The 72,089-nt window shown below is 38.5% G+C and overlaps 1 protein-coding gene across 1 annotated transcript; it reads right to left on the bottom strand.

Annotated features, from left to right (window-relative positions):
• Positions 1-18,002: 18,002 nt before the first annotated feature.
• Positions 18,003-55,061, bottom strand: ALKAL1 (ALK and LTK ligand 1). Its single transcript, XM_074893628.1, has 5 exons — positions 54,714-55,061; positions 27,934-27,987; positions 23,992-24,072; positions 21,573-21,649; positions 18,003-18,663 (listed from the first exon to the last, which is right to left on the bottom strand). The coding sequence occupies exons 1-4, from the start codon at positions 55,045-55,047 to the stop codon at positions 21,585-21,587; spliced, it is 534 nt and encodes a 177-aa protein (XP_074749729.1). The 5' UTR covers positions 55,048-55,061; the 3' UTR covers positions 18,003-18,663; positions 21,573-21,584.
• Positions 55,062-72,089: the final 17,028 nt, after the last annotated feature.

The raw sequence follows: 72,089 nt of genomic DNA on the forward strand, positions 1-72,089 counted from the left end.
GCTGTAGTGAGATGGCATGACTGGCTTTACGGCTATTTCTCATGCCGCTCCCATGTGGACAACATGCTGGTCAAGTGAGGGGGAACATCCCTTGGTGCTGCAGATGGACATTTCTGCAGTCTCATCGTCAGCTGAGATGGGATGGGGTGGTGGGACAGGCTGGGATGCTGGTGACCTTGTCAGCTGCTGTCACCAGCAGGTCCCCAGCACTCCCCTTGCTTTGTTTGTAGGTTCAGATGGCTCTCATATCACCCCTTCACCACTTGTGAAAACCAGCCCTCCCTCATGGTGCCGTCAGCAGCTTTTCCTGGCTTCTCACCTTGTCTGTCACACCCAGTAGTTCTTCATGTCTTGTTCAAATGGCTTTGCTTCAAGCAACCTAGCCCCTTCCCTGCAGCACCATACAGCAGTTCGAAAGAGGCTGTAGTGATGTTCTGCTAGTCAGAAGAGATCCCAGAAACTTTTACACAAACCAACCACAGCAGATTATCACAATTTCAATAAGATCAAATGTGACTGAGGTTGTCTGCTGTGTCCTCACTTCAGAATCATGAAAGCTGGAAGACCCGGGTGCTTGCCTTCAGGCGACAGTAAAGGCAATTGTTTGGTTGAGGAAGCCAAACCCAAACTTCTCATTTTATATATATTTTTTTTAAATTAGGTTATATGAAAAAGATGGAGACTAATGAATACTATGACAGAAAGAAATACTAAATTTCAGGCAGAAGAATGACATTTATATTTTCTGGTGGTAAAAATAGAAATAAAAAACACAAGCAGTATTTCTTTCTAAGCTACTCCATCCTTAAGAAATAATTAACCTTCTGGCTTGGGCAGACTTACCCAGATCAGCTGGGTTTGGAAATTCCAGGCTAAAATGGCATCAAGATGCACCATGCAACTTTGCTTGGCTGCTAAAAACATCAAATTCTGTGTAATTCTGTGAGCTTTACTTACCCACTTAGCCCGAGCCGCCATCTGCTATCATTTATTTCCATTTTACCAACTGACCTAGAACACATTGATTCTGTTAGTGCCAAGCCTCATCCAGCAAAGTGTTGTATTTTGCCAATATCATTATGTGTTAGCCATGAATTTTTCACTTAGCAGTTAAGAGTTTTGCCTGTTTTTTCTGAGTTTTCACCCAAAAGTATACATTGAGAGTGCCTCTTTACCATAAATAGTGAAACTATCTTCTGGTTGGTCTACCAGATGGGTTCAGCAAATTCCATGGCCATGGTCCTCTGCTCCTCTTTCCCTCTCCTTGTGCTATGCCCTAGTCTCATTCAGATCCCTAACAGTTTCTGCTTTCCCCATCTCCCACCCCACTGTCAATGCACTCTTTTGACACATTCATCCTTTCCTTACCTGCTTGAATGCTGCTGTTCTACTTGAAAAAAAAAACAAAAAAAAAACAAACACAAAAAAATCCCATGAATACCAAAATGGAACATGCCTTACACATAATCCACTGTATCAAACAGCAATATTAACATAACCTTCCCCTTACAAATGGAAACAATTTGCTCCATTGCTCCACATTTTACAACATTTGATATTGTCCCCTGCTTCCTTCTCTTAGGAGGGAACACTTTCACAGCAACCAACAAAATCCTCTAGCCTCCTTTCTCCTCCTTTTTTATCTTCATGATACCAGTAATTTCTCATGTCTTTTTACACATCAACACCAGGATTTATCTATTCAACTTCATCAGTTTCAGAGAATAGTGTTTTCATTGTAAATTCCCTACATATCAATGGAAAGAACAAGCTCCTCCAGTTAGAGTCAGATTGTAGATTTTGGTTTTATGTGGACTCATGGAATGTCTCCACCTCTCTTCCTTCTTTTACTATGTAGGGAAATCAGACAAATTTACTCTTAATTTAGATGGGATACATTCAGCCCTAAACACATGACCAAATCCCAGGAGTAAACTCAACAACTCCAGAAATGCTGCTACTTAGAGAATGTTTATAAACATTCAGTGTATAAAATTTGAAGCATTGCTTTTGAGTATACAAACACTCAAATTATTTTTCCAGCCTTGTTAATTGATTTTGCGCAAAGCAGGCAGTGACAAAAGTAATTAAGTGCTGTCAGAATTTACAGCTTTCTCAAGATGGTCAAGAAGTTAGGTGACACTATCAAAAGTTTAACCTAAACCATCTAGGGACTTTGGAAACAGTAATTTTACTGACTTACAAATCATCACGATTTATTCAGCAAGTAACACATAAGAGAACAATAAAAAGCACTCAAATTGCATAAGCTTTTTATTTTTGTAACCCAGAGCACAGAAAATAAAAGTTGTGCTTTCAAAGATTGCCTATAGCTAGAGAACTATCAAACAGATAAAATAAAAGCTACAGAGTGGTATAAGTACAAAAAGCAAATGCTACCACTTCTTTTTCACAAGAATACAAAGTATTTTCCAGAAAATTAGTTACCAAAGAATTGGCTTCCTTTTGAGCACCCATAGCATGGACTACACTGACAATAATTTCTAGGTACACTGGCAGATTAAAGAAATTTTCAGACCATGTGCAGGTACCTTTTTGATACTGAACAGTAACTCTCCTACACAGATATAGGACTCAGCTCTCCTGTACTTAATTATAGATATCTGGAGACAAAGACTTAGGGTGTTAAATTCTGTCTACTGTACAAGTTAATTTCCTTACCTTCCTTACCATTTTCAAAGTAACCTCTAATCTTTCCATCTCTGCTAAGATATAGCAGGGAAGTACTCTGAGGTGACTGATAAATCCAGAGTACTTTGAAAGACAAGTGGTACCCGATGGCAGAATTTTATTTGAAAATAGCAGCTAGAACATTTAGCATTGCCTGGTTACACCAGAAGAAGAAAATCCTTACTATAAAAATAAGGGGGAAGAGTTAAGCAAACACAGGACTTAAATTTATGTACTATATATTCTTCTAGTAACTCACTAGCATTTCATTGATCTATTCTGAGGAAGTAAACAATTTACATCACATGAACTGTTGGTAGTGAAAGGCCAGTGGTGATCCTTACATGAGTATCACTGTGTAGCATGCTCAAATAGTTCTGGTTGCCAATACCACACAAGACTCAAATACAACTGAAAAGCACAAGTTCTGTGCAGCTTACCAAAAGAGATATATGGAACTACTCATATATTACACACAAGGTTGTTTAATGACATGCTAAAATACACACTATGCTAATGTTTACAGACTGTCTACCTGTTCTTGCAGTTTTCTGACATGTCAGAATATTCTTCATAAGGCAATGCAGTCAACCCTGATGATCCAGAGCACTGGAGTAATCTGTGTAACTGGAGTAATTGATTTTCAAATCATATCTGTGCTACAGAATAGAGCAGTTTCCTAAGTGATGATCTATACCATTATCCTTAAGATGAAATGGTCAAGATATATGTGTTGCTATTGCAGAATAGATCTGGCACAGTGAACATTTTGGACAAGTGCTGCTAAGCGCCAGATGGCATAAATGATATTCTTCTTCTTCACATAACTGTAGCTTTACATTCTTTGAAGACATACCCCACTGATGTGAATTAGTGCAAATCTGCCCCCTGCAGCCACAAGGCTCTTGCGAACACAGCCTTCATGTTCTCCTCATGTTTTATATCAGCTGATCCTTGTCATGATTCAGATATACAAAGGATATATGCCACAGATCTCTGGCATGCAGGGACTCATATTTGGCCAAATGGGAAACAGGCCATGCAGGACACAGAGAGGAGGTCACTTTCATCACAAGCCAAGACTGTGGGAACTGTTCTAGACATTAGCAGACCTTTATGTATAAGGAGTTCAGCATGGAAGAAGATGCATAGCCTAGTCCATGACAGCCAAAGTAAACAGTGCTAGCAGGACTCCCTTATTTCTCTATTTTTGTACTAGACATCAGAAACATTTGCCTATGTGATGGTGACATATATAAATTCAGTGTATAAAATATCACTTGCTATTCATTGGCAATATTTTAGTGTTGCCAGTGGTCCTCTCCTGTAATGACCAGTTAAGACAAAGACTGTTATATTTCTTTTTTAGGTATGTCATATTAGAGGAAGGCAGGCAGAGAAAAAAAAATCAGAAATTTTTTTTAAAATATCTGAAGACTTTACTTTTTACAAAAGTATCGGGTTGGCATTTTTAATCATAGCCTGGTTTTCATCCTCAGACAATTTAATGTCACGGTACAGCAAGAATTCCTGGGTGTTTTGTTATTTGGATTGCTCCAGAGAGACATTGCATTTTCCATTTCTCTCTCCATAGCAATTGTACAAGGCTCACATAGCTGCTCATAGTCAGCCACAAAACACACACATCAAGTATAGCATTAGAATAATGTTGGGAAAGCATGGAAGTGTTTTAAATACTTTTAAATAAAAAAGAAACATTCACTGTGTTCTGTCAACTTCAGAAAAAGTTGTTACACAGAACAGTTGTTTCTTCTATCTGATCTCCCATCACATACACAGCCACTAAGAGGAAAAGCCAAAACTATACGATGTGTCATTACCTATTAACTCAGTCATATAACAGGGATATTTGTCTTGTTCATGTCTGTTCTGTGCCTAGAACAAAGCTGTCAGGAAAGAGCCTTGATTTTAATAGTTTAGGAAATAGGGGAGGAGAAGTGTCAATCAAAATAGTTTTTATTCTTTACCCTAGAATAACGAAGTGGCTTCCGATAGAAGTGCCTTTGTATCTGAAGTTTCAGATACATCAAGGTTATTTGTATGGTATAAGTATAGTATCAATAAAACTGAATTTTCTTGTGGAAAAGGACAGGTCTATCATGTTTTACAGGGCTACCTAATTATAGAGTATAGCAATTGCCAGTCTCCTCCTGAAGTCCTATTTAGAAAGAAACAGGCAGAGTGAAAAGCATAGGGTTTAAGGCCAGAAAGGATTATTAGATTATCCAACTTTTTATGTGTTGCATGCCAAGACATCTTAATATGTTTAGCTACTTATTTAACCTAATAATTTATGGATTAACCTAGTACATCTTTTAGAAAAACCTCCATCTTTAATTCTTTCCTGCTGTTTCTAGAGAATCCAACATACCTCAATACATGAACTTTTTGAACAGATGATTAGTGATTTAGGGCCATGCCAAATTTGAATCTGCATCACACCAGCTTCCAGCTTTTGGTCTTTATTGTACCTCTCCATACAAATTTATGAAGTCCCTTTGTGCCTTTCCCTTGGGAAAGTAATTAAACATGGAAATCTATTCATTACTTCGTAGCCTTTAAAAATTAACTAGGCAGACTGAGCCCTTTAGTTCTGTCATTCTAACGTATACTTTCCAACTCCCAGACATTTGTATTCCTTCCCTGCTCTCTCTCTACTTATGCAACAAATCTACATACCTTGGAGCTGTACAGATAAGATACAGATATGGAACTATAAAGATCAGATAAACACTGTGATGCAACATATTACAAAAGTAGTACCACTTTTGTTTCTCAGTAAAAAGCTTCTTGGCACACCTAATATGAATATAGAACTCTTCCCAGAGTTTTCAGGATATGATCCTTCATTCTATAAATTAGATTTGTATTTCATATTTCTAGATGTGTACCCTTAGTTTTCCTAATATTAAAGCAATAATAAAGCAGGCCTGTCTTATAAATCAGTCTGGTCATCAAATAATCCATATGATTACCACATTTTTGTGATTACTTAACATGACTGTTACCAGCAATAGCTTCATACTTCCAAATCATAAATCAACAATATTTAATAGGCTTTCAAAGCATTAATTCCTACGTAGCCCCTTTTCAACATCTCTGAATTAATGAGTTGTCACTGACAATTCCTTAAAGATCAGTCTGTTAGCTATTTGTAATCTGTCTAAATGTGTCTTTGGTTTCTACACAGACAAAATATAAAATATATAAAACATAGAAGACAAAATATAAATGAGATTGTCGAAGTGAGAAAGTTTATGGAAATAAGAAAAGAGCACATACTGTCTTGTTCAAGAACAGCTGCTTGAATTCACCCAGTCTAGCACATAAAGGTCATATGGATAAATGTGTGCCTAGAATTCAGGGGGAAAAAAAAAAACAAACCAGTAAGAGTCCTTACTTCATGTTGTGCCCCTAATATAGTCATTGTCAGTCAGCATCTCATAGCCTGGGAGGCAATGAAGTAAATAGACATGCTCTCCTCCCACTTCTAATCTTCTGTTTCTCCAGACTGGTAGCCTCTTAAAACAAACTCCACTTCTCTCCTTATTCACATACTCGAGTTTGCACTGTGAGATGGTAAAAAGGTAGAGAGCATATATTTTTTAGCAAAGACTACAGCCACAGAAACACAGAGCAGCCTGATACCAGAATGAACTTTCTAAAACATGTGGTGGGATCGGAATATTTTGGTTAAGAGCTGTGGTGTTACTGATTTTGTTGTGCCTAGGCAAGTCTCAACTTTCTCCCCATTTTCCAGATCCCTTCTTTCCTATGATTAGATGCCAGAAAGTAAAATAAATTTATCTAACTTTTATCAGTGAGAGAGAGTGTTAAATCTTGTAGAAAGTGAGTCAAGTCTCAAGGTCACTTCCAAGTCTTTTTGTTAGCATTGTATTTTCTTTAGTTAACAAGTGACAGGAATTCTATTTAGGAATGACAGATTTAGCATACAGACAGTTTCTTCTAGTGGAAGTTTTGACTAGATCTCATCTTCCTTGAGATATTCTGCAAATATCATGTTGCAAGCTATTATTAGACCTTATGTTGATTTAAAAATAAAAATTCCACATGACAAAAATATTATCGTACATGTGCCTCCTCTGGCTCAGAGCTAGCAATCATCATGATGGAGTAGACATAAGTTATGAGATTTCCATGGAGGAAAGAATACTGGACCAGTGAGAGAATGTTATAATCCAGCTGTAGCAATAATTCCAAGTAGCTTTCAGGCAGTGAAGTCTTAATAAACTTAAAACACTTGTGTAAGCCAGATTTATTGAAGCAGCTTCACGTATTGTGGTTCTGGTTTAGGGTTTTCTATTCTGGGCAGAGCACCAACTGGAAAGATGCCTTGGAATATGCACTCCCTAGTCCACCAGAGAGTCTACTGAAACTATCACATACCTTTTCCTCTGCTCTTCTCTGTCCCCCAACTGCATGTATGACCAACATTAAATAATAATGTAGCTCACTATTTTATGCCAGAAAAGTTAAAATTATATAAACCAAAAGGACTGTGTTTTATCCACCAAAAGAGGATGAATGTCACCAATCTTACACCTGGGACAGCAGGTTTCTGACATCTCCCATGTGGGCTTGCCTTGAATATCTGGAAAAGCTTTTACAGCCCTATTTATTTCCTTTTTTTAATTAGGGAAGAGTGAAGTATGATCTAAATTTTGTATATGTATACTTCATGATATATTTTGTCACTTACTCATGACATCTTGGACTCCCCTCTTTTTGATTTAATACAATTTGCCCTATATTTCTCCCTCCAGAGCTCTAGGATGGCTTCTATTTAGGTCCTACGTTTTTGTCACCTCCAGAAGCTTTTGTCATTTCCATGATCACTTGTTCTGTCAGGAATACAGGTTTCTTTCTTTATCCAGAGAAGGTTTTCCATTGGCATCTGCATTTCATTTCTGTTTACAAATTTAAAGGCATATGATTTAATTTTGGGAGTTCTAAGCATCCTTCCCTCCTTTCAAACATAAACCAGTCTGGAATTCATCTCTTTTCTTTCCAATAATAATTTACACATACGAAAACAAAGTTTAGTTCTCTTTCAAAGCACATTAGTCTTCACCATACTGTGAGGTGTCCAGGACCTCTTGAGTCCAGGAAGATTCTAGTTCAGTTCTAGTCTAATAAACTAGAAGCCATGCCTGAAATACACTGCTTTGTCTCATACTAATAAGACTCCAAGTTCCTTGTTTCTTCTCCATAAAGAGTGTGACTCGATCAGTGCTTCTTGTTGTTATTCAAAGTGGATGATAATTAAAATGGAAAAGAAAACTCTCTCAGATTATTATTAGTGATACCTTCAAGTCTTAATGAAAAATTACTAGAAAAATCTTTCAATCCAAAGCCTTCTTTGAGCAAAGCAGTGACAATGACTGCCACTCTCCATTAAATTTGCATCGGGCCTGAAGAACTGTTCTTCGTCCTGGCCTGAGGATATCAGACAGTGGAGAACAATCTAGTTCCCTCAGAAGTCTGGCACTCAGTTTGGTGTCACCCTTCAGACGTGAGACTGTGTATGGATTAACTGCAAGAATTCAAGTGATATCATGGTTACACTTACTTTGTTTGGGAAAATAGAATATAAGTCCATAAACTGACAAAATCCAGTCTCACCAAGAACAGTTCAGCCTCATATAAACTTAAAAACACATTCCTGTTATTCAGGTGGCAACTAAATATAAGCCAGTGATTTATGCTGTATGCCAGTCTGCTATGTACCCTGGGTCTGTGCGTGGTTGGGCATGTTCAAACCTCCAGTGTTCAGAACTCTTCAAGAGAAGATGAAATTTAAGACCTTTTTCCCACCATCTTGCAAACCTCAGTCTCTGATGTCAGTACTTTCGTTTATTGCCTTTCTTTGTGGAATAGGATTGGGAGAGACCTCTTGAGACACACAATTTAGCTGTTATATATTATCTTATAATCTTTTCATTCATAAACATATTGAGTCCCATCATAAAAATGTTAAAAACTGCCATTAGAAGGCTGTTTCAGAATCTGACAGTTAAATTAATTAGGGTCTTAAGACTTTCTAAACATCATCCTGAAGTCTGTCTATAGCCAACTCCTATAGAGTACATCACCATATAGACTTTAAAGACAGTGAATTATGCCAGGGAGCTAGTGATTCATACTGTACAGGAACTGCAGTAAAGATGTCGAGATCATGTGTGATATGATGACAACAGTGAGATATGTTTTCAAAAGTGAAAGTCTAGTCTACTAAACTCATGGCTCTGTCTTTAAAATGTCTTTGCCTACTCAGTCCAGAAAACCTCAACAGTTAATCTAAATTCTTGGACTTGCAGATTCAACTGTACAATGCTATTCATAAGTTAAATAAGCCCTGAAGGACTGTAGAATTAAAGTACGTTTTTGACTACACATTTTAAAACATCAATGTTACAATTAAATTCTACTGTCCTTAGAAGAAATGGTGTTCAGAGGATGAAGAACTTCTGTGTGGTTGAAAGACAGACTACTATATAGAACCATAACTAAGAAAGAAAAAGAAGGGCTTTGCAGTATTAAAACTGTTTAAGAGAGTGATTACTGAAGAGCTTCCTCATTTTTATAGAACTGATTTAGCTGTTGTTTCTGCATCTTTCTAAGAAAGAGACAAATTCAGTTCAACTCAATCCTTCAAAATTTTAAATGCTATCAAATGACTAGATGAACACAAGCAAAGATTAGTAAGGAGCACTCCAGAGAAGATACATCCATTTTAGTAAAATGGACTCCATTTTCCTCCCAGTTACACTGAATAGAAAGGGACAGTTTGGTTCTGGTTTTACTAAAAAGAAATATAAAACCCAAAACTTCTAATAAATTAGATATAATTGATACAAGTTAGGAAGTTTCCTTTCTGAATAGATTAGTTCATGATGTTCATGACGTATTTTCCTATAACTTCCTAGGAAGCAAACTATGATTTCCTCTAGCTATCTAGTATATTTGGCTCCAGTGTCTCAGCCCCAGAACCTGGTAAAAGAATACTTGGGATATACTTACATATCCCAGCAAGTTCAAGAATTTTGTATTTCACAGACTAGGATATAGAAAGCAAGATGACTGGCAACCATTTGAACCTCTTAATCCAGGCTGGTTTTACCTGAAGAAATATCTATGAATGGGTCACATCTGGCACATTTAAAAATAAATTGGGTACTTTACAATATATTTTCAAAATACTCCCTCTTAAACACTTGCATAATTCATGTCCAAACTTCCTTAATTCCAAATGCATTCTTACATGAAATATTTGGGTATAAGAAATACCCATTCTCCCTGCTCTTCACTATGAATTGATTTGTTGGGAAGTAGGACAAACTATCATTCTCACAGAAGGTGCCAAATAGCTCAAGTTCACGGAAATTTAGAGATACAAAAACTTTAAGCAGCATTTCATATAGCACAGTGACTTGCATCATTCACTAACATAAGGAGAGACAAAAATATTCTTCTCAAAGTGCTTTTGTGACAGCAGTATAACATAAGTTTATTGTGTCCAATGAAAGATAAGGAGATCATTAAAGACAAAGCAATACTGGCTGCTGGTTGGAAAACAATATCTAATAAAAGCTTAGAATGAACTTACAACGTAAGAGACAATAATTACATAAGTACATTGATTTAAAAGATAAAGTTAAAAGTTATAGATTGAATAGATCAACAGAATAAGATATAAGGTACACATACATAAGCCAGTAGGTTGTTTGGTAAATGTTGATATACATATCAGATGGGAGGAAGGATGAAGACATTTTAATTGGAAAATATTCCTGAGTATACACTACCCTCAAGACTGAGTCAGCTCATATAACCTTATTTGCTCAGTGGGGATTTTACTTTGAAGTGCAGAGAAATTCTCTCCCCAGGAAAGCTCTCCTATGCTCTTCTGAAAGTATTTCCCCTCAGTATCTGGAAACAAGGTATTCAGCTATACTTAGCAGAGCTATTTGAGAAAAGCAGACAGCTAGCAAATTAAAAAAAAAAAAAAAAAAAAAAAAAAATCCCTGAAATAATCTGTCTCATTTTTTAATTAAAGTGTTATAAAACAGATATTGCCAATTTTGTTGCTAAAGCACAGTTTAAATAGAAATGACAAAATATAGGAATGGGGACAACTTTTATTTTACTGTGACTGGAAACATTCTTGACTGTGAAGTAATGCTGATGGATACAGAGAGAGACATAGCTGTGTCTATCTCTGTATATGAGACATACAGAAGCTCTGAGAGAGGGTTAACTTCCAGAAAATTTTTGCAGCTTTAGGTCTGTGGTGATTATATACAACTGACAGAGCCACGAAATGGCAGTCAGCCCAGCCTTATGAGGTGCAGTAAAAGTTTTACCCCTACATTTGTCTGCTTCAGATCTTTTTTTTCTTTTTTGTCACAAGTGTTCAATAAAATGTTTCAATCCTCCAATCAAAAAAAAAAAAAATCAAAGTAAATTAAACTTTGCTATTAGCCACTGTCATGGTAGAAGGTTCCACTGGACACATGTATCAGCTTGCTTATGAGTCTCCAAGGCCAACTATTGAGAACTTGCAGCTTTAAATATTTAAACCCATAGAAACACAAAATCTTAATTGTGCAAGAGCAGCTGATAATTTAAGTGAAGAAAGATGAGAAAAAGGATCCCAGTAGAAACCCAGTAACGCATAATGAAGATGTACATTCTTCTGCTGGACCAACGATTCTCTTTATAGTATATGATGCAATGGACAGACACAAGAGCTTACTATTAGAGTGATACGGCAGAATTACTCACGAGGGATATTTCTGTTTTATCCTTACCACAGTACATTATTTAGGTTAGTTCAGATACTCTTCATTTCATAAGGGCCAGGCTGACCTCTTTAAGTGACATAAATTGACACATCTTTGTATAACAAACAGAGCTGACCTCTTTAGTAGCATAAATTCACACATCTTTTTATAAGAGTACTGACTGTTTAAAAATCATCCACTTATGGATTTAAGTAAAAACACATGAAATTTTATGTTGTCCAGAAAAAGTACCTATTCTATACTTTGTTTGAATTCTTGCATTGCACCCTTCAGGATAAAAATCCAGGCATCCCAAAGTGATTATAGACCATCTTCTTTTTTAACCTTTTTAATAAGAATAGGCTACAAAGATTTTTTTTTAAAATCCTCTATCATTACCATCTGCTGAGATTCTCAGTCTGAGCCCTTCCCTCCGTAGCCAAAAACTGTCAGAACACCTACAGCTTTATGGGTGTCTTCATCTCCAAAAGGCACAGATAGTAGGAAAAAAGACTGAAGAGCAGAACTGAATGAGATACTGTTCCCTGCAGGGTATAAGGATTCCTCTGGTTAGTTCCCACCATGGTCAGGGAAAGACCACCTGTGGCTATACTTCTGCCCTACACTAGTGTTTCTGAATGAGATGCAAATTTCATGTCCTTTTACAGTTCAGCAGAGTAGGACTGCCTCAGCTGGGATGATGTAGCTCTCAGGAACCCAAATGTTCAGTGACTGTGTCTCTTTTAGCACCTTGCTTCTCCTCCTGTGCTCTATAGATATCCCCCTTGCATGCTATACATTAGTGTAATGACATTTTCAGTAGCAGTTTTGGTCTTCCCATAGGAATTTCCCATGCAAGCTATTTTCTACAAACTAGTATTCACATTAAACCCTGCCAGTTCCTGATTTCCATAGATCCTAAAGGAACAGAGAGACAGCTTCCATTTTGGTGCATTTTTACTTTTGTTCTTGCAGTCTCGCTCCAGGTATCTGAAATGTTACCGAAAAGCAGAGAGTACCAGTTCTACAACATTCCCAGGAAATTAGACCTACAGTAAAAAATACTGAGGTCAAGACGCCCTGACCCCCACCATTGCAGGTGGCACAGAGGAGCTCTATCAGCAGCATAGGCAGAGCTGGTATATGTCCTGTTGAGTTCCCTATGCAATCAGCTGCAAGTAAGTTGTCACAGCTTATCTTCACACTCCAGTTTTTAGATATTGGTACAGTCCTGACTGGGCACAGAATGAAGGCAAATGGCAAATGTGGGAGCTTAGGTGCTGGACCTATTAGTTTTGAAAATTTTGGTGGGCAAACATCAGCTTGTCTTATGTAACCAAAAGTATGCTTGGAAGAAATCAATATTTATGTCCCTATCCCTTCATCTGAGCAATCTGCAAAGGAACTATGGAGCGTAGGTTCACCCATATTTCTACCTAAGCAGTCAAGGTATCATGCAGAAAATGCATGAGTTATGTGGCTCTTCATACCTTCTAGTCAGAGCAGGGAGAACACTGTAAGGCAGAGGCATATTTACTGGGAGAAGTAGGCTTCAAAAGGGAGAAGAAAGGAAAGACAAAGGGAGAAGAAAGGAAAGAAAGTTTGTTCTCTCTCTTAGCCCTCTCTTTATGGCCAAATGCAAAATATACACCTCTCCTATGAAGCAAGGTCAAAAACTGATCAATCATAAATATTGTTGTTGCTGATAAGAAGTCACTCTGGATATCAAAGATGAAAGCTGACCTGTAAAATGTTGATAACAGACCTTGAGATACTGAGCAACAGGGCAGTGATGAGAAATTCAATTCAGTGTGGATAATCATAAAGCAACGCATATGAGAAAAGTCATATTACATACTTAGGCACACATGTAATGACGGTCTTTCTACCAAAGGGTGAGATCTGGAAGTGAAGTATTTCCATGAAAACAGAAGTTCATTGCTCAGCAGTAACCAAAGTGAATGTCACTAGGAAAGGAATATCAGTTACATAAATTGGAATAATATATGTACTATTTAGACAATGTGTTCTAAGGGATACAAATGGGATAAATAGAGTTCATATTGCAGAGAACAGACCACTACTGCAAAATGTGCTTCATAAGTAAGAGTGTATGACCATCAAGGAACATTTCAAATAAAAGATACCAGTTTTGTTTGTAGTAACTGAGGTAGTAATCATTCCTTGAACTTGTTGCTTCATACACAAAATGTAAAAATTACCATATTCACTGTAAAAATGGACAGCAATTTCAATGCAGGACCATTCTTTTTAGCAGAAATGTCTTTAATAAGAGGGCACAGAAATTTTCTGATACTGCAAGTAAGGAAATGAATTGGATACTAAAGCAAAGGGCAGAATTATGGCACTTCCATAGAATTATGGAGTGGTAAGAACAAATGAGCACCAAGGCTAAATTAATTACACTCATTACATTATATAATGTAATTACATTAATAACACTCTATAGGGATAGTAAAGTGATGCTGATATGGTTGAAAATAATATATATCTTTGGGTCAAAAAGCAAAACACGTGCTATCAAATGGTATAAACTTTCTGTCAAGGTATTTAAGTGTTATTTTATTACAGTGAAGCTACATGAAAGCTACACAAATTCTTTGCACCCTGTTTTTCCTCTGAAGTCATCTCTTTTATGCTCTCATAAATCTTGACTTGGTGGATTTTTAATAATGATAACTTACATCTGATTTTTTTTTATCACTTGTTTGTGAGCAGGTGGTAAGGCTTTTGTATTCATGGAGACAATGAGGAGGTGATGTCCAAGACTGGGTGGTAATCTCAGCTGTTAGATGGTTAATGGAGGAGGATAGAAATGAAACCTAGGCCAGCAGCAAGTTAGTTAGTTCAATCCCATACTCCAGTGCAATAAGCACAGCCTACCCTCACTGCTTTTATTTGCACCTCTCCTTTATTTCTTCCTAACAATCTTTCACAGCTCAGGTCCAGTGCAGGTGGCATGTGGCCATGGGATGGTGAGAATAGTGGGGCACATGTCAGGCAGATATTTTCTTTCCCAGCCTTCTGCACCAACCAGCTGTCACAGCTCAGAGTCTCTCATGCTAACCCACCTTGTGCTGGGTTGTTCTGACATGTCTGGGAGCAGTGTCTCTACTTCTGCTGACCAATGCAGGCTTCTGATCCAGGTGATTTAGGGATCCCATGGTGGAACAGGAGAAGGATCAGGTGGGATTGAAAGGGATATCTGTGAGGTGCTGGCTTCTTTGGCCAGGCTGAAATAATTAGGGTCTCTACAATCAGGAGTCTCCTCTGCCCACTGTATTCACCTATCTGGTCACCAAGACTCAACTTCATCCATGTTTGCCAACCCCCAGCTGAAAAACACTATAGCCACTTATATAATCTTTCACATATGATCTGAGCATATATTCATGTTGTTATGTTACATCTCAGTTACTCCACTTTTACTGGTCTTCACAAAAGGTGACCAGGTGCCTGTGTCCAAGGTGATTCTGCTTTCTATATTTTTGCTTGTCCTCACTTTCAAGGGCTTCCATTGTTATCTTTTTAAAACTAATGTCTCATCCCATGCTGAAAGTTCAGTTTATGACCCTTACAAAGTTTTTGTACCACCACTTACTGCCTATGTGGGTTTAGAGTTGGTTTTTTTGCTTTTTAGAAAAGCTTCCAATAAGCCCCTCTTCAATCAGAGCCCTCACTGTGGGAAGAGTTCCTTATAAAATTCTGCTTGGTTGTCTTGCTCTCTGCTGTCAAATCTCTGAGTGATGCCTTCAGACAGCTCACAATGGAGCCATTATCCACCTCACCGATCATCGCAAAGTCATTGTTTCCATATATACTTTCCTCACACTGTTTTACTCTATGGCTTTAACCTCTTAGAGATGAGAATAGGGTCTTTGTCCTGCATTTGCATAGAACCCAAAACACAGACTAGGACACCTTCTACAGTGTTGTGATAAAAATCCAAGGTGGTTTCAGCAATCAAGAGAAAAAATTGAACTTTGCTTTATAGTCTCCATTCACCCAGATCCAGGTTAAATTGCTGGTGACCTTGTGAATCCCTCCGTAATAGGCTGGAGGAACAATATTATTTGCCTGCAGTGGTTTTCTTTACAAATTCAGACATCTGGAGCAATGAAGTTGTTTGAGAAAAGTGATCAGTTAACTGGAGTGAAAGATCGGGATGAGGCACTACTGTAGCTGCAGCACCTGTCCCTACCCAATATTCTCCATCAGGACAGAAATTAGAACATTTTGAACATGCAAGGACAACATGGTTATGGGAAAAGCCATAAGCAGACCTTATTTCTGAAGCTAAAATATTATTTAATCATATGGAAAAAATAAAGGAAATCTGGAAAACAATCGTGTGAAGTCATTTTAACCCAGGAAAAACCACAGCTTACTTAGAAGTGTATCATCTCTTCTCAGCTTCTATGTCACTTGGTTCTTTACTGTGTTTCCAAATAACTGCCCTCTAGACTTGATTCCAAAAATGCAGGTCATTAACAAATTTTAGAATAGAAAGAATACAAAGTATGCTTCAGGTTAAATAGTAAAGTGACTATGCTGTGCTACTTTGTGATTTTTATACTATTAACGTTAGTAGCTTTGTGTTTAAAACTACGATGAAGAATGGTGACAAATGAATGTATAGAGGGAGGGTACAGAAAAGATTGGGTTTAATTCCAGCCATTCAGAGCATACTGAGCATCAAAAAGTCTCTAGGGCCCAACAGAAAGAAGGAATCCACGCCATGGCTGTCTCAAAGAATAACTTGCCTCCAGAAAAAGCCTAAGCCGTATGACTTCTGGGAAATTAAAACTTGGGTTTCTTATCCTCTTATTTATTTCATGCACTTTTTTTTCCCCTTCATCTACATTTTAACTTGTCATACTAATCTCTGCTTAGTATCTTTGTAGCATCTGTGAAACTTCTCAAAGATAGGGAGTTGATCACTTTTCTACTTAATAGGAAGCGAATGTCTTTATTTTTACAAAGGTGAAGCTCTTGATTTAGCACATTAGATTTGAGCCCCCAAATTATATTAAGTAACCCAAATTAGGTTTTCTCATTGGAATTCAGATATCATAAAAGGTCATTGTCAGAAGAAACACTTTTTCTGCTTCTTCTTTTATTTTTTTTTTTTTCAGTCTGTTGAGGAGAGAAAGGAGGGACTTTTTTAAAAATTGAGACGAAAACAAACCAGAGTGGAAATACAAAAGCAGGACTAAAGAGAGATGCTTTTCTTGGAGCCTCTGATCTCTATTCTAGGCCTCATCCTTTATTCTCTGGCTGAAGTGTTTTGGCTGATAATCCCTCTGTGAAATATGTTACTCACAGAGAAACAAGGTTACCCATCTCACCCTTCAGCCACCAGGATTTTCCATATGCTACTGATTCTTCAGTATGAATACTGTCTCCAACATGGGTTAGAATGAGGCTTGAAAACTTTGCTCTTACCAAAAGAACATGATGGCAAACAGTTTGAAAAACAACTGTTTGAAGCATAAATACAAATGGCACAGGACAACCTTCTAGACAGGACTACAGAGGGAGCAACTACTTCAACAGCTGTGACAAAGGTGCTGGTTAGAAACAGCTCCTGTATTGTTTTGCTGCCCAGACAGAACGTGATAGTACCTGCAGAAGTTGTGGGCTGCACTGCCTGGTGCATCATAGGACACTGCATAACTTTGGTTCTGAAACACTCTGAACAATGGAGAAAGGAGAAAGAAAACCCCTTTGGATAATAAGGCAGCTGTTTGCTATTGACAAGGAATCCCAGGGCGGAGCCTCCCTGCTGTTCTGTAGAGGGAAAAGTGCTCGCCCTAGAAGTTAAGGGGCTCATGAAGCCCACACTGAAGGAAAGGATAGAGACAACATCTAAACTGAGGGGATTAGTTTGAATAGTCAGTTAATCACAAGAACTGCAATCTGGGCACGGTAATCAAAGTGTATTATCAACTACCCTGGGCCTGACCATAAAAACCTCACTTTATAGTAGGTTCTTTGTAAAGCAATCATATAAGCTTGCAATAAAAGAGCTGGGACAAACGGGTAGCAAATGTTATCATCACAATTTCATTTTAAATAAGAAAAATGCAGCAACTGTGCTTTGGATTCTTCCCAAATAGTTAAGCTTGGTGTGTCACCAGCCAAATTAATTCATTATACCCCTTGGTTTTATGATATTATACTTCAGAGTATTTTCTCATCTACCAGGCTATTTTGTTACTCTCTCTTCATCCTCACAGAAAGCTTCTGTTGTTCACAGTGGGTGCATGATGCATTTTTGTTTGCACCTCATTCAGCTGAATAATATATATCGGAATAAAATTTACCACTTGAAAACTAAATGCTGCAAAAAAATAAACCTACAAGTTTCTTAGTGGAAAACTATTTCAAGTTCACCAGATAAATTAAATTTATATATTAAATAAGTAATCTCTTAATAAATTTAAATAACCCCTCCTGGAAAATAGTTTATTTTTTTGTTCTTTATTCCACCAAAACTGCATTGCAGTTTTCCAGTCTTTATATTTACATTATTTGCAACTCCTTCCATAAGTGCCAGTACAAATGTAACTGATGAAAGTCCAGAATAGTCATACAAATGTTCCTGAAAGCAAGGTGCATTTCTGAGCAAGTTTTTTCTGATGCGCAATAATATATATGTATATATTAACAAAGCTTCATAATATAAAATATCTTCCATGGCAAGTAAAACTTCCCCACTTACAGCTTATTCAGAGTTCAGTTACATAGACTCCTGCATTTCAAGTTAGTGCAAATAATGAAAGTAAGAGCCTGAGCAGAATGATGTAAATACAATGGAACAAGAGAAACAGCAAAATTTTACCAACTCCCTGCATATGGTTATAACATTTAATCAGTATATCATTAGTATTCTTTATATACAACGTATTTAAATAATTGGCTTGTCTGAACTATAGGCAACAAATTTACAAATTAAAATAAAATAATGTTTCACACAAATATGGAATGTCCAACAAATATATGAAAATAAAATGCATCTAGTAACAAAATGTTGTAAATCAAAAAGGTAAAAGATGTCTTCTCTGTCTTGGAAGATTTCAAGGCACTTTCTTGGCAAATCAGAATTCTCTCCTTAGTAGAAAGTCTGCAAGAGAAAAGGACATACCATTTTATAACTACTTTCAAAACACAGAGGCAGACCGCTTAGTATAATTCTGTTTATAAATCACAGTTTCCTGTGGATTGCATAAATCTTAAGATTAACTCCAGAATGCCAGTGGGTCTTGCCCTCCTGTGACCACTGATGAGTTCCGCCGCGGCAGATCCTCAGCGTTGCCGCTCAGAGGTTTAACACGCAGTGGTCCACGCTGCCGCATCTCACGAGGGAGCGAGTTTCCCGTGCACAGAGTGACGCGCATTTCTAGATTCGGGGTTTCAGCCAGTTCTTTACTTCTATTTGCAAGGATCTGAATTAGAAAAATAACCCACCGAGAAACAACCCAAACCCGAACCCTCAGAGCCGTCAGGACCGGTCCCTGCGGGGCAGCCCGTGCCCCGCGCAGCAGCCCCGCCCCTCTCCATGGTCCTGAAACCGCCGCGCCCCCAGCTCCGCCACAGCTCGCGCTACCGACTCCCGCGGGAAGATCGGCGCCTCCCAGGCAAAACGTCATTTCTAACAGGAAAAGACCACGTCTCCTTTTCGTACGCGGGTACTTACAGGAGAGGGAGGAAAATATTTGCATAATAGCACTGCAGTTCTTTTTTATGAGGAAAATGCTGCCTATTTCGGTACATGCAGGAGCAATGCTTAAAAATAGTTGTTGGTCCTTCAAGTGGGAAAGCCTCCTTCTTCAAGTCAACCAAGAATCTTCCAGACTCTCTCAGATGTTAAAGCAAAGGCAAATTCCCTTGCAGTAAACAGGAACTATGACCCTGTCCTCTCCAAGCTAGTGTGAGGGTGGTGAAGGAAACTGACCCCGTGTGCCAAAAGATGAAGTAGAAGCAATCACAGAATCAGGCTAGAAATGCAGTGTTACTGAGGGGTGAACATATACTACTCCTGTGCGGCCAAGTCTATTTGGAGGGGAGAGAAAGCCTCTCTTCATCCTGCTCAGGAAAATGTTTCCATTCCAAAATGATACTGGATATGAGTAAACATGAAGACCTAAGCCTGTCTTACCTCTAGTGGAGGTAACTTTATCCTTTATCTACTCAGTGGAGAAACAGTGTGAGAGAGCACAGAGCAGCTGGGAAACACTCAGATCGTAGCTCTACTTTTTCCTATAATGTTTTCTCTGTTTTTAACAAAGTAGAGAGAAAGTCAGCCTAGATAAAACCTTAAGTGAACATAGTGCACACGAGCTGCTAACATTGCTTACCATTTAAACCCTCCCTTCCCCATATGTCATCTCTTTGAGTGTATTTTTGGCAGACAAATTGGAAGACCTGGATTTGCAAATCATAGCAACTTTTGATCCTTTTGTATTTTAAAGTTGGAAACAGGATGAGATAGATGCTTCTGTACTGTGGATATGGAGGCAGATCTTTGACTCATCCTCTTGAAACAAAAGAGAAAAAAGTATCAGAACACCCAGAAATCTTTCTGGAAGCCCTCAGCCATGAACCCTGAGGCGTAAAGGGATACAGATGAGGGAAAAACACACTAAATAGGTGAAAGTGCAGAAAATGAGAGAGTGCTAGGATATTTTAGAAAGCTGAGATTTGAAAGAGAATACTAACAAACAAACAGGAATTTAGGCACCTCAAAAAAAAAAAAAAAAAAAAAAAAGACTTTATAAAAAAAGAGCATTCAGAAAAGGATTCCTGGCCTTAGTCATAAAAAGAAGATCCTGGCAAAGTAATGAGATCCCTAGGCAGTTTCTGGTTCAGTGCCCCTGATATATTCAAAACCATCTGTGAGACCCGGAAGACAAAAGGCCAAACAGACTGAAAATTGTTAAGAAAAAAAAAAAAAAAAAGAGAAAGAAATGATGTAGTTTCTTCTCAGCACTGAAATATTGCCATATTCTTCAAAGCATTTTCTCACAGCCACCAAAATGAATCCCACCTCCACTTGGAAATCAAATCTGCTAACACTGACTCATATCCTACTCTTCCTTTCTTATTCTTGATTAGTATGAATTGAAGTCTTCATGCAGGAAGAACTGACATACACAACTCCCCCAAACTCCAAGCTTGCAGTATTTGTCAGGAGGAGGTGGTGAAAGGATACCATCTTTGAGGAAATTTAAATAAATTCATTTCACTCACTTTAAGCATTTTATTGGTCAATAAAAACAAGTGCAGTTTTTAAAATTACTGTTAGAAGCGTAACCATCTCATTGATATTCAAAAAACTGGAGAAAACAGCTCACTTAAAGATGTTCTTTTTATCAGTGACAATGCTGTTTAGTTGACAGTGCTGTTTAACTAACACATTTAATATGCTCTTCATAAACAAGAATGGACTGGTTCCTTCCACAGCCTGTTACTTGAAGCCTTTAGCTTTGTCACATCTCTATGTTCAGTTTACTTCCATCATCATGAAGTGGTATTAACTTCAGAGAAATCCTCAGGAGACAATCTGGGAATGAAAGGTGGTCCCAAAGATGAATAAAGTGACAGGGTGTCTATGAAGATTGCACTAGCAGACCTGAGACCAAGACATTCTGCTTTTTCCATGGATTAACAACAAAGCCCTCTTCTGAAAGTCCTGAAATAAATGTGTTGATGAAGTTCTCATGCATTTTTCTTTCACCAACCAAACTCCTTCTTAAAATTCTGAACAGTAAGAGGTCAGCCAGTGCATAATTATGGACTACGGCGCCACAAGGGACTTGCAGGAATTTACAGTGGGGCCTGTCAGAGGTATCTGTGCTTCTGTGTATTTCCATGAGGAACCAGTCTGTCCTTACAGCAATGCCAGAGCTGCATGTTGATGCACTCTGTTAATATCACATTTCTGTATGCACACCTGATAACAAGGTACAACCATGAAGTAAATCACTAGGCCATTCAACAAGTAAGAAAATGAGTGGGAAAAATGATACTTACATAGCAAACATCCTAGGACTGTGTACACAAAGGGCTCATTGCTAATCTTGTTAGCAACCTTGCACACCTTTTGTAATCTATAAAACAAAATTACCCACAGCAACAATTAATCTCATTTGCCAGATACCCTCAAAAAATGCATAAAATTAAATGTAGAATTTACTAGAATTGTAGAATTGTACTAGAAATTCAGACACTCTAAACAGTGAAACCATTCTCTGATGGAAATTTATGAAATTATGTGTGCAAGATGCAAAATTAGATTGTACCTTAACCTAGCCAGGGTTCTAGACGAAATGTGAGTGATGGTAGCAACTAATTTTCTACCAGATAGTTTTCTCCTAAGACGTAGAAGACCAGGTTCAACTCCCAACTTTACTTGAAGGAATTTAACTCATTAACTGGGAGGCTATTCTAACCAGCAGACTATGAGGTAGTTTGAGGTCAAGCTCTTTAAAACTTTTTATTGTTCCACTTAGTATTAACATTGATGGAAATCCATATTTTCCATGTCCATCTCCTAATCATCAGGCTAGAGATACTAGTGTCCCACTTGTTATCTCTCTGTCTGGTGTCCTTGGTTCAAGTAACCACTTAGTTCAAGTGGTCCCTTGAGTCACTGCCATCCTTTCTGATATAAAGATCTAACTATTTTGTAACAAGAAATACTTAGGTGCAATCTTCTTCTCTTGCTTCGTAAGTATTTTAATAAAACTTAATAGAAATTGTGCCAAACAGCAAGAGACTGAATGTTAACCTGGGTTCGATTCTTCAGGGAATGTTTATATAGAATATAAGCATGTCATCAGGAGAAGTAACTCATCCTCAGACATCCTATGGTGGCTAAGGTGTCCCTGAAAGAAAACATTAAATTCCTCTAAAGATCCTAGTTATGATCAGCCTTGACAGTTATTCTAAACCCCGAGTGCTGCATAAGGTGGAGACAGTTGTGAGGATTTAGCTCTCCTTTTTAGATCAACAGAACATTTTAGGTTGAATGAAACTCATTCTCTGCTTTGGGTTTGGTTGATGTAAAGGAGAAAAAAGAAACTCCTTTCGTTTTAATTGTATTTTTTATCTTAGATTTTGTTTTGATAGTTGAACTTAAAAATCAGTTCTTCACACAGTCATAACCACAATCTTGTTTTCAAATTTAGAGAAAACCTATTTAATTAGAAGGGAAATTTTATGACTGTGTTTCTTCATAAATAAAGTGAAGCACTCAGGCAATACAGGGGAGTCCGAATAACGTTCATACACTCTGGATCCATGTAGCAAGGTATGCAATATGCAACATGCGTGGTATTTTTGTTATGCAGCATGTAATAAATATATGTCTAGTCTACTCATATGCCTACTTACAAATCTATATGTATATCCTTTGAGGATCAGCCAGGGATTTCTATATTCCAACTTTTGATCAGTGCAAGGGCAGATGGAGACAAGGGCTGCTCCAGCCCCCTTCAGAAGCCAGATCCTCCAAGGTACTGAGCTTTGGAGAGAGAGCATCTCAGCTGCTCACAAAAAGTGTTTACCATCTTTGTAAGTGATGCAGACAAAAAGTGTGATTATTTTTTCATGTTAAATGCTGAGAAATTTCCAAAGTACTCTGCTCCATAGTTTGTGTTTACACATCACTAATGAGATTCACCTTTTCTAATTAAATGGTATTGCTTATTTTTCACTTACTTTATTTGAATTGTCCATTGCATATAGAATGCTGAAGTAACTTCTTTTTAAGGGATTTATATTTTGTTTGGGTTTTTTTGTTTGGTTGGTTTGTTTGTTTTATCCATTTAATAACATCTGTGACAGTTCTTTTTCAATCTCTCTGACAAAATTACATTCAGGCTGAGTTAAAGCAAAACTTTTGACAATCTCATACTGGAATACTGTTTGATAAGAACTGTATGTATCAATAACAAAAATGATGAATTAATTGATTTTATGTTCTTTAAAAATGGGCATATAATATAAAATTATCACCACAAACTGAAACATACTAAAAGAACAAGATATAACCATGCTATTGCACATAAGAGAAGGTTGAGAATGGTTTAGATTTTATCTTGTTGCACAAGTTAATAAGTAGAGGTAAAGGGAGCAGGAAGGAGAATATGGCTTCATATCTGCCCATTGCATAGGCATGCCTGACTGGTTTTTCAGAGTATAGTTCTCATCTCATTTATGTTAGTCTCACTTTGAAGGAACTCCATTATATGCTGCTGACTGCAAATGTATTACATTAATAGAAAATCTTTGTATATTAGAAAACCGTTGGTATATTTTGTATTAAAGTGATAAAGTAAAGAGCAAGAGTTACAAAAGGACCAGCACATCAAACACTCAGTAGGAAAAGAAGGTTGCTTTTAAACAAGTATCACAGCTAGCATTATAAGGTACTTTAATTACTACTTACAGGCTGGTGTTGAGCAGTCCCTTGTGTTGTGATACAGTCGATGAAAGTGCTTGCTACACTCTGATGAAAATGTGACTGGCCCTGTTTGAAAGTCAGCAGGAGTTAACCACAAGCTTTCAGCGTCACTGCTTTGCAGCTTCAATTAATGACATCAACACATAGAATTAATTTCCATGTGTTTTCACAAATTTACATTTAATTGTTTACTACACCTTAAACAATTATTATGTAACACAAGTATAACAATGCTAATGAAATAACGGAAAGAAATACTATTGCTATTCTATTATGCTCATGATCTCAGTAACAGAAAAATACAACAAGAAACAAAGGACTGGCTTAGCCTTGAAATTCCAGTAATTCAAAATTAAAAGTAAAATTTTTTATATGGTGAAAAATAGAATGGTGCAACTACAGAAGAAATTCCTTTGCTCAGTAGTCAGTACTCTAATGTAGAAAGAATAATGTAGATGGAATGCAGATATTATTTCTAAAGATAAATAAAAGCAACATTTTAAGCAAATATGAGTTTCTCAGACTTGGAAAGTTGAAGTATCTTCATGTATTAATGCTTCTAATTTGCACATACATGGTTTATGAAGTTCTGAATATACAACGTAGGTGTTGAGGAAAAAAAATGACAGCTGAATAGCATCTAGGAACCTGATTTGCTGTTAAAGTAGTCCTAGCAAGAAGGCGTGCAGATATGCAGAGGGCAGCATGTGTTTCAACGTTTGGGTGAGCCATATCCCTGTGTGCCCATACTGTGTGTCTGTTCTTCCAGCCTGTGCTCCCTTCACTAGATATCAGTGTCATCTGCCCACATTAGTATCTGATAAGAATATATAGCTACTAGTCTCCAAAACATGGCTCAAATGTAACAAGTTGCCAAAGAGCCCTTCCATGACTGCTGATAGCCTGGGGAGGGTATTACTGATGGCATCTGAGTTGAAAGCAGAGCAAAAATGTACTATTTGCATCATGTAACCTGCTTAGCAATACTACCACTGACAGCTGGGGATGAGTTTCCTGTGATTTGGACAGAAAACACTGACATAAATTGACACTAACAGAACAAGACTAAATTTAACTTGCATCCTCAAAATTCAGCGCAAATAGGAACCCTGAATAAGAATAGCTTGTTTCAAGCAGTCCTACAAAAGGATCTATATGAAGCATGCTGCTTTGACTAACTTTCCTGTCAAAGGAACATGGCAAGCATTTCTGGGCAAAAACTATTTATTTCAGAACTTGAAAGGTGGTTTATCAGCCTGGTAAAACGTACCAAGCCAGTTCTGTCTGAATAGTGGAGCCAAACTACCACAAGCCTGAGAGAAAACTCCTACCTGGCAGTGAACACACTTAAACATTAGATATATTTTACACTGATTTGTAGATTTCATGAGATTTTTCAGCCACAGATAAGCTTTTCAATAAACTGACAAAGCAGCCTTTACAACTTTGAACTGGAAGATTGTTGCCATTTTTTATCTGAGTAATTAGGTTCAAGACAAAGTAAGTTTAAATTATCCAAGATATATGGAGATAACATCAGCTTTTGTCACTAAATAAATTCCATGTCCCTTCAGATAATATATGGTTTTCTAGCTCTCTTCTTTGCCATCAAAAATGGGCTGTTAAATTTTATTTGTGCCTTACAGAGCACACTTTGTCAGCTGGCTTTTCAAGCTCAATTGATAGATCGCTTTATGACTCAGAAGATTATTCATGATTTTTCCTATGCTTGAGGACTGTTACATATGGGTTTTATTTGGCTTTAAAATGTGTCTACTATTCTTGGCATACTAGAAGTGTACAATAATTTTCTTAACCCCGAAACTGTAAAGACAATGTTGATTTCCTCCTCTCCCCTCTTTTTCACAACTTCATTGGTTAGGATGTTCTAACTCTTGAACTAGTAAGGACTAAATCTGAACAGTTTACTTCAATAAGGTTGATAGGAAAAGGATTATGATTTGAACAGAATCAAGAAAAACAACATTAGGCTGTATTTTAAGAAAATGCCTACGGATTACAGGACCTAATAAAGCTGTGGAAAAACAACCAAAAAACAGGAAGAAAAACACATCACTGAAGATCTTAGCATAATTTTAAAAAAAAAAAAAAAAAAGAAAAAAAAGATGTAGGCAGAAATTCTGAGCAAACAAAGAAATAAACTTCAATAATTTTGGAATGAACTTTCTTTGCTTATCCATTCCAGCTAATGTTAGTCAAATAATTTCAGCAATTTTTATGGCAACTACTCATGCAGAAAAGGACTATTAATTTAATGAATGGCTCCAGAAACGCCTTCAAGTATTTTTTTCTCTTTTTCTTTTCTATGATTTAGTATTCTCAGAATACTTTCTGTGAAACTCATAGTTGTTTTTCACTGTTGTTTTTGAGTTCTTGTTCTGTATTTATTATTTAGTTACCCTAGATTCTTATGTTAAGCTTTTTATGGTAGCTGAGCAGTTTCCAAAGTTAGAAATGAAAAGGAAATGGATTAAGTATTAACATAAGCAAATCTTTCTTGTCTGTCCTCCCCAGGAGAGGAATTTTCAATACTCCTGTGCTACATAGGATAGCATAGTTGGAATCTTTATGTTCTTTTCATTTCTTTCTCATATGACCTGAAAATTGTAAGGTTCATAATTACTCTTGTTTACTGTAAGAGTGAAGGGACAGCTGGGTGTGCCACATTCCCTATTGATGCTGTTCGGCTGCAGCTAGCAGTTGGCAGAAAGATCGTTAAAGCTGTGCTTATCCTAAAGATTTGAGGACACCCTCCCCCATGCAAAAGAGACAACAAATTCTTTCCCTTCTTGCCAAGGACTGTCTCAAATTTCCAGCAAGGAGGAAATGCGTAATTATTTCCAATTCTCTTTCTCATGCTCTAACCGCCAACTATTTCTCTAGTTTTTAGTTTCACTAATCCTAATAACATTGAAAAACACCAACAGATTTGCAGTGTCATACTCTGAGACCTTCACTTTTCTGAATTACAGAACATTTGGAACTGGAGAGTAAAGAATCAGCAGAAGCATCTTACTGTTAGCAACTCTTTTTGCTTATATTCAGAGGGTACAACATTTTTCCAGTTGTTACGAAATAGAGTCCCAGAGGTAAGTGCATTATACAACTTCATCTCAGTTTTCAAGTACAAGTACTTGACTGTAATCATATTAAACTTTCATATTTGTAATAGCAAGTTATTTTTCTGATTCATTTACACTGTTTAATCCTTCCTTGTTCTATTTGTTTGTCTTGTTAAAATAAGCATCCACACGTACACATCATGAGAAAGAAGACAAACGTGTTTCCCTGGTAAAGTGAAAACCTACATGACCACAAAGGTCTGCTGCTGAAAGATATATGCAGTCCAATGAGAAGCTTTAAAATTGGTGAACTTGAAAATAAATATGGTAGAACTGACAAAATATATGGAAAAAAATACATATAATTAAAATAAAAAATGTACTGAGTTTTCTCATTAAAATATTACTTGCCAGAGATAGCAGATAGGTACTCACACATATCACACTTCTAACACCATACTGCAAGTTGTTTGCATGTACATATACAATGCAGTATCTACAGCATACAGACATGTATACATTCAGTACCTACAATTATTAAACTTGTAGTGTACCTGCAAATCAACAAGCAACAACAGGATGATAAAAATCAAACAATAGGGTTTAAATCATGAATGTTTTAACTTACCATGTTTTGAAACTTATTTTAGGCTAGATTATTCAAAAAGAGACTCAAACCTAAACATAATTAGAGTTCTGTAAAACCTTCTAGTCCTAAACAATGCAAATTTCACTTCACAAATGTTAAACTTGGTGCAGAACCTCAAAAAAGCTGATGGCATGACTCTTGTGGCTACTTAGAATATGCATATGTAGGTAAATTAAGAGCAATCAGCCGCCTTACCTGTAAAATGTTTTATGAATTTGTCTTTTAGACTGGAATCTCTTGGAAAAATTTCTGAGGAGAAAAGAAAAAAAGTATGCAATATAGGAATTACAGTAAAATGTTCTGAAAGCATAATATGTCAAGATGTCTGCTGTAAAGAGACCAAATAGCTTCCCAAATTAACTATGAAATTAATTGTGTGTGTGTGTGTGTGTACAAACAACATTGTGAAATGTTTCAAGAAATTCACAGATGAATACCAAATGGTCATCCTACAACACACTCTACCAGATTTTCTAACAATCATTTCCACACATCTTAGGTCTGATATGAGCTATAATTTTTTTATAAATAATATAAATAAGTTATCATGTTATGACAAGTATTTGTGTACCTGAAGATGTAAATATTTACCAAAAAATTACATATTTACCTGAATATGTAAAATACCTAGAGAAATACAAACTAGATACCATATTTTGGGTTTTGAAATAACAGGTACCTGTCTCCTACAGATCATCTAAGATAGATATGAGCCATGCATATTTTCATTGTATTATTAGTCAAAAAATAGTACTCCTCTCCTGTGAAAATTGCTGTGGGTTTTAAAATATTCCCTTTCCATATATGTTATTTTTTCCAAAAAGTATAAGAGAAAATACAAGTTCCAGAACAGCCAAAGGAATCAGGCAGAACAGAAATTGGAGCTAATGCAAAAACTACTCACTTTTTTTTTTTTTTTTTTTTTTTTCCAGTGGGATGCTGCCTCTGGCTTACAGCAGAAACTTTTGATGCAAGTAAATATTCTCAGAACTAGTACATTTCCCCTCAATCTCAAAAGTTTTCCACAGAAAAACTGTATTAAAAAATTCTTGGGTAACTGCAGTTATTATTGCAGACTGTGACTATATAACAGATGCATGTTTTGTTAAATTCAGAAGAAATGCCTTTCTTAGAATTAATACAAGGAACATGATTAACTTGCAGCATTAGGACCTGCAGCTAGACATATTTATTCACTAGAAATATTTCCTTACTGCTAATGTCATTTTAAATCTTTGTATTCTCCTACTTTTCTTTTCAATTCCCCATCTGAATTAACAACTCTCAGAAGAGAGCAAGTTTCCTTTCATACCATAGGAAGATGTTGGTTATCTGCCAAAATAAATTCTTACCACTGGCTTTAGGCAGTTTCTCAGAGGTCACATGAGTGTATTTTTAGGCTAGGATTTTAAGCTAAAATGCCCAAGTCTTACTGCAACTCAGCAACGTTAGGGGACCTAATTTACTTAAGATTCCTCAAAAATCTCAGTTTTAACTTGTTTCCTTATTGCAAATGAAATACCACTCCTTCTCCATTAAGCTTAGAATTTTACTGACATGAAATGTCAGGTAGTTTGAAATTACACAGAATTAAGCATATCAAAAGCCAAAACAGTGAAACAACCTGTGTGAGTTTTGAATGAGATGCCCTAAGTGGACTAGTACTGATGAATAACCAAAGCCTGGTGAAGGTTGGGCTAGGAACAGGCCAGTCTCACTCTGACAAAGAACATTTAGACCTAGGTGCTTTCAAAGTCTACGGAATTTGCTATGGGAACAGTAGCTGCCTTTTGCCCCATAAAATTCTTTAGGAACAGTCTGTAACACAGTATACAGCCAAAACCCCACGCCTGAATGCACAGAAGGTAAAACAGGATAACATATTTGATGCTCAGGCAAGGGGCTAGGCATTGCAAGCATAAAATTGCAGCTGTAGCTGTGTTGATAACCCTGAGAAGGAACACTAAACGGTCCGCTTCCCACGAGTAACCCACATCGGCCCAAGGCTCACACCAGCCCAGCTACGCCTGTCCCAATAGGGAAAACTAGGTCAGTCGTGTTGGAAAGTGGCTGAATGATATTGACTGCGTGCCTGCTCCTCCCCTGCTGTGGCTGCCATCCCTCCGGGCAGCAATCAGCTTTTCAACATGTGCCCACGTTTCAGCTTTCTTCAAGTGTTCATTTTCTTAATAGTACAGTGCATTGGCTTGGTAAAACACAATCAGTGAGCCCCTAGCCCTCCACAAAGACAACTTAAGCTCATTTGTATAAAAATCACGGGCAGCACAGGTTACTGGAACACTTCTGTCTGCTGGCTCTAATGGCAGGGGCAACTCCGCCTGAACTATGAATTGCCCAACACAAGCACAGTAATCTTCTGTCTTCCAGCTACATAGCCAAGCCCTCCTATCTGTACTCAGCTGTGAAGCTGAGGTCTCAAAGGATTCAGTACTTCAATCAAACTAATGACCATCTTTTTTGAATAGAATATGTATCACTGACTCCCGACCAGATCACACCGCAGCCAGAAGCAGGACCTTAAATCCATAAAGCAGTGAAAAATCATCATGACAAAACCTCTATGCCAGCTTTTCCTGGCTTCTAACAAGCTCTTAGTTACTCCAGTCATATTTCATGTGGTATCTATCACCTATTGAGACAGATAGCTTAATATCCATTCTCACAATTTATGCTAACATCCTCACAATGCAAGTTAAATTCCTCTGACATATTAATTTCACGAAGGAAAAGCAGAAACATGTATATAGTAAGACAAACTGGCAAAGAATTACTAAAATCAAAACACCTGAAAGTCACACTGGGCATAAACACAAAAGAAACAGGAAAATGAAAGAATAAAATGTTTTAAGTGTAAAACCCACATGAAGAGGAAATACTGAGTGGAGAGAGTTATTCAATCCATTCTTGCCTCAAGACCATGTTACACAAACTAGTAAAATACAGCCAGTATATATCACATGGGGTATAGTAACTGATTGGTTTTAATCAGCTGGGAGAATATTCGGACAATGGCATTCTCGTGCCCAGGTTTACAGAATCTGCACTGCTCACCAGAGAGAATACATCTGAGTTAAAAGGCACTTGTGCTGTTGACCTTGGGTTCGTCCTGGTTATAATCTCAGTTTATAATCATAAATAATCTTAGTTCAAGGATTTCCTTTTTACTTACATTACAACCCCTATGTGTGTCCTTAGATAACTACTCATCTGGGGCAAAATGCTGCCCATCCTACACCCTTTCCGCAGACTACATTGGCCATGAACAACTACTAAATGGTGCTAGGACAGATTTGCCACTAAATCATCTAAAATACTAAGAATTTTTATGGCAAAAATCTAGGGACAAGATAAATTTCGAGGGTGTTCCAGCTTTGCTTCACAGACAGAATGGTTAAGTTCATACTGCAAATCTGGTTCTAAACCATCCGTACTGTTAATGTTCTCAAGTTGTGACACTTCACAGAAGGTCTTGTGGTTTTGGGTAAAAAATGACTGGATCTGCCTGAGTTTTATCCCATGCTGGGATAAACGGGATGGTGGGGAGAGCTAGCAAGGTCTGAACTAAGAAGCAGTGAGCAACAGCTGCTCCAGCTTCCCACCCTTTATTTTGTTGTAAACTTTCCAACGTTGATTTAAATCACTGTTGTTAAGCTAATTCTCTAGAAAATTATTCTGTGCACTTTTCGGTTGTTATTCAGCACCTGGTAGCTGACATGAATGTTTAATTTTTCACTAATTTGGACATGAGTACAGTGAGGTAGAAAACTAAATAACCACAGCCCTGGGCTCAGGCATATGCTTAACCTGCAATATAAAACATGGTTTCTACACCTTAGATCAGGCTTTTCACCCTTCTGTGCCTTCAGTCTCTCTGTGTTTTGTCTGTTCAGCTGCAAAGCTGTGACAGCAGGTGCTGATTTTTACCTCATGTTTGCACTGTCTCCAGCACCATCTCACCATAATCATGCCTGGAAAATTCATGTCCTGTTGTAGTATAAATAACAAGAAGAGCTGTGCCCACAACACTGAAATAAGCCAAATCCACACAACAGTTTGTTGACTTGGGGCATGAAAACTCCACATCCTCAGGTGATATTGCCTTGGCAGAAAAAAATCAAGATCTCAATTTGTTTATGCTCCCAATAGGCAGCCTTTGCTTATTTTTAGCTTATTCAGAGAAGCAGTGTAAATCTGACAGCAAAAATTACTCCAGATCTTGGCCTAGTCCAGGTCTACACCAGTGGGATCTACAACATCTCACTGCAGGCAAGCTCAGAAAATGTGAAGTAGCAGAGCTCAGGCTGTGTTTCATTGGCCAAGTCCCTTAACCTTTCTACATAAGAAAAAAATGTCTTCATTACAAATCATAATCTTCTCTTTTTGTAAGAATATTCACACATCTAAAAAAAATCCCAATAAAATCCAAAGCAATTTTTCATCAATTACTAAAAACATAAAAAGAAAATCAACTCTTAAACCATTCATGGAAAACTTCTCCATAGCAGGTAAATATTTCAGAAAAACATAAGCACATCCAACAGAACATAAAACCAGAAATGACATTAGTTATCACTACACCGTTGTCTGACACCTAAATGATATTTGCCAGATTTACATGCAGGTGCTAAAGTGCTCTCCACAACACACTTCAATTACAGTATCTAAAGCCTGGCATCTTTAGACAGGTTTAATAATTATCCGTTTTCCAGAATATCTACTGTTACTTTGTACAACACTCCTTTAAATGACATGTCACACAATGGAATAATGGGTGTTTCTTGATTTTATGTTGTTCTGCACTTCAAGAAGTTACTTAACAGAGTTAGGCACTTCAATGATTATAACCTCACCAGAATTTTTTTACAATAAAATACATAGTCCAAGATATAGTCAACAGCAATGGTAATACATCTTATTATATCACATAATGGTTATATGACCCTGATCTGGTTTTCATTCATTCTGGTAAAGCCATTTTGAGATAATGTAATTGTCTGTTCTTCAGAAAGGGCAATGCTTTAGAATTACCCTTCTCTCTTTGCTTTTTATTCTTCTTTCCTAGTCCTATTTTCTTTTACTTTATAATCATTTTCAAGCCAAATTTATTTTAATACAAAGCAATACATTTCAGAAGGTCTTGCATTACCAACCTTATAATCAATTTTTCCTAGTCTAATATAGATTAATCTAGATTTTGTGTAACCATCACACATACAATCTTATGAAAAACTTAATTCCCACATATTTTGTTTAAAATTATTTTATAACTATGGCATTTAGAAAACAAATGTTTTATTGTGTATTTTCTTTTTTCTGTCTGTAAAATGGCAGAATAAGACTGTCAGCAGTGAGATGCTGCTGACTCTTCTATTATAAACCCAGATGCAGGTTTCTAAAAATGTTGTTTTGGCATGAAAATAGCATGTGATTTTATTTTTTTTTTTTAAAGACCATTTCATGTTATGAACCTGCTTACAACACAGTATGTGTTAATAAAGTTTTAATTAAAAGTGACATTTAGAAGGACAAGAGTCTCCAAAGTTTCAATTTAAACAAAGGCTGTATTGGTTCATAGCAGAGGAATAAATCTTGCAGTGGTTGAAATATCACACTTCTACAAATATTGGAACACTGTCAGCAAAACTGCCTCCAGTACTTGTTAAAATAGACAAGTCCCATTTATTTGGATTGAGCCTTTCTTTACTAGAAACTCCCCATAGTGCCTAAAAGATGGCAACGCTTGTCTACTGTGACAATACTGCAAGGTGAAACACTAGTAATAGTAGGTTTGCATACATTCAGCAATGCCAAGATGGATTCAGTTTACAGAAAAATAAAATGTATGGTGATAAAAGTGATAGCAAGATCTTTCAGATGTAAATTCATAAAGAATTGATAAAGTGTCAGAAGAACGTAGGCAACAGAGATGAAAACAGATAGGAGAAGAAAAAAATACCCAAGTAAGGTGATATACTAGAAACACGAGTGAATGAAATGACATTGCAACGCCAGGATGAAAGCATCCTCAGCATGATTGTCTTAAAAATACATGAAAACTTTCCAAAAGCAGTGCTTTTAAAAAAAACCACACAAAAGATATTCAGAAACCTTAATGATCCAAACCATTTTGCCTTTGTATGCCTTAATTTACATATGTAATGATCTCTACAAATGTTAGGAAGAGATGTATACCCTCTGTTAAAAAAAAAAAAAACAACAAAAAAAACAAAACACAAAACCAAGTTTTGCTCAAAATCAACAATTAAAATAGAAAACAGTGTGAAGATAAGGCATCCTAGTGGAGAAAAAATGGTAACATTCACTTTGATAAGAGTATGGTGTGGAGTAAAGCATAGGTGTTTTGACTACAGTGTCATACAGGGGAATTGCATGATAAAATACCCTATGAATAAATGGAGCATGAAGCATGAATCTAGAGTTCTGACCCAGGTATTCCTGCTAGACATAGACAGAAATATGTGGTCACCGCTGTGACTGGGAGTCAATCCCAGTCCCTGGCTAGGGCGTTTGCCACACTGCAGTTTCACAGTGCTCAGGAGAACGGCTTCTAACACAGCCCTCAGCAGCAGATGATGTTACACAGAGCTGAAACAATTAACATACTTCTTTCTTCAGCACCCTAGCCATTTAAAAGGTCTTAATTTCCTACTTTCATTATTATACTTTGGCTGTGACCAGATTGCACAAAACTCTTCTGCGCCCATGACTGGACGACGTTCTTACCTGCAAAACTGAAGATTTCCAGCAGCTTTGGCTATCCTGGAGATGCCAATTTTTTTATGCTGCTCTTCTATTAACAGAATGGTAGTACTTTTTGTTCTGCAAACAATAGCAATGTTAATATAGATTGAAATATTTCTCTGGATCCTCATGTGGTGCCTGATACAGCAGAGAAACAGAGTATGCAGTTCTTTGTTGAAAATGTGTGACATTTGTATTCCCTGCTCAGGGACCACCAATTGATTCTGGGGTCAGTCCAAGAGTGCTCGAAATCCTTAGGACACATTTGTGGTTGTGTTACAACTCAGTTCACAGGCTGATATATTTAATGCATTTTCTATTGTAGTTTCCCATAGGGAGGCAAGAAAAAACATTGCTTTGTGCAACAGAGGACTCCTTCCATCATTAACAATCATAAATCATTAAACATTTTCTATTATTTGTGTTAGAAATAAGTGCCATATGAGAAAATATCTACTTAAATGATGTAATTTAATTCTCTTAGCCTCCTCATCTGTGGTTTCTACCACATAAACTGTATTTCTGTTTCTGTTTTGTTCTTTTTCTTACAGTTTTCCATAATTAAAAGCTTTATAATAATTTCTAATTGTCTTTGTAATTTGTTTGCTTATACACACACACACACTTTACCTCAGTAGATCTGCAATTCATTCCTTTAGACAAGGGAAAATATCTATTTTTGTGCACAGTATTCCGAGACGTCACTGTGTTACTACTTCTGTTAAGTAACACACACAGTTCCCACTTACTGAATAGTTTTTATTTTGAGACTTTGATGTGTACATACTAAGTTCCACGGGGCATAGATGGAAAATGAGTCAATGCTCCAGACAGATGCATTCCTTTCTGTATGTAATACCACTGTTTGAAATTCAAAATTTACCAGATTCTTCCAAGTGCTGTGTAATTAAGATTACAATAAAGTAGCAATTTTTTTTTGCATTTTCTATCACTATCTGCTCTAGCAGGTGAAAAATTATCTAGTATCTGAGTATTCTCTGAAAAAAAAAAATCTCAGATAAACCCCCAAATCAACACTGCTTGGATTCACAGAGATGAGAGCATCTGCTCAAGAGAAAATCCTGAATTAATCTACAACTGCATACCACTGCCATCTACTGAATGTAGAATACTCTGATTTATGCATACCTTTGTACTCGGATTGCGGAGTTTACTAGGCTTCCCATTTACTCCATCTAACAGGAGACCTTTCAGTTCTTGCAATACAAAGTGTATTCTAGAGCTTAAGGGTTACATGTAAGAGTGCAATTAAGAATTTATAATGAATGACTTGGTCAATTTATCTTCTGCTTCTCCAAGAGAAGACATAAACAGCATTCTAATCTCTCTGGATGTATTTGCTGTCCATAACATCTTTGTTCAGTATTTCAACTTTATTTATAGATAATATTTGGAATATACTTTTGTGATATATGATTGTACCTCATTAGTCAAGTCCTAAAATTCTAGTTCCATTCCCATGTCAGATAAATGCCTCCGTGCTTATTTACTTGTCCAGGTTTGAAATGGTGCTTCTTAGGATACTTAAACTAGTGACTGAATGTTCACTTTCCCTGATATTCATTCCAGTAATATTTTTCTGATGTGAGCAGGGCAATTAATACTTCTTTTAAATGTTGAGTAATTGATATATTCTCAAACTCTCCCAACTTTAGTTACGAATACAGTATCTGGTGTTATATATATAAAATTAAGTCTTTATTCTGTAACTTTGATCAGGACCTTGATCAATAAAGTGGGCTGTGACATCAGTCAATTTAGAAGTACAATGGTATGACCTCAAAGAGAAAGCCTAACAGGGTTTACTTTCATTATGGCCGATAAAGTCTACCATGTCAGTCACCACTGGCAAGAGCACTACATTACAAAAATCAGTGCAACGCTTATATGTGCTAAAGATGGACATAAAAGGAAGCACCAGCTTCTAAAATCTCAGTCTGGCATTGAGTCACCATTTCTATTTTTTATCTCTCTTCCCTCTGCCAGTCCAGCACATGTAGTGACAACCATTCATTCTTATCCCAGAGCCTCTACTCACCTATGTCCTCTCTCTCTTATTCACCCTTGTAAGCCTTATCTACACCAGTTGCTCCCTTAAATTCAGGGGGATTAATATTCACAGGGCATTCACAGGAGAGTAACTGAAATCTATTTGGTTCTCCCAAATTTGCAGTATTGCAAATACGGAACGTTTTAAACAAATGCACAAAGTATTGTATAAAGGCATTTCTAAAACTGATGATAAAAACAGATAAGGACACCTTCTACAAATCGTAGTAGAGCGCGAAAATGAACATATTCAAAAACATATAAAGAGCACAGGCATAATTCAGCATGCCTTGTTTTTGTCTGTAGAACTACATGTTTATATGTCCTCATAACATCTATTTGATGGATTGACATCTGCGTACCACAGTCTGGAATAGATTTGAAGTATTTCAAATTTCTAATTCTTCACCCTTTGTTTGGAATGGAATTTTTTTTTTTTTTTAGGATTTCTAAAAATAGTCTTGAAATAGTTCGAAGTGCTGCCTTTTTACAGTGACTAGGGTCAAATTCCACTCTCACTGACAGCTGCATAGTCCCCCTCACTCATCAACACCCTATTAATGTAATTGCAAGGGAATTATGGATGGATTATTGGACCCAAATATTTTTCAGCTGTATTGTTATTAGAGAGATATTCAGGTGGGTACCAACAAAACAGATGACTAACTTTAGACATTTGATTTCAGTTCGATGTATAGCTTTTAGTTGAGCGATGGGGCAGTAAGCTTTAGCAACACTGTGTTATAAATATTATGGAAGATTCTGTACATGCTATAATCTAATATAAATAGCAACACAAATTGGACCTTTTCTTCAAGAAGGAAGGGATATTTATTAATCTCTGCTAACCGATAAATGGGCAAGACAAGTCTTACATTAGCTAGGCACGTTCCAGTTCTTTGAAAAGGCTATGAACAAGATTCTAGGACATGTTGCCTGAAATAGCAGATGGCTGGACTTAATAAACCAAATAGGTTTATGCCATATGATTCTAAGTGTGAAATACTAGCTTTAATTCAACAAATAACTAACTCAGTTATGTTCTATGTGCTATTATCCCCACTGGGTCATGGCTTAGGTGGCCTCCCCCACCTAAGAGGGAAGAATTTCCCCCAGAATCCCTGATATTCCTGCCCGTATAGAGTCCTTTTGATTAAATGCTAAGTTTTACCTAAAGACTATGCAAGCTTGTAAATATATGGTGATGAGCCATGCAAAACATGCTCTTTTACCCCAAGAAATACATTTGTTTGCTATAGTGTTTTATTGCTAACTCCATCATTCTTTGTTTACTGCAAATCATTAAATGGAGTTAGTTTCTGAATTAATTCAATTTATTTATTACTACATTACAAAGGAGTACATGGGATTAGAAATTAAATGTCCCAAGCTCCTTGCCACATTTGTAGCACAGGGAAAATCTGTAAGTATCATCCTACCGATTCAGCTAGTTTTCATGAAAAGTATGTCCATTATCTTGCTCCCTTTTGGGTATTTCAGATCGTAAACACTGCTGTTTTCATTAAAAGTAAATAAATTTTGGTGTACGTTATGAGACAGATAACTTTTAAAACAGTCCACTTTTCTCAAGTTTCTCTTTCCAAAACACCAAAACCACAACTGTGATGCTGTCTCAAGGCATTATGTGCTCATTTATACTCTAAATTTGTACTTATTTGTATTCCAACTTTTCTTCACTGCTGCAGTTTTCTCTCCATTTATCTGTGGTAGAAAGTGAATGAAAGTGAAGTTTGTCCTCTTTTTTAGGAAAGCAAGACCTTTAGTCCTGTAATCCTTGTACCTCTCTACTGGATCTCACAGGACACAATGAAAGCAGACTGCCCCGGTCAAAGCTCATGTGCTATTATCATGGCACCCTTGCCAATACAGTCCGTTCCAAGCAAAATCTGTGGGAGACCTGCCTTCTATCATGCAAGTGAAGGGAGGTGAAGTGACACAAAGTCCTCTGAGACAAACTCTTGTCTCTAGGGTTTTTTATGCTTCAGGTGAAATCAGTCCTTCAACAGAAACTTTCACAAAACCAAAACAGTAAGAGCAAACAAAGCAAATATATGCTAATTTTACTTGAGTTTGCTCTTCTTCATTTCATTATGATGCTATTTTGGAAAGATATGGAAACTCTCTCCTTTATAACCCAACTTTCTGACTTGAACTTACAGGACCATCTTTGAGATACCACAACTGCTCATGTTGTCTGAGTTTCCCATTCCCTGTAATCCACATTATCGTATCGTACAAAAGTGAAAGCACCTGTGACAACACAAGGGAGGAGGCTGGAAATAGGCATGGAAGCATTTGGTATTCATCTTGTATCACTTGGAGCACCTACACAGGATACAAGGCACAGGATAAGGACACCTACTTATCATTCCTACCTTCACCCATACTTAGGTCAATTCTTCAGAAGGTATGGAAGAAAACTGTAACTAAGTCCCTCCAGTACTCTTAGCAGCAGAAAAGGTTGACTTGCAGTCATGGGAGGATGATAAATACCTGTTCACACCTATGGGAAGGACCCAGCCAGCCACTACCCCCACTCTTCCCTGCCCATGCCCTACTCTTGCCCAGCTATCGCACTTTGCCTTCTCCCCTCCCTTGTGCTCTGCTTGGCCTTCTCACCTTGGCTGGTCTCCGCTGAGCTGTGAGTGGGAACAGAGAGTGACAGGAATAGTTAGCAGCGATTGTTGCTATGAAGACAACTAATAGCACGAAGAGTAATTCCAGGGAGGCCTTCCTACCTCAGCAGAGCAATGACTATTTACAGCCTGAAAGGGGCTGCCAGCCTTCAGTTCAACACCCTCTTAAGGGCAACAGATTATCCCTAGAGTTGTCTCCTCCAAGCCTAGGCACTAAACTGTGGGAAGGACATAACCTAAGGCTGGAGGGAGCTAACTCACTTGAGCTACAGAAGAAGCGTTTAATCATGTCTGAAGTGTCAGGATACACTGACAGGGGATGGGGAGGATAAGTTTGCCTGCTATGAACTGTGCAGGTTTTTCAACACTGCTAATATTATGTTCCTCCTCTCTCCCTCAAACTTTGATTTTTCTTTGCTTAACTCACCATTTGTGAAGGGAAAGTAATTGCTCGCCAAGTGCTCAGACACTATACTTTCATTTCTCAGAAAAAGAAATCACATGTTGGTTAAAAGACTGCAGCAATGGTATTATCATCATGAGCCTGGAGAGGCTGAACCCCAGCTGGCCAGGGCACAGAGATGCTTGCCACTCTCTGATGCCCTCTGTAGTGTGAATGCGGAAACCAGCACCTAAAAACTGCGATATCTAAATCAGAGTATTTCCCGCAGTATCTTCCAAGTATGTCCAGAAATATGATACTAAGTAATTTCTCTATGCTCTGTTCATTTCTAAGGTCATCAGTTACATGCTATACCAACAGCCATTCATTATCCAGTAAGAATTTGTAGAAATACATGTCAGTCTGCAAATTGGCTGTAGATTTTTACAAATATTTTTCTTTCTGTCACCTATCTACCAATATTTCACCCTGTCAGTAGAACTATGTGAAGGCTGTTAGCCATGTAATAGAAATGTACTTTCAATTGCATATGTGAAACCTTCTCCCAGAATCTTTCGCATCTTCCTGAATGTAAGATTGTCAGTCAGCTCCAGGTAATTTAACTTTGGTTATAACTAAATAATCCTTTCAAGTTTTCAGCTGCCACTGTCCTTCTTCTGATAGTTTCCTCACTCCTGCAAAGCCTTCATGATTAAACATGGGGTTTTTTTATTTAATAGAAAATTCTAAAATGCTAAAGGAAACATGAAATAGTGTACTGATAAGAGGAAAATATTTGATTTCCTTTTATTCATAAAGGTAACAAACATATCTTACATGTTCATTAAGGAAGAAAAAGATAAATTTTCACTACAGAGTTATAAGGCTTTCAGAACTACAGTTTCTCAAGGGGATATTTATAAGCTAATGTTCTTGTGTTGGGGCATAGCTCTAACTCTGAGACTGTCAGATCTGTTACCTGAGACTGCATTAAAAGGAGGAAAATACATGTAAGTTTCAATGTAACTCTGTGAAACTGGCTACTGTCAGAAATCAATGTCTGCACCCGGAGTTCCAATTTCCATGGTTAAAGTCACAGAACCCATTGTTTGCATGTCAAATTTTGAAATAAAATCCAACAGCAACTAAGGAAATGCATTCTGTTTAGAGTCCTAGCTTATGTCTACCGTAATAAAACACAAAGCAGCTATATATTAGCAGCTCTCTGGATTCCTGACTGGTACTAGAAATGATTCTAGGAGCTGTCAAACTCTCAAATAACACAGTTTTGAGGGCTGAAAGACACTGGAAGGAGAGTATGGCCTGATTCTGTTCTCCTTGATTTCAATACAAGCAAAAACAGGTCCACAATCTGTGTGTAATTCACATGATCTAGTTAGCTAAACAATTAAGTCACAGCTCTGACATCTGATATTTATTTTAAGTTCTTTGAGCCAGATTCTCTTCTCTTCTCTGAGCCAACCCTTTTTTCTATTCTGGTGGCACAAAGGCTGTAACAACCATGGATTTTCCCAGCTGGATATTCTCCCAGCACAAATAAGTCGTTACCTGTCTGGCAAAAACAGCTTTCATGTTATTTCCTTCCTCATTTGCACCCTCTGAACCTTCGCCATCTTCTTATGTGAAAAAGTAAGAGGCCTGGCTACAGCCCTCATTACCATGCTTCAAATATTCTTAGTCTGCATACTTGCTTCTTCAAATTAAAGCTATCCAGTTAATTTTAAATAATCCAGAGGCTATTGTAACTAAAGCGAAAACACAGTCTGCTATGATGCTCTTTCTGCAATATTTCGGAAGACATACAATTGAGGATCTGTCCAAAGCGCATTACTAATAAGACCTCTCAAAAGATCTGAACCCTTAAACTATAGGTCACTTCTATCTGTGCAGACCATGCTTAAGAACTTAATCATATTGCAACTTCAGCCTTAAAGAAAATACCCTCAATCCAAGCAAGCTAATTTTTTAAACCCCTCCTCTACACCCCAAGAGAGCAGAGGCTGTGTTAGGGGGTACCCTGAAGATAGGTTCAACTGAAAAAAAAACCACACTGTTTGAGTGTTTGTCAACCATTGCCTGAGTGGGGAATCTTGTGATTAATGGCTGCTCCTTTTACATTATTTTAGGTGATGCACCCAATGAAAAGATCTTTAAATGAGACTAGTTTAATGAAGATGAAAAAATCAGTATGTAATTTATTCCTGCTCTTATTTGAGTTTAATTTAGGCAATGATCTGCTGGGAAACGTGAATCCTGACAGAGGGACTGCCCCAGAAGTATGCTGTGGGAAGCAGTGGAACAAAGCTAAGCCACTGTGAAGACAGCACCAATTACTCAAACTTCATCCACCTCTTTGAATATGTTTACATTATTAAGGAATTAGTCAAGGAACTGACTTCGATCTGAGGAGGAGATGCACTCACAGCCTAAGCCCTTATGCCTGTGCCTGTGCTCATGTTTCGTTACCTAAAATCTGGAGCTGTCCAGAGAGAAAGCTCAAGTACATGCTGATACATAGCGTAGGCCCAAGCTCTTATCCAGCAGAGTGCAGTGGCCCAAGTGTCACAAACAGGTGTTTTCACACTACAGTGTAGACTCTGCCTTGGACAGCTGAAGAGGCTTTGAGTTCAGGAAGCAACTGGAAGCAGGAAGCAAGCAGATCCACCAAATAGAAAGAAAGTAGGGGAGTAAGTATGGAAAATGTGTCTACCCTAAGGAGAAATTAAACTTCTACTTGGGCATCCCACTTCTTTTGTTGTATCCCCTTTAGCTACAATACAGTTGTGCCCCACTTCTGGGCAGAATCCTATTCTAAGGTGTGAGCTTCAACGAACACTTACAACGTTCACTAAATAGTGACCTACCACATATGACTTCCAGACATGCACTGGGCATTACATGCCCAGCAGAGTAGGCTCACAGCTTCATGTACCAAGATTTCTGGCCAAGGAAATGAGTCAACCTGGGAGGTAAACAACATCAAAGAGAGTAACATTCAGAATGCAGTGGCCCCTTCTGATTCAATGCTTTCTAATCAGCCACTCTCCAATAATTCATTAAGACTTGAACAAAGAGGTTGAAACATCGGCTTCTCCTAGGGCTTCAGCCAACTGTAATGAAATTATAACAGGATATATTTACAAGGTTGAATATCTTGAACTCAGCTATAATGATGTTTATTAGTAATTCTTCAATAGCTGCTCAGAAAGCATATTTGTATTAGTTAATCCTTGCCTGTGGAGACCTTTATATTTGTTTGGCAAAAGAACATTAAGAAGCATGGATTTCTTTTCTTTCCTCTCTCTAAATCCCTGTTTCCATCAGAAAATGCTGTGGGATCAAGAAATAAGCCAAATGTAATGTATATGATTACTTTTCTGCTATTATTATTAGTGATCACTCTAGAAAACAGAACTGGAATGGATATAGATCTACATTAACATATTCTGACAAGTTTTACATTTGAAAAGGAAATGTAAAAAAGAATTTAGCAACTATACTTTTCACTGAGCTGCCTGAACAGCACCACAGACATACAGATAAGTACTATGTGCATAATTCAAAAGCACCCTTTTTCTTCTTCTCTCCTCTGTCAGAGATGTGAATATGGAAAACACTGAAATACATATCTATTTTGAAAAGTAAAAGAAAAAATCTCAAAAAATTACAGAGCTGATGTATGAGTTTATGCAAAAGAGGTCTCTTTTTTCTAAGAGATTCTAATAAACAGAGGATATCCCTCGAGGAATTCAAATGGGAAAATCTATGGCATTATGAAACCCTCACTATTTTGAATACCAAGCTGTGAATATGTACTTCACTCTTTCCAAGAGGAAAGATGTATTACAATACTAATTGTTCATTAAACTATAAAAGGGTAATTCACTGAAAATAATGAGGCATATAGGTAGACTGGTCAAACTATTCAAGGCATTAATTTACTGAAGCTATCTTTTTCTATTCATAGCTTTTTTTTCTGTAACAGATAACAACTTCCTTTCATTCATCAGCTATTTGAAATCACTAAACTCTCAAGTCATATATTTCAGCTGAATCCAGAGACTCCAAATTATGCCTGGAAAGTTATTGGAGAGCTCTTGACTGAAGGCAGAACCACTCTTAGAATGAGATACAGAGACTACACATTGATAAATATGAAGAGGAAATTCACTTCTTGCAATTCTGCAGCACTCTATGCAAGTATTCTGTTTTAGTTATCATGGCTGCTAGAAAATGTAGATTCTAGAATATTTGCATAAATTAAACACAAGAACAGCTGCAATACATCAAAAGCAATATATGAACTAGTTGAATCATCTGAATGAAAGCTGATGACATGTGCTTAACTGCATACAAGCCAAACTTAGCACTGACAAACATAGGCAAACTCTATCAGAGTGAAAGGAAATGGAATTGAGTTTGCCAGGGCTTAATTAGACCCTGCTCTTTTTGAAATATGAATAGGTTCCAGGTTGATTGCTGTGCAAATGGTAATGTTTAACTGTACTTTACATTTCCTGTGCTTATTTTAGAAATGTTTCTATTTCTTTCCAAATTAGAACAGATTCAGAACTATCATAATAGATTAATAATCCATCATTTCTCCCTTATAAGTACTTTATTCCAAACTGCTATCTTAAAGGTGTTCCCAGTGAACATATGCCATGTTTATACTCAGGCTAAGGTCATTTTACCCTATCACAGTTACATAAGGAGACATCTTATAAATGATCAAAATATTTTATTTAAGTGTTACATATAAATGTATCAAACATAGTGAGCTATTTAGACATACTGATATTGGCGGTCTTATCTTTGAGGACCATAAGCAGATGTAAAATACATGAAAACCATACATTTCAGTGGGCGAAAATGTGCTGAATAGAAACTGCTGACCTTAAATAAAAAACAGAAAACACTTTCCATATCCTGGGACTGAGCAAGTTTAATTTTCCTGTTTTTTAATACTGCTCTCACTGTTATAATATCCTGGTACTCTGAGATGGAGAGTGTAACTGAAGAAAAAAGGAACTGTTACCCTCAATATTCAGGAGGTTTTCTATCTATTCTAAAATAACACTTATCTTGTTATATTATTTAATCTCCAAATTTACTCCTTGCTTCACTTCTTGTTCTGACAGGACAGGAATATCCCAGACCAAAGTGAAGAAGGAGAAGCAAGGTTTTTCTGGAGGTGCTGCTCAGTTCTGGGTCAGTGGACTTCAGTATAAATGCGCAGTTTGGATCTGTTTTAAGGATTTTGAAAGCCCTGACTGCAGTTTAAATAAATTTAAATAATCCTCTATAGTCCCATGTATCTGAATCACATACAAACATAGGCATGGAGTGACTCCACCATGCAGGTGATGTTACCCTGTTCATGAGCAGTACATCTGGGTGTTAAATTTGCTGTACCTGTGCAGGTCTTAATCTACATAAATGTTTTATTTTGTAGTAATCCCTTTTCTGAAAGTCTAAAAACTGCCTGACATCTGGGAAAAGCTGCTTGTTACTAAATAAAGGGGGGAAATCTGTGTATGTTAGCTTTACATGCAGACTTGGGATATGATTATATAATAATGGGAAACAAAAATTTTATGGGGTGTCTTGCTAAACTAGTACTGAACAACAGGCCCATTCAAACTTTAGGCCCATAGCATAAAACAAAAGTGATTAGTCTGCTCTAGATTGTCTTCTATCCCAGAAGATTTCTTCAGAGACCACAAGAAATCCTCATACTGGTATGTTTTGGCCATAAGTCCTTGTTCACTGTGTAAAAGAAGAGTTTTTCCTAAATTTCCTAAGTTAAAATTTCTCTCACATGTTAGGCATGCTATGCCACTAACAGACAAGGAAGAAGTAATTACTCTATCACGATTATAGTAATAACATCACAGCTATCTCCTCAGCTATTTTAATCCAATGCAATTTAAGGGTTTTACTAATCTAGTGCATATACCCAGTACTGCCACATATACTGATGAAGATGCATTTCCTAACACTTCATTTCAAAGGTTCCTTCTACTGAAACACACCACATACAGCTTGAGATCATAAACAGCAAGGGTTAAGGAAAAAAGGGTGTCTGCCTCTTCCAGTTGGGTTTTATTTTACTTTTCACCTTTATTTTACTGGCTTAAGTAAAAAAGGCATAATTTAAGTAGCAAAGTCTTAATTTAATTTGTTCTATGTTACCCCTGAAGTTGTCCAAAATATATATGCAAGGAACATGACAATAGTTGCTTTCCTGATGCAACCTTAAATGTTTTTCTTCAAGTCAAAGACACAGATTTTAAATCATGTAGTAAGAGGAACCTGTACTAAAATGCAATCTACCCAATTTACTTGAATTGACCTAATAGACTTTAAAAAAAAAAAAAAACTTACAGAAAAAGTTTAAATATGCTTAGTTTGCAAAGTTGTGCCTTTACTGTAAGTGGTTTTTGTTTGATTACAAAACCATTTTAATTGTATTTTTAAAAACAAAATATTAGGATTTAAAAGTAGCCACAATTTGTAATTCCAAACAGGATTTTCCATTGGTATTAAAGACTGTATTAAACAAACACATTGTCATGCACTGTTTTAGTAAAATCAGTGGAGCATTGCACATCAAGGATTTTTTTGCCCAGCAGATATAATAAAACATAGGATAATATAAAAGTGGCCACTAACCAATAAAATGCTTGGATCCTTCATGTGTTAAATCTTGTTTATACCCTAAAGATAAAGAATTGCACCCTCGGTATGTAATCAATAGTCTGTCAATTCCCTCACTGGAGCAACTGTTTTCCAATTCACCGACATTAAAAATACTCAAAACATGAAAGAATAGCCTGTAGGACTTCCACTAAAGTAGTAACCTCTAATTCACAAGTGACAAAACGAAGCATTCATCCTTAAATTGCATAGAAAAGCCTAACCATCAGCTGAGGCTAACACAGGAGATCAGCTGCGCTTTTTCTAGCAAAATGCTTTCTATCATGTATCTTCTCCTGATTTCTAGTGATTTTGCAAGTTTCATTTTGATACATTTTCTTCACCAGAGTCAAGTTTCAGTTGTGGTCTCAGGAGCAAGGAGTATATGCAATTGCTTAAGCGTCAAAACAAAAAAAAAATGTCCTAGAGAACACATTTTTTTCCAACTAAAAACATGCATCTTGTCCCATGTAACACTGCTTATGTGTGCATACATTCAGAAATCATTATATTCTTTTCTAACAGTCTGCTTTAATATTCTTCCTCACCATAAAAACCAAATGTAAGCAACAAATTGTCAAAAAAAATTTTTTCAGTACATCAGCTGAATGCTGTTACTGAAAAATAAGATATTCACTATGGCTATTGAAGTGCACTTATCTGGTATGTTTTAAAACAAGTCTTACAAAATACTAACATAAGATTTGCTCACCTTTAAGTAATTTTATTTTTTACTTTAGTGAAAAGTACTAGATAAACACCACTGAAAATTTTAGTTCTCTAGAAAACAGGTAAGTGTTAATAAGGGGGATATTTTCCCCCTCCTACAAACTACTTTCAGGTCACTTGGAGAGATCTTCTCTAAGAATAAAAGAATCCCAATGCAGACAGTGGCGCTATGTATACTTTAGACATGGAAGCAACTTACCCTTTCTCTCCACAGCCTTCCAGTGGCTATTTTCCTAGGTGGTGCAACTTTCTCAGGTCCCTTATCGATTATGAGGTTTTGCTTATAGTTTTGCAGAGTGTTTACTACTAGGCAATGATTTTTATGCTGCTTTAAGCACTTCTGAAAATTCAGTCTACATTTATAAGCCACCTTTGTAACTTTCAAATCACATGTAGGTCTGAAACACCACATCACTTTCCCTCAAATTGACCAAAAGCCATTAATTAAAAGATGAGTGTGTGTGCCTATGTATATGTATGTATGCACAGTTACACTTCTCATTTTTAAATCTTTTTCCCCGTATACATACATATTTAAAAATCAACATCATCTCCAGACATGACCAGTGTATTTCAAGGATAAAGCCTATCTAACAAAACAATAAATGTTTGCAAAGCTTTACACCTGTGTACTACATTCTCCCACCTCTCAGAGGCCTTCCCTAGCAGATTAACACCTGAAATAATAAAACAGATACCTGCCATTCTTCCTTGATTGAAAAATTAAATCGTGTCTACAGTAAAGAAAAAAAATACAAAATGTATCAACTCTTCAGTTTGCTCAGAGGCTCAGGGCCAAGCTAGACTAATTCAAAATGCATGTTATAGTTCCTGAGTTACAGACAGTTACACACTTGGATCTACTTTGAAGTGAAACTTCTGTTTTATTTGTTACTCACTTCCCTGCATATTGGACGAGTCCTGGTGTACTTCAGGCCCAGTCCTGGTGTAATTCAGTGAAAATTATAACAGTCACTTTTCTGGGGCTAGAACTGTACACACTAGTAATTGTGTCTCTTGTCATGTTAAATATAATTTTTATAAAAATATGAAACAGAACTAAAGCAAAGACCAGAAGATCTCCTCATATTGAATAAAGAAAAAGTCACTGACTTTTTGTATGCAATAGCTCAAAAAGAAAAGCTTTTCCATATGCTGACATCCTATCTTGCTCCTGGCATGGCATACTGACATCCAAAATGTTTGCTGCCCAGTGAACTGCAGTTCCACAAGGTTTCTCCCTTCACGTGCCAGGGCAGCGCACAACCTCGGGTCGGTACTGTGAGGTATCGAGCACGCTCGGTTTGCGTTGTGATTAATGGAAGTGAGAGCAGAGCCCCTTGGAGAACCAGTGTCACCATTTCATTTGAAGGACTACTCTGACAGACTTCATTATATTTTAAACCTCCATATACATAACAATTACGTTTTGTCTTTGCTCACTCATTCATCAGCTGTCAGTGTTGGTCCATGGGCTCGACATTCTCCACCATGATATGGAAGATTTCTGGCTTATCCTAGATTTCGGATGCCTTCTGTTCAGTGGCCTAGCTCTATTGCCTGGCAGTCATGTTTGCCAAACAATATTGCTACTACAAAGCATATTGAACAATACACATAAAAACCCAAGCAGTCAAGGAAAGAAATGTAGCATCAGGGTTAGAGGTCATAAAGGCATCATAACCATGAAGAAGCCGGACACAATGATAGATCCCAGCACTTGTGCAGAACTGAAGGCTGAAGGAATATACACTCTCTGCAGCATTTGGGACTTAATTAAATTAGAAACTAAGAAAGTCAGCATGCAAAGTAGAGGCACTGAGATCACAGATATTTTACAGTTTGGGGAACTAGCACAAAGGCAACACTTTCTGGAAGGAAATGCTGGCGATAAATAACAGCTGACCTGAATGAAAGGCAGTAAAGTCAAGGCTCGTTCTATAAAAATAGCAAAAATGGTGGAAAAAGCAAAATGTGCTTACAAATGCAAAAACAGGTACAAATATGCACTTGTCAGAATTAAATCTATCGGTGTGTGGAACTATATATTCATTACAGGAAACACTATGTGATGAGTCATTAAAAAGTGGCCAATATCAACTTGTTTAGGAGAATTTATCAAGGAAAATTTGAGGATGGCTTTGAGATCAAAATGCTATCAATATATTTAACGAAAAATAATTCTTTTCACTCAAATGAAACTGTAGCAAAAATTTATCCTGCCTGCTCATATTTTTTGGGTACAATTGACACCTAATCTTGGCACAATTAGAGATAATGGTTATTTCCACTGAACTCACTGGGACTGTTCACATTTCTGCATCATGGTGTGGCGAGATCCTCACAGCCCCTCTGCTCCTGCCTCTGCAACCACTGGCTTGAGCAACATACTGTCCTACGGCATCTTTACTGCTTCCAGTACCCAAACCAGTTGCACCCTTCCATGGAGACTGACGTATAGATGTTCTGTTGAGAGGAAAAATATCTGACAATTCTTTCAGTTTGTTAATTTATGAGACTATATTTTCTTTTAATTACTAGATCTGAAATGTGCAGAGTTATAATTTATTTGCCTATCGTGTCCATCTCAATAAAAATAAAGAAAAATAAGACCCTTAACCATTCAGAATATGGATCATATTAAGCCTCTGAAAGCAGAACATATTTGTCTGGTTCTGTTCCAGAAAAGCCTACACACCAACTTCACTGCAAAAATAATTTATTCAAAAACTTCGGATGTGGAATCAGGAGTAATTACTATAAGTCAACAGAATTTATTTTGATTTTTTAATGTAATAGTTATTCTTCTTTTAAACCAATTTCATCCACTATTCTGCAAATTTCTGAGGTAATGTCTGCTTTGGTAAGCATGTGATTTTGGAGAACGTCATTTTTATTAACTCTCTTCTTTTAAGCCTCCCGAATGCCCGGCAATTCCTATTAACACAATATACTAAAAAATAAAAAAAAAAGCTATTTTATTAATAGGAATAATAATTGGACAAGACATAAGTATTACAAAGAACTCTGTGTTATGCCGTACCATACGTTTTCATTTCCTAGACACAAGGTTTACATTCCTCAGTGGTCTCCTTTTTTTATTCCAGATCTGCAATTACATTCACTGAAGTAGTTTAGTATTAGGCACAGCAGGTCTTGCAGAACTAGGGACTTCCAGCTGTAACTATCACTACATTTACAGGAGACTTTTTAAGTGAGTAAAAAGAACAAAACTTTTCCTATGCCTTACATAAGGCTACATGGTTTTGATTCAACCGTAAACTAAAACAAACCTCAATCATATCTTTCAAATCTAATGCATTATGAATAATAGTTAAATTAGCTCCATGTCATGGGACAACTTTCAGTTTTCTTCTGCTGATGTATAAGAAATTTTGGCATAAAACTCAACTCTTAAGTTTAACCTCAAAGCTGAAATAGTTTGAGGGCCAAATTTTCTTCTTTGATGTGTTATTCTAAAACTGAAGTAGATATGCTCAGGAGGCTAATTTGAACACACTGGTAAATTGAGAGCAATATTTATCTTCATTCCTTCGTGCTTGAAAAATAACTAATCAAAATGTTTTAAAACGTCTTGCTGGTCTCCCATCACAAAGACAAATTTCAGCCCCCTACCCCTTGTAAGTTTAGATAGCTCATTTCTTCACTGTTGTTGGGAATGTGTAAGGAAAGAACAGTTAAGGCAGACTTTTTTTATTTCCCAAGACTTCTTTAAATCTAATTACATAGAAGCTATTTTGGTTCTGTGAAAAGTGTGTGGATAAAGGTAACAAAGAAAATCTGAGAAGATTGACAAACTATTCTAGCTCCCCGAATGTGACATTCAAAAATAACCAGATGTTGAGTCCTCTTTGTGACAATACATATTTGGGTTCTTCATAAAAAAACCTGATCATAGTTATGCATCAGAAGCAGGGAATAGGTATGGAAAAGATTGCCCATTGAGGACCTTTCATCACTAAGCTTAAAAACTTTATGAGACACTTCTTAGTGCAAAAAAACCCCACACTCAAGCATAGAAACTTCATGGAAATCAGGCAAATAAAGGATGTTGTGACAGAAAATTTAATCCCACTAGATAAAATAATTCAAAGGAACAATTTGTATTTTTAGTGACATCCTACCAGAAATCCTAGCAAAAGATGAAGGCTGCTTTTTGGTTAGTTGAAATTATTTCTTCCGAGTATACTCTTCCAATAAGTATTACTCTCATTAATCAGGTCATCAAGAAAAACAGGGACAGATCTGCATGAGGTGAGACTTTTGAACATGTAGGGATAAAAGAGGTAAGAAGTTAAGACAGCTAAAGTGATGGTGAAACTGCTATCTTTATTGCATATGGGGGTGTCCTGGGTTCTACAAGATTCACATGAAACAAATCTTGATGTGGCCAAGAAGCACATGACATGGAATATATCCCTGACTTTTAAGGGGAAAAAAAGACCTAAAGAGTCATTTCCAGGCAGGTCACAGCAGCTTACTGCCCCAACAGACAGGGCAGGTTTGAGTGTCCATCCTACTTCAGTGCTGTTGTGTCCCTTTGCCTCCCAATAAACCCATATGAAGTAGAGCACAACTGTTACTCCCATGACATAGCTCTAGCCCAGGACCTGCCCTTGAACTGCCTGCAAGCCACATCCAGATGGGGCATCACAGACCAACCACTCTTGCTTTTACATCATCTTATTTATGTATCTGTAAATGAGTGGTACATGTAGGATGTCTGACAGTGTCTCACCTTTCTTTTTCCAGCTTCATTGAAGACACCCTATGATGCTGTGCTTTTCCGTTATGGCCTGAGCTAAATGAGGTCCCCATCACAGTAAGGAGGACGTCCCATCCCCTCTCATCCCTTGCCCCTTGTCACATCCTCTGGCCACTTGCCTTGTGCTGCTCCTAAAATTCACCCAGTGGCACACCAGGCCAGCTCTCTTTGCTACACAAATAGCTAACCAAGCCCCCCAGATGAAATAAAATAAAAGGAAGGTGTGTGTGGAGGTGCTGCTCAGTGAGTTGAATTAGCTCATCATATGCTTAGACTAAAGCTGGAACCAGTGCTGAGAGTGAGGGAAAGAAAGAAGAACGGGAGGGGAATCACATTTCAGCCCTCTTGCTAATCAGTTCATTGATAATACAGAGTAGCATCCTCAGAAATGAAAAATGATAAAACACACAGAGATGATACTTCTTGCATGCTCTGTTCTGTATACGGCACTGTTCTGAATGCTTTTTGTTTCAAAGGAAACAGTTGGGCTACTCAGTTTTCTTTTAAATCAGACACTTGGGTTTGATTTTCAGCAATAACAGACAATTCAAATATGCATCTCTGGTTTTAAATGCTTAGCTGAGTACTCAGCTGAATACACCACCTTTCCTGAGTGATGGGAAGATGAGCTATTCTCTTCGGCTGAAACTCAGGTACTACCAGTTGGAGTAAAAGGCTGCTGTTAATGTGCTGGTGACAGTTATGGTGAGGAGTTATGAGAAAAGTGTTGGTGACTTGTAAGAAAAGCCTTGTCACAGTTCTCTATCCCAAAAACCAAACACATACCATCACAACAGGTTCTAATTTGTATCCTTGCTGTTTATAAAAAATTGAATGAATACGAAAAATTGACTGTAATCTGCACTTTCTAGGCTGGAGAGAAAAGTACCTTTGTGGCTGCCCACAGGACACTGCACCTACCGCAGGGACAACTCGAGAACTTCTCTAAGGATGTTCAGCAGTTCCACTCCTTTTGTGTACAATATAGTTACTAAACCTAACAATTAATAGAAAACAAAGCCTTATTATGTATATTACTGATGAATTCAAGAGAATTCCCCTTCAAAGTTATTCTATAAATATTATTAAATATTTACGTTTTCTATTGTATAGCTCAATACAATTATTTAGTTAGGAGTAAATATCTCAAATAGGAGATAACGTTGTCCACAACAGACTTTTTCCTCAAGCCACCTGATACTAGTAACTACTGCTCATAGGTTTATACTTTTCTATCTTTCATTCTCTTGAAAATAAGACACATCTAAGGCTTCATGTAAAGACCCTTTTACATTTTTTTTTCCTGGAAAAGTGTACACTGAGCACAGCACATAAAGAATTCACGCCACACTAAGTAATCACTCGTGACCAGTTATGTTGGTAACCAGCAACATGTTTTCCAGTCAGCAAAACAATCTGTGGCAATCGAGTTTGGGCTGGCTTTCTGTTAACTACCACAGACTTAATGATCTGAAAAAGCAAGAGTATCTGGAAGTTCACTGGGACACTATAACCCCTCACTGATGGACTGCTCAGTACATGGCGCAGATCACACGCAGCAGAAGCTTCCTAGGCAGAACTTTAATTACTTTTTTGCTTGATTTGTATTTTTTCAGTCCAGCGTTCTTAGACTGTGCAGCAATCTCACTGTGCAAGTGCCTGCCCTACCAATCAGTTACTCACCTACTAACTTCTGAACTTGTCACCCAACTTCCAAGTTTTTCCAAAAATGGGGTTTAATTTCCTTTAAAAGAGACCACTGGGCAGAGAGAATGAGTCTACCAGTGTGACTTGGGGAGGGCTGCATCTAGACTTCATCTGTTACCAGCCATCAGCCCCAAGGGCGCTCTCGAGGGACACAAATACCTAAAAAATGAAAATTAGTTTCCCTCATCTTGCTTTCTCTCCAGTAGGGTCTCTTCTCTGGCATGCAACAAGAGAAAAAATGTTAGTGGGCTACAGCCAAAAGCCGGTAACTATAATCTCCTTCTTGCTGAACTGCACCACCCTAACCCACACAAATCCCGTGGGCAGCTCCACTCTAGGAGGAAATGTTTTGCGTGGCTCTGCGTGAAAACGAGTGGCAGCAGAGGTGACCTGCCACCCAGCTTCCTGGCCAAACACGGTCTGTGACTATCACCAGGCGGCTGCTCTCGGCCCTGAACTGCCCCTGCTTGTCACGGCCAGGCCTGACCTGTGCCAGTGCTGGGAGCGCTCCCTGCCCCAGCCTGAGCCCCTCCGGACGGTGGAACAAGCCCCCACGCCCAGCACAGCCCGCATCTCCCGAGCCTGCCCCAGCAAAACGCATCGCACGGGAACTAGTCAAGTTGAAGAGGAAGTTTAGAGGACCAAGTCCAGACATGAGTCTCTCAGATTAGTCATTTTTCCTCCTTTTGCGAATTAGAGGAGCAGTCCCAAGTTTGGGGAGAAACGGGGCTCCCTCGGTGCTGGCTGCGCCGCAGCGCGGGGCGGCGGGGAGGCTCGCGGAGGGACTGGCAGACCGACAGTGGCCGCAACTGACCTCCCGGCAGAAGATGCTGAGGCCCGAGGGCCCCCCTCCCCCGGGTCTCGGGTACCCCCACAGCTGAACTCCTGCCGGGGCGCGGGGCTGGGCTGCGCCGCCCTCAGCGGGGCTCGACCCCAGCAAAGCCAGAAACCTGCCCGGGGGCTGCCGCCTCGGGGACGGGGAGCGCCCTCCGCTCGCCCCCTCCCGCCTGCCGCGGGCTGCCTCGGCGGAGGAGCCGTCGGACTCGGGCGCCGGAGGAGGCGGCGAGGACGGGACCCGGGGCGGGGGGGGGCGGGCTGCATCCCCCGGGCTCCCTGCGCGGGGCTGCGCGGTGGCTCTTACCTCCGTGGCGAGCGGCGGCGAAGAGCCGGGGCGGCGGCGGGGCGGCGGCGGCCGGGGGCGGCCGGGGGGCGGCAGCGGCGGCGATGGGGCGGGGGTCGGGCGGCGGGGCGCCGCTGCTGTAGCGGCGGGCGATCACCCGGTCTCGCCGCGGCGGGCGGGGCGGCAGCGGGCGGCCGCCGTCGCCCAGGGCTTGGAGGAGGAGGTCAAGGAGCGCCCCCCGCTCGGCTCCGGCGGCGGGCACGTCCCGGCCCTCGGCGCCCGGGGGCGGCGGGGCCGAAGCCAGCAGCAGGAGCACGATGGCGGGCAGCGCCTGGCGTCTCTTCGCCCCTCGCATCTCTGCGGCGCTGGGAGGAGGCAGAGAGCGAAGGCGGTCAGCGCCGGGCCCGGCCCGCACCCCGCCCGCCCGCCCCCCCCCGCCCCCCATGCCGCGCCCGGGGGCACCCCCGCGGGCAGGCGCGGAGGCGGTGCGCGCCCGCCCGCCGCTCCCGCAACGCCCGGGACGGGCGCGGACGCGCGGAGCGCCGGCGGAGGCGGCGCGGTGCGGGGACCCGACGGGCCGCCACCGGCTGACCCCGCCGCGCTCGCCCGGTTCCCCGGATTAGGGGAAGGGTATAACCCCGCCGCACGTATCTGCGGTCCAGGGCTTCGCGGGGGGGGGTTTGCTCGGCTCCCTTCACCCCCGGCGTTCCCGCGCCCGCTGTTGCCTCCCTCCTCCGCCGGCGGAGCGGGGCGGCGGGGGAGCCCCGGTGGGGCCAGCCTGCCCACCCTCCCTTCCCCCGCCCCGGCAGTGCCGCCCGGCGGTTTTCGGGCGAGAGCGTACGGACGGGCAACGGGACGGAGTTCATTTAGGGGCGAGTGGCATCGGGAACTGCTGCAAATCGGCGTGTAAAGGGCAAAACCAATTAGAATAGGCTGAGGCTTCGCGAGCGGTGCTTAATGCCCCTAAGTAAACTATTCTAATTATAGCAAACGGTTGGGATTAAGGGGGAGGGAGCAAAATTCTGTTATTTACAAACCGTTTGATACTTGGCCTCCCTTGCAGATCCTCATGGGCGAAAGAGTTAATCGGAGCCGCACGGGAGCCGGCTCTCCCCGACGGCTCCGGGCTCTCCCTCCCTCCGCCGCCGCCGGGGCGCACGGCAAACCCGGGGAGTAACCGGGGAGGGACCGGGGCTTCTCTGGAGGGGGCCGGCTGCTTACCTTCAAGGGGGGACAAGGGCCGCCGAGTGCGTGCGGGCAGGGGTGAGGCGTCCTCGGCCGCCGGCGGAGAGCCCGCGTCGTCCCCGCGGAGGCTCCGCCGGACGCGGAGCGGGGCGGTCGGTGCTGCGCCCGGAGAGGGGGGATGCGCCCTCCAGGGCCATGCGCTTCTCTTATATAGTCCGCATCGGCGTACTCATTTGAGTAGTATCGACTTTAGGTGGGTGGCAGTCGATGGAGACACCTCTGGTAATCACTCTTGGGCTCAGAGAAGGTCTTTTCTGACAAACTTCCTCCTCCCCGTTTGTCCCCCGGTGGATGGCAACTGAAAGCTGCGTTTGAAGTGGCTCTGATCTATTTGTGAAATTAGATTTCCCTGAAGATTGGGAAACGCTTACTAATAAAGCTGCTGGCTCAAGAGATTAAAATGTGCTTTGACTTAGCGGGGTTCCCTTGGGAATACAGCAAGAGAACTATTCCCCCCCCCCCCCCCCCCCCCCCTTATTGAACAAAGTAGCCGTGAGCAAAGTCTGAAGGGTGTATAAATTTGGTTCTGTTTTGATGGCAAGGAAAGTGGCAGACTGTCTTTGGCAGGTGACTTCCCAAACTAGGGAGCTTGTAAAAGTTTGTTTCTCCAAAACAGCTTTTTTTAATTTTTGACAATGAGATTTAAAGAAAAGCTAGCAAAAAAGGTACTGACCTAATGAAACCTTTAAACCCACAGGTTAAAAAACTTGCCTCCTAGACCCCTAAATATGCACGCAAGTAATTAGTGAATAAGATCTGAACTTCCAGAGAGCAGTGCATACAGGTGGTCTGAGCGTAGATTGAAAAGCAATACAAATTTTTTAAATTATACCAGACAATATTTCACATTATGACAGAATTTGCAACTATAACTCTTTGTCGGAAGGTACTGCTGAGATATTTACTTCATAAGAGTGGAAGAAAAATAAGGATTTGAGATATCCTTGAAGATGTGAAAAGGGGGAATTTAAATTTGAAAGAGATTTAAACTATTCTGCATCTGTCTGACATATGAGTTTCCCTACAAACTCTGTCTCTTTCCCAAAACTGCCCTTTGTACCCTTCTCTGGTTGTCTCAGGAAGAGCACATTCAGGGCTGTATATCACAGGGGCTGCATCATCACTGTTGAAGAAGCTGGCTTCTTCCCCACATCCTCCTACTCTTGTGCCATCCTCACTCACAGATATTGGAGATCAAACCAAATTTAACTAATGAGGGGCTACAAAGGGTTTTAACACACAATTTTTTTTAGAGGTCAGTGTACTGCACTAGATACACTGGTCTGACCTGTGGATTCCCAGGTTAATGGAAGAGAAGTGTCAATCTATTTCTCACTACATGATTTCCTGCTTTTTACATCTTTATTTGGGGCGTCTAAGGAGTTTTCTTTGGTCAAGCTGATGGTTGGGTTGAGTGAAGAGGAAAAGAGAGGGCAGTGATAAACTGAGGAACAAAGCATATTAATTTACCAGCTCCAAAATAAACCCCAAAGTTTCTCTCCATTTTCTTTTTGTTTCTTTGCTTTTATTTTGCCCTCAGAGACACATATTGCCACCACAGAACGGGACTGAATTCTCCCCTAGAAATGACCAAAGTATTACCTTGACTCAAGCTCCTCTGCCCACCTTCATAACTAGTCATGGATTGGGTTTCCATCTTCTTCTAGCCCTGGGAGCAGGTCACACGGGAAGGAAATCTATGTAGCACTGTTAAGACAGAATAATTTTTCTGCTCATAAAAAAATCAAAGTCTTTATTGGGTGTCTGTTCAAGGCAGATGATAGCAAAATACTCATAAGAATTAAAAGCAGTATTGAAAAGGGCAGGTGAATAGTCCCTCCTCTCTTCCCCACATCCCAGAAAAAGATCTAAGAGGTCTGCAACTGCTATAGCTGACTATGCAGTCTTGATGGACGACATCCTGGAGCTGCTAGTTTGGGAAAGTTTGTGACTCCTTGAGCAAAGACTGTCAAATACGTCACCCACATTCAGTGGGTTTCTAAGATACAAATACCATTACAAATACTAAGACCACTAAATTTTGTTCTTTAACTTATATGTTGAGTATTTAGGGTTTTAAAGCTTTGAATTAGAACCCAACTAGGCCCTTTACCATTATGAGCCACCCAGTTTTATTCTTGTCCTTTACCTCTGCTGCCACTTGTTTCCCTCCTTTGGAAGAGCTGAATCCTTCTTTCCTTGGACTGACATTATACCCATCCAGAGGGCAATAAACTGGTTTTTAATTACTGTTTTAAATTAAAACAAACAGACAGGTTGGTTGCTTCATTTGTTACCAGGAGTGGGTTTTTTTCCTTTGTGTATTTTCAAAAGAATAAACAAGTCAAGGAAACAAGAAGAGTAGGTGTCCCTGCAGAGCAGCTTGAGAGGCAGATCTATCAGGCCCTGAAGTTACTGCAATGATTCCCATTCACTGCTGTGGGAGCTGGGGCAAGTCTTGAAATGAAAAGAATCAATTGATTAGAGCCACAGCACATCTAAATCACAAGTTTAAGTAGCTTTTTCAGATTCTTTCTATGCCCAAGAGATTTAAAGACTTATTTAAAAACAAACAAAAAAAATATTTGTTTTCTATGATTGTACAAAACCTTGTCTCTTTTTAAATTGTTTTGATATTTGAATTCTTCAGGGAGCATTTGAAAGAATGGCCACCAGAGAGCAACCAGAGGAAGATGACCATTTTACTAATACCAGACAATTCTGGCAGGTTGAAAACCCATTCTCAGGTCACAGTTACATTGGCCCTTTTGTTAGTAGCGCTAATGTGCCTCCTCCTCATTCTATCAAGAAAGAACCTCAGCATGAAATCTACATCAAAGAGAGCATCTTAAGACTGCAGTCAGTATCTTACTTAGGAACTGAAAACCTGTTCATAGTGAGCCTAAATAAGTCCGGTTATTTGCTTCTTGTAGCCAATGGATTTAAACAAGTACATCACATTTTTTTCCTGTGGCATGTCCTTTTTGTTTTCTGATCTGTCTTAGCCAGAAGTCTGTGTCTGACTGAAGTTAAAACCAACTAGTTAAATCAAAGTATCATAGGACCGACAGGGACCTGGAGAGATGATCTAGTGTTTTCCATTGCCGAAGGCACAGGTAACTGTACCTATGTCATCAGGGCTCAGTAAGAAACCTAATTTTTCCCCTCAAGTTCAGCACTTCAACCCAAATCCGTTAAATGAACAATTGGTAAATGTTGGTTTAGTAGTGACATTTTACCTTGGGATTTACACTGAAATATAAAAATTATCTAAATGTATTCCCAAAGCACACACTAAAATAAAAGACAGGCTAAAGCAAGATTTAAAATTTAGGTGTCTCACTAAATAAATCTGTCAGCCAAAGATTTCCATGGCCACTCAGGTAAATCAAGAAGAAAAACAGAGGAAAAACCTGGTTCTGTTGAAGTCCATGGGAATTTTCCTTTTGACTGTGTTGAGCTAGGATTTAATGCAGTGTTGTTACTAAAGGAGGGGTGAGGAAGTGAAAAATGACCTCAAAAAATGAATGTATTAGCCAAGGCAGTAATTTATAGATGGCTGCTGTAATTTCTGATAAGTAATAGAGGATTCCAGCTGGTTTTCAGATCACACTATTCCCTTAAAATCAGAGTTTTTGAACAGGCAAACACATATATATATGTATATGTAATATGTATATATAATATGTATATATAATATGTTGAGGATGATTACTGGATCCTGTCTCAGTGCAGCGGACTTGATCGGATGATCTCTTGAATACCTTTTGCAGTTCTTTATTTCTATGAATCTATAGATTTTTTGTAAAGCGGCTTTTAAGGCATGCTAATGAACTGCCTGACAGTGGAAAGCCATACAGTTAAAGTAAAACAGTATTTCTAAAAGAGATATGAGAATCAGTGTGCCATATATATATATATAACATGACTTAAAACTTAATGCATCTCATAACTTGATGCTATTTTTTCAGCTTTTTTTTTTTTAGAAATAGCACGGCAGAGAATTGTGGGATGTTCTTAACTGAAATTTAGGTAGTGGCTTCAAATATTTATTCCATAAAATAAAGATTATCATCTTTCCAATTAAAAAATAGGAGATTAATTTTATTATTACAAACACATCTAAATATTTTTTACTATGGAGCTATAATGATCTTTACTGGCTTCACCATTAAGAAATTTTACCCTGAAGTCATCCCCATTTGGGTTTGGAAGGCATCTTGCACCTGCAACTAAGATAAAATGAGTAATTTTTGCAGGACCTATGGCTCTCCTGTGCTCTGGAAGGCTCAGCTGAAAACATGAAGCAGCTTCTGACTGAGATATTTCAAGGGTCAAAAAGAAGAAAACTAACCTGGAAGTTGTTCAGCAGGAAGCAAATAGGGGATAGGGGAGAAAGGCGGGAGGAGTAGAGTCTGGTAGAACTCTGAAATAAGTCCTTCTTCCTCCTTTTATTTTTCCCAAAACAGTTTCAGTAGTGAAGGTTTTGTTCCTGCACCATCTGACTGACTGTCTGCAGCTGGGACTATTCAGCTGAAGGAGGCACACGGCAGAAACTACCATGTTTGAAAGTAGAGTGTGGGCGTATAGATGTTATTTCACAAGAATCTAATCCAAATAGTTTCTCTCTTAGACCAATTGATATTTGGAACTTAATAGCAAGAATGAACATTGCTTGCCTTTTATGTTGTTCTGTGGACAAGATCTTTTGCAAATTTTCCAAAGAAGAAAAATGGAAAGACTTTAAAACCCTGACAGATTTTGCAGGACCCAAGAGTGGTGTACTGAGAACAGGTCTCAAGGGCTGAGCAATACCCAGTCTGACCAAAGGACCCTTTCAGTCCTTCACAGACGTTGTGGCATGGATGATTTGAATGCAATTATTTGTATTTTTTTGTATTTGTAATTTTTGTGTTACAATGACTCTGAAGACTAACAGTTTATCTTAGAAAATTTCCAATAGTTGCTTGGTTTATTGTCAGCTTCTGCTTTTGACCAGAATTACTTTTAAGAAGGAAGTAGCAGAGCTCCCTCAAGAGTCCTGCAGCAGACACCTGCTGTTATCTTACCTCATCATCAAATCAAAAATAGATACCAAATAGTCCCACTGGGTTGAGTCTTTCTCTTTAGAACCTAATCCTGAATTCTCAGTTATGTCAGATGTACCGCAGAAGACCAAGTCCTGTTTCTAAGGTAATGACAGCTTATTACGCCTGTCATTATAGCTGTTAAAGAATTCATTTACAGATGTGGTGGGTCAAAAATAAATCTCTTGCCTGACACGGAAGATGTCTTCACCATGCGCCCTTTGTCACAGCAGATTCGTGACAGCAGACAGGAACTTACTGACACCACCACCAAAAAGCTGACTGGTGACCAGAATAACTGTGCACATGACATGGATTCCTTGAGGAGCTCTGTCTGGCCAGCATGAAGACCATCATCTAAACAGACAGATCTGTTTCCTTTCAGCAAAACCAAAAACCGAGTGGCATTTTCAGGGCTTGGCAGCTAGGGCAATATCAAACAGAAGACTTTACATTCAAATCCTGGAGTCTCTGATTCAGAAAAAATGTTTTGTTTCCTCTCACAATGAGAGCCTTCAATCAGGAGAAGCTGGACTTAGGGATTTTTGGAGGAAAATGTTCAATGGCAGTCTTCACCACAGATGGAGAGTCACTGCAGTTAGATGCAGTCGCTGCATCAGTGGCATGTGTCTAGAGCTCACTGATCCCCTCTGCTGAAGTAATCATCTTTAAAGAAATAAAATTTTGATGGAAATGTTCTGTCAGTGATGAAAGAGGAGGCTTGAAAAGTTTTAGAAAAAATGAAGTGTAGGGAACACCCCAAATGAGAAAGTCAGCCAGCTCAGATTCATGCTATCTCCAGAGCAGAATTTTAGACATTCAATGTCATTCCCTACAGCAAAGACATTTTCTGATGAGGTATTACATCAAGGATAGATTTCCACAGTGGTCTCCTGTGGATGACCTCTGATTTCTTGTCTGATTTCTCAGTAGGCTGGCAATGTTTCCAGACCTGCTGCACACTGATGGTGTCAATGCAAGAGATTTCTAAGAAGCATTTGACTTTGCGCCACATTACAGTTTAGTCAAGAACTTTGAAAGTTAACATGGCCTGAATTCAGTGAATTAACAGCTGGTTTACTGAGAAGCTTCATAACAAAAATGAAGAATAACAGAAATGGAAGAATAATGGAAAAAGAAGAATAATGAAAACTGGAGACAAATAAGGAATATATTTTTAAGTCTGGAAAAAATATATTAAAGCAAAAGACTCAAGCTTATCAGAGAGAACCTTGAGCTTAGCCTAAAAATATCTACCCAGAAAACAGAAATCAGATGTTAGGGAACTCGTTAATTTAGGAACATGAATTTGGAAAAGACCATCGTGGTCATTCAATCTATAAAATTGAAATTATTAGTAAAAATGCAATAGAGACATACTTCAAACAAGAGTATAAAACATGCACTTCACATGCCCTTACAGACTTTGAATGACACAATATTTTTAAATAGTCTAGAGCAAATTTAAAATGCCTGTGACAGGCCAAAAGACAAATCTATAATGTCTGAAGGAACATAAAGGAAAAAAACAAGAACAATGCCAAAGCCTTAAGACCTTGCAGTAGTAGGGAATTTTTTAAATAGACCAACCCAAGGAAACAGGTCATCCCCTTGCTATGAATGTCAGAATGCTTCTGCCTACCTTACCTAGAGGAAAAATTTCATGATGACTCCAGACCTGTTGACTGATTTATATCTGAGCCTGTGATTATGATATACTAACCAAGCAGCTGAGAATTTAATGAATTACTAATGGATCTTTTTGACATACTGTCTCCAGCTGTGAAAGTCTCCAGTGACTCAAAGGAAGGGAAAAATACCAATCTTTTCCTCCTCTCCCCCTCCTGAGGCAAATGAGGCATCAAAGGGATGCCTAAAGAATGGTCCTTATTTTCATCAGGTAGCTAGTGAAAACATGGAATTAAAGCAATGGAAACAGAATAGGTGAGCAGTGATCCTATAAGTTCTAAATTCACTGGGGTACAGCAGCTGGTTATTTTTAACAGATTACTTCTAGGTGCAGCACGGTTCTGTTAATATAGGCAGTAGGATCAATGGCTTTATCTTTTTTTTTTCCCCCCAGCTTTCTTATTAATTCTCAAAAATTAAATAATGGTTTGAAGGAATATTTGACAGTAGATTTTGCCTATTTTTTAAGCTGTCCATCCTTTAATAAAAGTTAATTTGTAAAAGTCTATAGCAAATGAAAAGAGACGAGAAGAGAAAATCACCTTATAACAAATGATATCAATGTCTTTGGGCCTTATAAACAAAAGAAATAGACTATTTAATTTGTTAACTTCAGGTTTGAAATCCTTTTAAAAACCTTGCCATATCCTCGGTCCCAGCTGAAGCTCTTGATGATCGTACGTGGCACTAATAGATTACACATTATATAAATATATTTTTTCTGATAAGTTTGAAAAGAACAAGCGTTTCATTTTGCTTTCCTTTCTCCTGTATTGCAAGATTAGGTTGTTGAAGAACTCAGCTCCAAAATCCTACAAAGAAAAAGAACTAGATCTTCCTAACCCTTTTCAGTTATGTCTTTTTCTGTCTTCTTTTCTTATTCCCTCTCTACCACGCTGATCCTAAATCTGAAATAACCACCTTACCTATTCCTTCAACTACCTTGATTTCTCCTTGGTATACATTGGTTGATCCTGCTTTCCTCTTTTCAGCCATCCATCCCCCATGCTGTTCTTTTTTTTTTTTCATCTAAAATGACACATGACACTACAGCTGAAATATCAAACGAGTTCACTCGTGCAGTTTTTTACACATCCCTTGTGTTTTTAACAAACAGAAAGCCATTTACTAAGTTCTTTGTTACCAAGGAAAAGAAAAAAACATACTAAACGCACACACAAAATTTCTGCTAAACAATTGTTTCTTGGTACCTGAACTACAACAATTTAATAAACAAACTAAATAACAATTTTTATATTTTTTAATGTTTTAATTTTAATAATTTTTTAATTGTTGTTGGTGATGTTTTTCTTTTTTATGTGGGTTCTTTTTCCAAATCGACTTGGACATTTTTAAGGGAATAAAGACTGACTGACAGAAAATCAAGCTGTGTTAATTATATGGTGTATTGTTGTTGGAGATTATTTTCAGTTTAGTTGAAACCAATATTAAAACTGGAAGTTGTGCTGAGGTTGTACATTCCTTGTTCTGAATTATTGCATCTTTTGCCACAAATCCTGGCAGTGTGACCCTATGGGAACTAAGCTGTGCCTATCTAATAGCTTCCACTGGATGCCTTTTGTGCACCCCTGAAGAGGCTCCTCAATTCAGGTAACCCACTTTACATCAGTGTCATCTCTGTTTTAAAACTGGAGATCCTGTAACAAAGAGGGAACTCTGCTGGTGTACAAAGGACTGAATGGAGCAGAAAAAAAAAAACCAACAAAGATGCATCAACCCTTCCCAATCACTGTCAGGATTACTATGAGGCACACTGTGATGCTGCATTAAAGATGAAGGCAGCCCTAAAGGTGCTTGCTCAGATGTTTAGAAGCAGTATTACCTGCATATGGCCCCTCTCAGACTCAGGGAAGCTGCTGACCCTGCACTGACAGCAAAATGGGGGCACTGGCAAGTGGCCAGGGCGTCTGATTCCCAGATGATGAACCAAAGGCGCAGAGATAGAGGAGGCTTGCCCTGAACATCCCAAGACACTGGGAAAAGGTACTTATTGGTTTTGATTGGTGACTTCTTTTGGATGACAAATGCCTATTTGGAGAGGCTTTTTTACCAGAATGACCATGGCAGTTATGTGCCTGATCTGAAGGACAGAGGGGACAGCCTACAAAGTCCACCTGCAGTGATTTACCCACTGCTCAGTTTTGCCTTTCAACACTACTCCACTCCTCATAACTGGAAAGTAGCATGAACATTTATTATACCTTGTTAAAATCTTTCTTTCTTTGGCCTGTTTTCCTGAGGCAGTGAATTCTCACCCAGTTACATTATTTGTGTGTAGCTTCATGCACAACCTAAACCAATGTAATTTGGAATGGCTGTCAAAAAGGTCAATGCCATGCACTGCATGCCTCTGGCCACCAAATTTTGCCATTAAGCTGCCACCTCTGTTAGGCTGGCACAAGAGTTCAGGTGGTTTCTTGCTGAACTGGGTCAAGATACTGATTCAAGCTGAAATTAGTTCCTAATGGCATTTCCCCATGCAGTCCACTGTATAGCTCACAGGCCCTCTTGTAGATATGAAGAAGCAGATATCATGGAGATGTCAGTGAGGAGCTGGTAGTAAGGGAGAGGCAGGACTGCATCTTCCAGAAGCCATGCTGACTTACAATGTTCACAAATATGTGGCTGCAGAGGAGACTGTGATGCCCTCTGCCCATCCTAACAGCATTTGAGTGCACTGGCCATTTCAACTATGTTGACAGGTGTGTAATAACAGATAAAGATATCCTCATATTTCTCTAAACATAAAAGCCATAGGCATAGGGAGCAATTAATTAGTCCATGGAGAGTGAAAGGAACTAAAAAGCTTTACAAGGGATGCCCTGCTCTTCTGCACTCCTTCCCAGAAGGTCGAGAGAGAATTGACTCAGCAGGAGGTGGGCCTAGTACTGCATTCACTAATGCTTCATCTCTCCTGTCTCATCTCCTATTTTCCCTCCTCCACAATTCTCATTTCATTATCATCACAGGAATTTGAATATGTTGCTGAGCAAACTACACAAGGCTACTGCAGCGGCTGTGCTAGCACTTACCTGCTAGGCAGCACCAAGACATGCAAAACCTGACTGAAGGCCAGGCAAAGGCTCTATTTCCCAAACCCTTTCTTCCCTCCACTTCTAAATAAAAAACTATAAAATAGATTTCAGACATGATGCTTTACAGAGTTTATAAAACACTGAAAAAATGTGTTATGTTACTAAAGCTAGTGGATCTAAGATAAGCAGGTCTTCTTGGCCCAGACAAAGACCTTTAGCTGTTTGAGGCAGAAGACTAAGAGTATGGATGGTTTCTCACACTGCCTGCCTGCAACATAAGGACCTTTAATAAATCTGATTTGAACAGCTTTAACTTATTTGGATGTAAGCCCTACTAAATATTTGGAGAGTAATTCAGATTAAAAAAAACAAAAACAAAAACAAAAAACAAAAACAAAGACCAAGCCCCTCTTTTTCTTTTGTTTGACACACTGTCAGCTCTGTAGGGCAGAAGAATAAATACCGCAGACAATGCTGGAAAAGAAAGAAAAATATAAATGTCTCTGACAAATGGCTCCAGTGACATGGTCGAAGCACTTCCACTTGCTTATCCGAAGAAGCTACCTATCTAAAATGAGCTTCACATGTACTTTAATCCCTAGCTCAATTTTCCTCTAGTAGAAGATTACTTAAACAACAATATGATGAAGAACTAAACAACAAGCACTTCATTGTCCCATTAGATGGGATTGCCTTTTTCAGTCCTATTCACCTCACCTTCATCTCTATAGTCTCTTTTTATATTGTTGAGTTCATTGGCAGAGACCTTATCTTTTGCTCTCAGTGGAAAGCTTCTTTTCTACTATTATTATTAACAATAATAACACTAAATGAGTCAAGGAGAAAATTTAAGTAGGAAAGATAAGTTGAGTGGAGGAGGTAGAAAAACTGTTGAAAGGACTGTTGAGTGAGTGCAGAAGCAGTGATGCAGGGAGAAGGAAAGATGCAAGGCACGGAAGGGTTAAGAAAGGAGGAAAAGAAAGTCTGAGTCAATGCAGAGTAGGAGGAGGTGATTAAGAAGAAATCAAAAAGTTGCATGTTAAAAGGAAGGAAGAATTTTGTTACAGTGAAATCAGAAAGGCAAGGAGAAAGAAACAGAGAGACAGAAAAAATCCTGAATAAGCTGAAGAAAGGAAATTGTACTCCACACCTGTTCTATAATGTGAAGAAACTGAAGCAATTTAAGAAGAAAGTAAGGAATTGGAATAGACTAGGCAGAAAAGAAGAAAGGCTAGCGAGCTGGAGTAGGAGAGGAAATTAGAAAAAGTAAAAAATACATGTTTGATATATGGAGGCGAAGAAGCTGAGGGATATAGGTATTGATCTAAATATTATATTCACCTTATTGTCTCAGAAAATGAAGGAGTCTTTCCACAGGAACAGTTAAATTGGAATTGAACAACAGAAAATGGAAGTAAAAAAAACCCGAACAAACTTTTATAAACTGGGGGTGGGGCACTTACAGGAGAACTATTGCTTTAAATATAATTATTTTTGTAGAAAGACTTTTGTCAAAATGTCACGAAATACATACCTGCAACACATACAGATAAGTCAGATACATTTCATACACTCTTCTCAAATATGAATTGTCTTAAATAGATTTTGTTTCGTATGTTAGTTGGATTTTATGCTATTTACTAGCTGAAAAAATCCCAAAGCAAAACATTTTCTCTGGCATAAGGCATTATATTGGCGTTTGGCTTGATGCTGAGGTAACTGAAAGATGATGAACTTGGCTTTGCTGTTGCATAACCACAGATATGTTCTTTAGCTATTATCTATTCATGCAACAATCTTGAGCTTTTATAAATTGACTCTGAGCATTTGTGAAGCATGACACATTCATAGCTTTCTAATCTCTAAAAGCCAAAGACATTAGCTCATCAAAAATTCCAAAAAAATTCCCCCCCGTTCTCTTAGATCATTGCTATCCTTCTGAAATGCTCTGTTTGCTCCTTTTTTTGTAATACCTGAGTGCCTTTCACTGTCATCAACTTTCAGTACTTCCATGGGTCTCTTTTCATTTTCTTGAACCCTGTTGGAATACTGTTCTGATACATCCGCACTTCTTGAAAGCGTGTTGAGCATGCATTAGTGCAGTCGTAGCTCAAGGACACATTTGGGAAGAGCACTTCTACATACCACAGAAACACTGAAACTCGTTAGATTTTGCTGCTGAAGGAATACGGCTCCATCAGAGAGTACTCATTAAACAGGACATATGGATCCTGCAGGAGTCCATCAAAAAATTCAGCAGAAATAATACAGGTTTCCAGGCAGTCTGCCTTGACAAGGCACTAGCCAGTTGGCTGGCAGCAGGGTGGGCAGGTTGCCGGCTCCCTGGGATCCTCCACTTCCCTGTCAGAGCAGCTGGCTCCTTGGGCAGCCAACAAGCCAGTGCAGCAGCTGGGCAGCTGAGCATCCAGGAAAGCAATCAGAGGGGTGGGAAGCAAAGGAGTTTGGCAGCTGGCAAATCAAGAGACACATTAGAGGAATCTCATTCCCATGGAAAGTGTCTAGTTCCTGACTTTTCATCCTGATCCAGGAAGAAATATATACACACGCATGTGTGTATGTGTGCCTATATATATGTGTAAAAAAAGGTAATATATATATGCCTATGTGTATGTATACCTATTTTAAAATGCTATTTTTTGTGAGAAACAAAATCCTTATTCCAGATAGCTGTAATGAATTGTTGATGTCCTCTGCCATGAAGTTTCTAAGTAGGCAACTAGAGGCTAAAATTAGGGAAGCTAATTTCAGGGAGCTCAGATGATTAAAGGAAATGTCATGACATTGTCACTGCACATTATTACAATTAAATATGATCCTAGGGATGGAGTTAAGCTAAGAGAGTGTAGCTTTTTTAATCCTGCATTAAACAATCATCACTAAATGCTTTTTAAAGCTTTATTAAATCTGAGGAAAATAGGAAGCCAAGAGGAAATAAATATAAGTAATATATTTATATTTACAAATATATATGTATGTGAAGTAGGGGTTCTGCGTCAGCAAGATTTGTTCTTACATTTCTCCTGCTTTTATACTTTGGAAGAAAAAAATTCCTCATTTTGGCAGTCTTCAGAAGAAAAATAAGACAGGAGCTGAGAGGATCTTGAGCTCTTTCTGAGGACTTTCTGATCCTGGTTCTTTAAACAAAAGGGCGAATTGAGGGAAAGGTTAAATAAAAGAACAGCAAAGGCAGGAACACTGTGGACTGTGTCTAGTATGGACATTACAGCTTCAGAGAGAGGAGCAAGCTTTCTGTCTTGACAGCTGCTGAAGGAGGTGGCCAACAGAGCCGTATGAATCTGCTGAGGATGTTGCTTCCAGCTGTTCAAAAGCTCAAGTAGTGTGTTGAAGGATGCAGTCCTGGCTGGCTGGACCAACCGTCTTGGTTTCATCTGCCCAATGACGGGGAGAAGTCTGGGGAGAGAGGAGAGGCTGAGGCAGAGACACACAGGTGTCTTGAAAGCACAGGTGACTGACGAGAAGGACAAACAATACAAAGCCACAGTTAATGCTTTTTAAAAACTGGTCTCCTCCCCTTGTATGTATGACAAGGGGAAATTATAACAAGAAAGAAGCAAAGTATAAAAGAAGCAGGAAGCCTCCTAATTTCAAGATTTGGTTGTCCTGGATGTGGAAACCACTCCTTCCCCTAAGCCTTAAATACAGAAAAACATAACATTTTGTTTTCTTTTAAAGAAATAATTTTTCAAATCTTATTTATTAGATAATGGCAAATTAAAGACACTCTTCTGAATGAAAGAAGTAAGTTTAAACTAAAGTTAGCAATATAATATGTCTTGTATTGATAGTAAAATGCATCTTCTCTTCCAAAGTACCTAAATAATTTAATACGGTAAACCTGCAACATAAATATAGCTATCAATGCCAGCATGCTTTGATCTTCTTAATACTGGCAGGCCTCTGTTGCCTCCCACTCTTGATTTTATTAACAGTAATTTAAGCAGCAATCTTTTTGAGATAAAAGGATTACAACTTTAAGAAAATATTCTCTTACACAATTCAAACAAACATTCATAGAGCTTGTCAGGCAGCTTTACTTGCCTTGTACTTCCAAGGCACACGACTCTGAAATCCTTGGTCTGTGCCAAGTGGTTTCCTGACACGAGTGAGTAGCAGTTCCTGGGGACAGTTGAGGCCATTTGCGAGATGATGCCAAAATCTCTTTTCTGCTGAACTGTGAGTGTGACATCACCTCCTGCACTCATTTTGCCACTATGGATGTGCAGGCCCTGCTCAGCCCGTAGCTCTAACAAGCCACCTCGATCCCATCCCCAGGAAGACTGCAGTTCCCAGAGTCACAGTAGGAACTTAGCACATTTCTACCTGGACACAAAAAAAAGAGTCAAACATGCCCCAGATACATGGAAGTAGCCTATTAGTTTTTCTGGAACAGCCTTCCCTATGTAAAAACCAATAAAATAAATACTCCCTAATAATTTCCCATGTGTTCCTATGACATATAGCTGGTTAACATTGCCAGAAATAATATTTTTCATCCATTTAGTTTTTTGAACTATAAATCAGCATATTTTATTTCTCATTATTAGTCTTAACTTTTTTTGGGGGGGGCATCAAGTTTCCAAAGTTTTGTTTACTGCTCCAAGAACTCAGGAAACACTCATTTTAATGAATGAAAAATTAAATTTTAGGCTATTTGAATCAATATTCTGCTTTTACATAGAATATCAGTTTTAATCTTACTTGGTGAATCCAAATTATACAGTGATTATTTATAGAAAAAAGATGGCAGTTGAAGTAATTCAAATTCCAATATATAACTGGCAACATAGATATCATGGTTGAAGTTTGAGGCACCTGAAAAAATGCATCAGTTCATTTGTAAGAGGACCTAAATTCTCTCAACATGTTTAGAAAGGTCTATAAGCCATTTACTAAAAAAATGGAATAAAAATAATTTCCTCCTTCCAAATTTGTTATGATTATTTCCTTAATCTAGAATCCAAATAATATAATTGAAGTATAAAGCTGGACACAGTAAAAGCCTTTATTTTTGTATTAATTATAACACAGCTGCAATTATGGCATCACTCGTTACTTTTATGTTGTCATCTTTCTAGCACAAATAGCTACAAGTTCTAATAAAGTTAGTGACTCTGAGCCATTGAAGACCTGCTTAAAATTAGTTTTGAATTATTTATTTGTAGGTATGAAGATCTTCTGAATGCTGAACAATCAAAATAAAGATGTTGAAGAAAATTACTTAGTTCATTATTACATTTGATAGCTCTGTACACTTAGTACCCTCATTAAAGTCTGTGTTTTAGATATTAATAAGAGGTTAGTCCCTTATTTTGTTTTGACTTTGATTAATTTCATAGATGCTGGTAGGGACAATTCTCCTTTACACATTTAAATGGGTAGAACTCTCATGCAGCAAGTGTTTCCCTGTTTTTTTTTTCTATCAAGGCCAATGTGATAATGGTAAACAAAAACGTGGCAATCAGTGCCTTTTATTGAGAAGATCTCATGGTACTTCTCAGAAGATTTGTGCCATGAGCAAGGAATTTCTCCCTCAGGCAACCAAGTTATCTTGGGAATTCCAATTTGTTAATCCCCTGGAGTTCTCCCAGGCAGGTATTTTTTGTTAAAATCATGAATGCAGTCTCATAGGAATCATATAAATGGAGAATTGTGTTGTAAGAGATAAAAACATATAAGTAATATGAAGAAAAGCTAAAGACTGCACATTTCATGTGGTGTAATACTCTCATTTTTAAAAAATCATCATGAGAGTCAGTAGGCTGAGAAGATATATCATCGTCTTTAACAATGTAGCATGTTCAATTTCAGGTAAATTATGTAATTTCTAGTGCATTATTTTAGTGGGACAATAATGTTAGTTTATTTGTTACCAATAGATGGCAGTGATCACTCAGTTTCCTGCAGGAATAAAAATTGTGGAACAAAAGTCAGGTGTCAGGAGACTGGTAGGTATTCAGTCAGATCCTTCTGTAAATCCTGGGGTTATTGTTATTATTATTGTGCTTTTAACCAGAATATTACCATACTTTCATATGTTCCGGTATCAGGTAGTCCTTGGATTAAGGAAACCTCTTTTGATGCCTACTTTGAAACCAATTCCATGTCCTGGTATCAGCCTACTGGACTGAAGCCTTCCCAGTGAAGTATTCATCGCTTCTCAGGAGGCAAGTGGATGGATGTACTTCCTTTGCTACCATATATTACATGGTCTGTAGGCATCTCTTCTCTGCAGCCTTCCCTTTCTGCTTTCCAACATGTCTCATGCTTAACGGGCAGCT

The sequence above is a fragment of the Strix uralensis genome, chromosome 1 (assembly GCF_047716275.1).
Source record: "Strix uralensis isolate ZFMK-TIS-50842 chromosome 1, bStrUra1, whole genome shotgun sequence".
NCBI classification, from domain to species: Eukaryota; Metazoa; Chordata; class Aves; order Strigiformes; family Strigidae; genus Strix; species Strix uralensis.

Coding starts and splice junctions, on each gene's coding strand:
- ALKAL1 (XM_074893628.1), bottom strand. CDS start 55,047: ATGCGAGGGGCGAAGAGACGCCAGGCGCTGCCCGCCATCGTGCTCCTG. Junction 27,988..54,713: donor CGCCGCCGCTCGCCACGGAG/GTAAGAGCCACC, acceptor TTTTCTCCTCAG/AAATTTTTCCAAGAGATTCC. Junction 21,650..23,991: donor GGACTGCTCAACACCAGCCT/GTAAGTAGTAAT, acceptor TTTGTTTTATAG/ATTACAAAAGGTGTGCAAGG.